This window comes from Miniopterus natalensis, chromosome 14 (genome assembly GCF_054644295.1).
Source record: "Miniopterus natalensis isolate mMinNat1 chromosome 14, mMinNat1.hap1, whole genome shotgun sequence".
In the NCBI taxonomy this organism is placed as follows: Eukaryota; Metazoa; Chordata; class Mammalia; order Chiroptera; family Miniopteridae; genus Miniopterus; species Miniopterus natalensis.
Genome location: NC_142094.1, coordinates 4,648,137 through 4,720,225, shown reverse-complemented (window position 1 = coordinate 4,720,225; position 72,089 = coordinate 4,648,137). Strand labels below are relative to the sequence as shown.

The 72,089-nt window shown below is 47.4% G+C and overlaps 1 long non-coding RNA gene and 1 other non-coding gene across 2 annotated transcripts; one reads left to right on the top strand and one right to left on the bottom strand.

The window, feature by feature from the left end:
• Nucleotides 1–37,569: 37,569 nt before the first annotated feature.
• On the top strand, nt 37,570–67,263 carry LOC107545377 (uncharacterized). Its single transcript, XR_015715623.1, has 3 exons — nt 37,570–37,722; nt 66,461–66,561; nt 67,029–67,263. It is a non-coding gene; the product is annotated as an uncharacterized LOC107545377 (long non-coding RNA).
• Nucleotides 67,264–68,527: 1,264 nt separating this feature from the next.
• Nucleotides 68,528–68,646, bottom strand: LOC148091479 (5S ribosomal RNA). Its single transcript, XR_015715659.1, has one exon. It is a non-coding gene; the product is annotated as a 5S ribosomal RNA (ribosomal RNA).
• Between the last annotated feature and the right edge of the window lie 3,443 nt (nt 68,647–72,089).

Sequence of the window (72,089 nt, the reverse complement as noted above, 5' to 3'; positions counted from 1 at the left end):
CAGAGCTGGTCGGGTGGGACTTTCAGCACAGACTCGTCTGAGGAACCAGCGGTCACACTGGCTATGGAGTTGACAAAGCTCCTGAACTGGATGCCAAGGCCTGCGAGGCAGTGTGAGGATGGAGAAATCTGAGCGACAGGGACACAGGCAGAGCCTGGCCAGGCCAGGGAGCGGCCTTGGTCAGCACTGCAGGGTTTTGAGTGTCAGACTTCCTGGGATTAACACAAATTTCCAAAATGCGCTGTTTTGTGGATAGCTCTGATCTTTTACAGGCTGGCCACACTCTGGCTCCAGGAAAGGAGCTGGTAGGCTGCTCATGTCTGGGTCAGGGCAGCTCTGAGGGGCCCAGAGGGACAGAAAAGGACAGCAGGTGGGGGATGCAGACTCTCCCACCGAGCAGAAATCTGCAGCCTTCCATCTTTCCACAGCAGGAGTGCTGGTTTGTCAGATTCCTTGCACTCGTGGGTCTGTTCATCCCTGCGTTCTCAGAACCACGCCTGGCTGGCAGCTTGAGGATGATGACAGGAGAGGCTCAGCTACCTTCCCCCTGTTGAACCAGGCCTTTGGTGTTGCAGAGATGGTACATAAAGTTACTTTAGGCTCTGCAGGATGTGATCAGACACTGGGTTCCAAGGAACTAGCTGCTAAAGTAATCTTGCTGAGTCCATATCAGTAAGATAGAGAGGAAAAACAGAATCGAGAAAACAGAATCACATCATAAAGAAATACACTTTGCAGTGTTTGAAAAGACTTCCTATTGACTTAACTGATAATAAATACAAACCACATAATGTTTACATTAACTTTTTTCTCCATAGCGCTAAAATGACTGGTCTATGAAGTCAGTGGCAGTCTGCTTAATTGGAAAATAGTAATATTTATTATGTATGACCCCAAAATAAAATGTTTAAATAAAAAAATTAATTTATCCTCTAAAACTTAGTTTTTAAATTTAAATTGTAATTCACATGAATTAGAAATAAAAAACCTGAAAAGGTATTCATTGTAAAGTCTGCTCTCCTTCTCTGCCCAGTTTCTCTACATCCCTCTGTGTAAGAAATTCTTTTTTATTGATTTTTTGGAACTCTTTGTATGTGAAGGATGGGCACTCTGATTAGTTTCTTGTGTACCCTTAGTTTCCTAATGTAATGTAAACAAATATAAATGTGTATGCCCACTTTCACTCTGTTTTTTCACAAGGAGTAGCGTATTATATGTACTGTGTTTTTTGCTTAATGGTATATATCGGAGAATCTCCCACAGTAGTGCATGGAGAACTTTTCCATTTAAAAAAATATATATATCTTTATTGATTTCAGAGAGAGTAAGGGTGAGGGAGAGAGGGAGATAAACATCAATGATGAGAGAATCATTGATCGCCTGCCTCCTGCACACCACCTACTGGGGCTCGAGCCCGAAATCTGGGCATGTGCCCTGACGAGGAATTGAACGGAGATCTCCTGGATCCTAGGTCAATGTTCAACCACTGAGCCACGCCCGGCCAGGCGAACTTTTCCATTTTTAAAGCTGCAGAGTATTTCATTGCATGGACGTTTTCTATTAATGGACACTTAAGCTGTTTCAAATCTTTTGTTATAACAAATAATGCTGCACTAAAAGGCTTGATATTTGTCATTTTGTACATATATCTAGAATTGATTTTTAGGAGTAAAATTGCTCAAAAGATATGTGCCTTTGTAATTTTGTAGCTGTTTCCAAATTCTCCAAGTGGGTTATAAAATTTACTCACCTAATATATAAAAATGACTATTTCCAATCACATTAAGTATTATAACAAATTTTGACTTTAGCCAGTCTAATAGGTTTTCTACTAATAAGGTTGAGTATCTTTTTGTATTTTTTTCCACTGGTATGCCTGGTTAAAGTGTTAGCCCATTCATCGGGTTGTTGACCTTTGTCTTTTTATTGATTTCTAGGAGCTCTTTACATATAAAAGTTACACGTTGTGACAGGAGGTAAAATATTTTTTTTTTCTATTGTCTATCTTGATTTATAAATATGCTGATGGCAGGTTTTTCATGCAGAAGTTTTATTTTTAGGTAGTTTAATCTGTAAATCCTTTTACTGCATTTGAATTTTCAGTTTTAATTAAAAGAGCCTTCCCTTGACTACAAAGTAATAAAGGAATTTGCTCATGATTTCTGTTAGTACTTTTATGATTTTATTTTTAACATTTAAATAATTGACTTATTTGGAATTTATTTTGATGTTCAATGTGAGATATGGTTGCAACTTTTGTTATTTATTTTATTGGATAGTGACTCAGTTGTCCTAATGCCATTTATCACAGTCTTTTTTTACTGCTTATTTGAGATGTCTCCTTTATTATGTACTGATTTCCCGTGTATTTTGTGTCTGCCTGCACTTCTGTGTTTGTCTGTTGTTCTTTATGTCTACTCATGAGCCAGCACAGCAGTGTTCTCGTTAGGACCATTATATGATTTGAGACCTAGTGGGGCTGCCTCCCTCTCTTAACTCTTTCTTTACAGGATTTTCTACATGAACTTTAGAGTCAGATTGCCTCGTCCTCACCTCATAATAACAAAATAAAGCCCAAAGATCCAGAAAAAAATGTATTTTTGTTATTTTTATTGAAGTTGCATTAATTTATAAAACAAGTTGGGAAAATTGACATTCTAGATGTTGACTCTTCCTAATGAATGACACTGTAAGTCTTTCTGCTTGTATTCGCTTTCTTATGTGAACTTTTGAGTGTATTTAAAAATTCTTCTACAGATCTTACCTTCAGTATATTCCTAGATGCTTCATATTTGGTTTTGGCTAATTAAATGAGGTAGTTTCTTCCATTATATCCTCTTAAACTATTGGTTTCTTTATATTAATTCTATACCTTGATATCTTATGAAATTCTTTTATTACTTATAAATGATTTTCACTCATTATTGTCTTTGGGGCTGAGATATATTGTTAGACCCGACTTACAAGAGACTAATTCACATAGAGACCGAATTGACCATTCGGAATTTTATTAGCCAGTGACTGCGAGCAGGGTCCTGCCCTAAACAAACTCACAGCCCTGAACAGTCTTCACAGGGAGAATATAAAGGCAAAAACCACATCCTGGTTGGTTAAGGGGGGAGCAAATGGAGGGCTAGCGAAGCGGTAGACAGAGGCTAAGATAAGCCTTAACTAACCTCCTACGGTTAGCTATTTCCTAGAATATGTGGGAAAGTGCCAGGGAAGGGGAGGAGGTCATTGTTTCTACATGATACATTTTGCTCTAGCTTGTCTACAGGATGGCAGTTGTAAGGGTAGAAGGATGGGAGTGCTACGCTTCAGCATGTGTCTTATGTTAAAATATTTATCAAATCCTATTTTATTAAAGTTTATAGTGCTGGATTTTATAACTCTCATTGTCTATAAAGATGATTTTACTTTTTCAATCATTAGTTCTGTTGAAAGATAAATTACCTCTAACCAGCTTTTTAAACAAGCATTTTAAAAGTTTTGTACTTTATTTGACATGTAACAGTGTAGAACTGTGTCATTCAGAGTCTGGGTCTCCATAAACACCTGTTCTTATGCACACGGAATGCAACCGTGTCTTAAATTCATTTAACAAAATATTATAGCAGAAAAAACTTAGACCTAGTGTTGTCGTGCCATTACTAAAGAGTTTACATTTTTTTCTTTGAGTCTGAAAAATAATAGATGTTAATTTTATTAATGAAGTAAGCTATGCACAGTATGCTCTCTGAAGTTCCTTCTTGAACAAAGCTGGCAGGTTTGGAGGTGGGCAGAGGTTGGTATACGGGCAAGTAGATAGACTCCACAAAAATAAAGTCAGTAAATTTAAATGGACGTGACACATACTCTTAAACCCTTTTTTACATCTGTATTGTGTACATCTTTCTGGGTGTGTTCAGAAACTTCACTCCAGCTTAAACAATTCAAGGCAAATTGAAACACTAAAATTATGCTCTTCTACTCAGTCTTTGTTATGAGCATGTACAAATGTGTTGAATTCTTGTTATGTCATAAACTAATTCATGCATTAACTGTCAGGAACATACAAAAATAGATTTGATAATACAAAAAATAAAAATAATAAGAAGTAAGAAAGCAGTGCCTGGGGGCAAGTCCAAGGTGCCCACTGTTAAGATGGACCTGCCCCCAGGCACTGGTTTCCATGGCAACAGCCCAGTGCAGGAGAGGAGGGCTGGGGAGATGCTATAGAGTCCATTGTAGTCTCTAAGACACCTTCATCTCCTAAGCTTACTTGCTGCCTTTCAGGTCTGTAGAATCACATTATGATTTTGTGAATGTCTGTTTTACTCTCTCTATGCACAGAGTCCCCTTCCTGCCACAGTCACGTCTTTGCTGGCTGTCCCCAGCAAGCCGCCCGTAATGATCTCACATCACACTCCTGTCCTGAAGCCTGTATCTCCTGCCCTCCTGCCAGCCTTTATTCCAGTTGGCACTGCCCACTCTGTCCCGGAATTCATTTTCCTGGGCTCTGGGCTCTGGGCTCGCCTGCCCCCACTGCTCCTCTATGGCGGCCTGAATTTCCATGATGTCTTGGGGTTGGTGCTGTTGGCTGCCCTGTGAGTTAGTTAATTCACTTGTCCCTGCAAGGGGAAAGTCCTCCGGGAACCCGCTTTTGTCTTTCAGCTCTTGGGACAGGGCTCCTGCCAGGCCCACTCCCAGCTGCTGTGACCCAGGGACAGGAGCCCCACTGGTGCCTGAGCTTCCCCATCTTGCCCCAGGTTCCTTGCTGTCATCCGCTCTCATCATAGACTCTGTCTAGAGAGGGGTCCCCCGTGCACCCAGTGAGGATGACTTGGTGCAGACAGGGGAGGTTGGTTCTTTCTTCATTGTGGGTCATAGCTCTGCCATTTGGCATCTCTGTCTCAGTCCTAGGTAAGACAAACAGAAACAAAAGCTAGTCCTGCGGGGCACAGGATGGTGTTGAGCATGTGCGCAGCAGACAGACGGCATCGGTAGAGGAGGCACGTGGGCTTGTGCCACAGGTGAGACCCTCAAGGGGCAGGTAGACAACAGAGAGGTCCTCATCCTGGGACCCCAGAGCTTGTCCTTCCACAAAGGGCCAGGGGCCTCTCCACACACAGGCCAGTTTCAGGGTGATCATCTTGGCTACTGATGGCTTTGCTAGTGTTCAGATGGAAAAGCCATTGTCCAGGCCCACCGGGAGCTGTGCTGGTTTGGAAACCTCTAGGCTGATTCGATATTTCCTTCTGCACAGAAGCCCTCAGGCTGCAGCGTGTGCCCATCACAGCAGGCTGTCTGCTGTTTCATCAGGGTGGGAAGCAGGTTCTACACCTGCCTTCGGTCATGAATGCTCATCTTTCCACTTAGCATCCCAGTCCCTCCACTGATGTCCTGTGAAGTAGGTCAGTCCCATTGTCCCACAGAAGACACTGGCTTCCCGAAGCTGGTGTTCCGCCAGCCGGGAGGAGGGCCTGAGTCACCAGCCTGCCCGATGGCCCAAGGGACCACCACTGCCTGGACAATGAGATCAGGTGGCTATCCCAGAAACTCATGCCTGGCTGCTAGAGTTTAAGATGTGCTTTGAGGCTGCTATTTCCATTGGTAAAATTCTAAATTCTAAGCAATCCATGGTTCCCTATGAGTTTCCACCTTCAGCTCCATTTCATCCATTCTCCCAAGGAGCCAAGCCAACCCCTCCCCCAGAGGGTTCTGGGCTCTGAAGTGGCGTGAGATGCCTTTAAAGCCTCTGAGGAACTGAGAACTGAATCCATGAAACTATGCTCACCTGGGTAGGCGGAACTGCAGGGCCTGTTCTGGGCTCCAGGACAGTCAAATGCCGGGCAGGGAAGGAAGGCCCGGGGATGATGAGCAGCTGCGGCCACACTGCAAATGCACCCACCCTTTGCTCCAGGCCTAGAAAGGATAAGAGCCCCTTCCCAGAAGCTTGAGGGCAGGATTGCACACCTGTGGCTGGGGCAAGATGCCAGCTCCACTGCAAGACTGGGCATGTGTCACTCAGACTGATGCTCCTCAGAGGAGCTCCAGGCCAAGGTGCTGGGTCTGCCATTCCCACAAGGCAGGCATCAGGCAGCCGCAATCCAACTAGTCACGTAGTCAATCATCTCTGGCCTGATGTGGACCAGGAGGACACATGTCAGTCACACAGCCCCCTCTCCAGTCCCAGGGTGCACAGATAAGTATGTAAACATCGTGACACCCGTGTGTTTCCAGGAAGCACGGCTGAGTGTGGATGCGTCAACTGCATGCCCACAGGAGCAGACAGGAGCAAGGGCGAGGCAAGAACTAAGAAGCCACTGGAAGCCCTTCTATCCACTCCTGCTTTACTCTTTCACTTTCCATCGTGTCTGGTCCTTTCTGCTGCATACTGAGTATTTGTGTACACAGGATGCAGAGGCCACAGGATGGGGCAAATAAAGCGGACTTGCCTCTCACTTAGGCACTGGGCTGTAAAGTCCGCAGGCTCCATGACAAGGGCAGAAGGGTCTTGAGAAATCCCCTGGATCCAGCACTACCCTTCCACTGGCCATGGCTAAGGATTCATTTATTTACCCAGTTGGGCGTCTGTGGAAGGAGCTGGCTTGTGCTTAGGGGCCATGGAGTTTTTTAAAATAAGTGATAATCAACATTAGAATCACAACTGAAGCAAAATGCTCACACTGTGACGAGCAGCAGGGGTGGAGGGGAGAAAAGGTTTGTGGGGCCTTGTCTTGGTCCCTGGGGTATACATTCACAGGGTAAGATGTCGGATAAAACTACTCATATGATTTACATCACCTCTCTCTTCTCTCTAACAGAACATAATTGACTTTAGGTGAATTAAATGCAGCAACAGGACCCCTTCACAGCGCCAGGTGACTTGCAGTCTGATTCACCATAGAGGTGTGCAAAGCCCTTGGTCCCGAGCCCAGATCATAGGTTCAATCCCAGCACCAAGGGCAAGTGCATCCCAAGCCCCAGGCCTCTGACTCATGCTCTTGGAGGTGTGCAGGCTCTGGGATGTGTGTGGGCTCGGGGGTAGGGAGGTGGGAGATGGCCCAGGGTATGCCTAGCAGCTCCAGCTGACTCCTGAGAGCTGGAGGTGCAGCTGCAGGGGAGAGCATTCAGGGCTCTGCAGGTGTCCTGCCTGCACTCAGTGAAGTAGCATTGGGGTAGCTTGACATGGCCCACATTCAGATATGCAGGAAGAACTTCCTCCTGGGGCATCTGTCTTGAGAAGTCTGGTGGAAAGTGTAGGGAGACGAGCTGGAGGTCTCACGCATGGGAGGTACTGGAGACATTTTGAAGATTGATTGGGAAATATTGATAATCTAAGAGACAGCTTTTTCAAATTGCTGGAGCTTCGTTGTAACAGAGAAGGGTAATTGCCTTCTCAATATCCACTCTGTCCTTCCTGAGCATCAGAATCCTGGGTTGTCAGGGAGACTATGTGTTCAGCTAAGAGACTGGATTTTTCTGGCCTCCCTTTCAGGCAGAAGTGGTGAGATGGAGGTACAAATTACTGGGCAGAATTTCCGGACAATATCCTCAGATGGGTTGACTTGCTAAAGAGGAGTATTTTCCTGACTTCTTTCTTTCCCTCCTGTTTCTGACTGAAGCTTAGGTGCGGTGGCTGGAGCACCAGCATCTGTCTTGAACCATGAGGATGAAAGCCAGGGACTAAGGTTGATGTGCCAGGAAGACAAAGGGAGCCTGAGTCCCTGCTGGCGCGATAGAATGGAGCTGCCACTGTACCGGGCCTGGGCTGTTCAGCTCAAGGCCTTTTTAACTGACTTCCTCCATTCAAGACAATAAATCCCTAATTCATTTAAGACACAACTGTTAGTAAAAAGCAGTTAGAAATACAGTTCCTAAGTGGTACATTCATATTTCACTTCTCACTAGAAAAATGGAATAAATTTTTCCCAAGTTTGTTTTGGGGGTTGAGGTTTATATGCTTTCTTTTTTCAAATGATAAAAGCAACATGTTCTCCTTATTTACCAGGAAGCTATGTTTACCAAGAGCCAGGTTCATTGTCACGGTGTGAGGAGCCCACTGGGGCGCCTGCTTAACCACCCGAATAGGTTCCTCACTCAGGTCTTCGGAGCTGGGTGCTGGGAGCTGGGTGCTGCGAGGGGTGTGGGAGGGTGAGGAAATTACATCCGTCCCAGGAGTCTAAGTGGGCTGGTGGCTCATCTTTTCCTGGAAAAAGAGTGAGTCTGCATTTCTGCCCTTAGGACCAGGTAGGCAGGTGTGAGGTACACTCTGAAGTTGGGGAAAAACTGAGTGTGGTGTAGATGGGCCCAGGGTCCAATCCAGTGACCAGAATTTAGCCCAGTGCCCTAATCCTTGGTTCCAGTTGACCCCACCTATAAATATTGTGCCCTAGGGGCATGTCAGACTGCCATCTACCACCCATCTCCAAAAGGGGATCTGTCGCTTCGTCCAGGAAAGTCCCTGCTCTCCTCCCTGTGCCCGTATCACATGACTTCAGTTTGTTACCTTCAAAGGTAAGAATTTGCAGGTGTGGCACTCATCCTGATTGTTCCAGGAGCAGGAACCAAGACTAACACCATCGTGCATCCCGGCTTCCCTTGCGACGAATGCAGCCAAGTAACTGAGTTCTACTCAAGGGCAATATGAGCAAGGGTAACCCCCCACTGGCATAAACCTAGGAGGCACCATTCACCGTACGGAGGTACAAGCCCAAGGGAGAGGCCGGTGCTGCCCCAGCCCCACTTGCTCTCCAGAGACGGAGAGTTTGAGTGGACAGCAGCGAGGCCGAACACGACAGCAGAGCTCTGAGCAGAAACCTCCGCAGCAGCTGCCCCAGAACGGGCAGGGCTTGGTCAGTGACGCCAGTGCTCCTATTTTTATGTCTCTGCTTTCAACTCGGGACCAACCACAGGAGGTCAAATGTGCCCACACCAAGCACATAGGGTGTCCTGCTTCCAGTTAGCCTGCCTCGAGCTTCCCCGGCCCACAGCCCCCCATCAGGGCACACAGGAAGCCCCTCAACACAGGCTCCTCGCTACAGCAAGCTTGGAGTCCATCGGCTCTGCTTGTTTGGTTTTTTGGGGGTGGTCCTCACCCATTTCTGCACTCCCTTCCTGCTGAGTGCAAGGCAGAGTGGCTTCAGCGCTAGGATTGACGGGGCCGGAATCTCTGGTGTTAACGAGGCTGCCAACCAGTCCTTGCCTGAGCTTTTCAGGTTAGTACTGGGTCCCTTTTCATTCATAGATTTCCCTTTTGGTCATAAATTCAATTTATTGAGATTCTGTTTCCTGGTATTTATGGACAATTTCGCTCAAATAATCTCACAAAAATCCTTCACAGGTTTGAATGTTTTCTTATGTTCAGTCTCAATGGAATAAAGATCCTTCTAATAACAGGGCTATCTATACCCGGAGTGTGCTGGGCGCATGAGAGTCACTGGTGGGTAGGAGGCTCCCATCCCTGAGGCAGCTCCCATACAGGCTTGGTGCCCATGTGTTAGGTGTGGGCCAGGCAGGGGACTCCTTGGCCTCTACGAGTTGGATTGGATGCCTCTGACTCTGTTTCCAGCTCCTCCAGGTTTCAAGGAGGCCCATATTTTGTGCCTGCCTCTTGTGATGCTGGCTGCTGCTTGAGATATTGGCTGCCTCTTGTGATAATGCATGCCTCTCTCAAAAGTGCCTGCCACTCAGGATACTGGCTGCCTCTCCCAATAGTGCCAGCTTCTCACAATACTGGCTGCCTTTCCTGATCCTGGCCATCTCTAACGATAGTGCCGGCCTTTCGATACTGTCTGACTCTGGTGGTACTGTTACTCTCGGGATAGTGCCTGCCTCTTGCGATAATGCTGGCCTCTCCCCATAGTGCCAGCCTTTCTCTATACTGGCCTACTCTCCCAATACTGGGTGCCTCTCACAATAGTGCCTGCCTGTTGTGATACTGGCTGCCTCTCCTGATACTTACTGACTCTCAAGATATTGGCTGGCTCACGTGATAGTGCCTGTCTCTCGAGACAGTTCCCAGCTCTTGCGATAGGGGCCTACTCTCCCAATACTGGGTACCTCTCCCAATAGTGCCTGCCTCTCAAAATAGTGCCTGCCCCTTGTGATACTGGCCTACTTTCGTGATAGCGGCTGAATGTCAGGATAATGAATACCTCTCATGATACTGGCTGCCTCTCCAGATACTGGCTTCCTCTCAAGATAATGGCTGTCTGTTGAGGTAGTGTCTGTTTAGGAGTGTATAGTGTATTCCATCATCATGCTGTGTGTCTCTAAGGAGTGGCACACAGCCTCTATCAGCCATCCTCACAGTCTGTCACAGCTGAATGCTTGTGCCCTCCACATCATGTCAGTGCCCAGCCCCTAGGTGCTGGCATCTGGAGGGATCATGAAGGTGGAGCCTTCAGGAATGGGCTGAGTGCCCTTATAAGGAGAGACAGGAGAGAAACGACCTCTCCCCTCTGTCGTATGAGGGCACAGCTAGAAGGTAGCACCAGCAGACCAGAAAGGCAGCTCTCACAAGGAATCAAATCGGCCGGCATTTGGATCTTGAACTGCCAGCCTCCAGACTGTGAGAAATAAATTTCTCTTCTTCAAGCCACTCATTCAGTGGCATTTTTGTTATGGCAGCCCAGGTTGAGTAAGACATGGCCTTGGGGCCCTGGACATAAGCAAGCAACCATCTACATCTGTACAGTGGCTAGGCGAGATGTGCAGGTCAGCTATGCCATGAGCCACCTCACTCAGTCTCCACACTGACTCAACGTAGCTGGCAGGTGGAGGAGGGGGGGTTGTACACCTACCTGCAGATACCGGAGGAGACAGAAGTCAGGCAGGTTGAACAAAGACTGCAGGAAATCATGGTGTGGGATTCCAGGGCAGACTCCAGGTGAAGTACAAGAGCACACCTGCTGGGACTCGGGTTGGGTAGAGAGGGCGTCATCAGTCCACCTGGATTGACAGGATAGATCACATTTTTGTGACTGGAGCTTTAAAAGCTGTGTGATTTAGGTTCAATTTTGTAGAGAGGAATGCCTCTACATAACTGAAGATGAATGGGTAACCAGAGGATTCACCACTGGGATCTCAGGAAACCAGAAATAGTGCTTTAACTAAGGACGTGAGATCTAGACAATCCACTGTAGTGACTATATGTGCTCACACTATGAAATGTATAATACAAAGATTACCAAAGAGTTAACCCACATGCAGTTCCTAGGTGTTATCTGAAGTGAACACACTATCAGTTGTGGGGAGAGGGTCCTGACCAACTGGAGGCATCTGTTGGCTCACACAAGGCCAGTGGCCTATATGAACCCCTCTTGGGACACAATGGAAGGTGGCCCACACTCTCCCCACAGAAGACAGACATAGTTGTTGGGTTGACCAGATGCTGACTGATATACATGCTCAAGGCAGGACAAGAGAGCACACATCACCAAATCTCTGTTGGGTAGCAAGATGCTGTTGATGATGCAGAGAGTGCACATCTGTGGGTTAGGCCTCTCTGGGTACCATTTTGGCCCTTGTTGAGATAGCTATTTTCCCTATACCACCATTAGATAATTTGTTTTCAGTGGAGATGGCAGGTCAGAGCACACTATTTATCTCTTTGTAGAGAGGAAGCACAGAAATGTGAGGTTTGGACTTCATGGTGCCAAATATTTATCATATTACACAGAGATACATTTTGAGGCAAGAGCACATTAATTATTAAGAATAAGTGTGTATTTGCACAAGAACAAACACACCAAGGTCTGAGGATTAAAATAGCATTGATTGAAAAAAGGTCATGATACAAATGAACATAGTAGCTAGACTTTCTCAATAATACTTTCATGAAAGAATGCAAAATAAATTCATAAATAAATAAAACCACACAAAAAAATTACAGAAATATTTTTACTTTCTTGCAGTATTCAAAATATTTATTCAAAATTCAACATGATGGCCCAAAGAGCACACTGTTGAACTCAATGATCACTTACAACTGTCTATGAGCACTCTCTCAGGACTGGACCACTGTGATGGAGTAGAAATCATTCTAGCTCATGTATCAGTTGAATGTATAGCAACAAGTTAATAACGTAAAGTAGTTGTCATTTACCCTTCATTGAATTCTTTACTCAAAAATCCCTTTTATTCTTAGACTTTTATTTTATTTATTATTTTAATCCTCATCTGAGGATATGTTTTCATTAATTTTTAGGGAGGAAGATAGATATAGGGAGAGAGACAGAGGGAGAGAAGGAGAGAGAGTGAAACATCATTTGTTTTTCCACTTATATACGCACTCACTGGTTGATTCTTGTATGTGCCCTGACCATGGATCCAACTTGCACCGTTGCTGTGGCGGGATGATGCTCCAAGCAATCGAACAGGGCCTTAGATTTTTATTTTGTAGTTAAATTTTATATACCATTTAAATCCTTTTGCTGAGAATTGTTTTCCTGCCCTCATTTTTCTGAGGATTTCTTTGCCGCACACCTGAATAAGGAGAACATTTAGGGGGCAAAGTGGAGAACCCCACCTCACGTTTTACGTGACTTGCTCAGGACAGCTGTAGTAACCATGATGACAAACACCAGATAGTAAAGAATTTTAGCACCAGGCACGAAGCTGTTTTACATGGCTTCTATGTTTCATCCCCCAACAAGCCATGGAACCTTTCCAACCGCCACATCTTACAGATCAGAAACCTGCAGCTGAGAAAGCCAAGTACTTTACCCTAAGTCACAGTGGAAGATGAGATGGGAATTGATCCCAGGAAATCTAGCCTTGAAGCCAAAACCCCATGTTCTCAGGGTCTCCTGGAGATCTCCAGGGTCGTGCTCTGCATGGGCTTCCAAACTTCAGCTATCAAAACCCAGTGTGTACCTTTCATTCCTATCTCTCAAACAATCACTACCTCAAAATGACAGTGAACTTGATTTGCCTCCTGTTTCCTCTTTTAGAGAGAGCCCTCCCCACCTCCCTGGATGTCTGCCCAAAGCAGCCATGATTGTAATTTTTGTTAAACAGATTCAATTCAATATCAGCCGTTTTATGTGGTTTTCAACAGTAAATTCAGCACAGGTAATGGTACATGAGAGGAAAAAGCTGAAAAGTAGACAAAGGATGTGACTGTATCTGCATAATGAAGGGATTGCTAGTGACCCTGGGTCTGGAGGGACTGAGGGAGGCACAAGATGTGTTGTACTTGGTGAAGCTGAAGCCTTTCCTCTAAGCAGGAGCCACTGCAGGTGTGGTGGATTCTCTGGAAGCTTCAGGTCCCCTTCCAGAGAATCCACCAAAGCACACCAAAGAGGGCCCAGAAGCTTCCAGAGAATCCTCTAAAGCAGAGCGGGAAAGAAACATTCTATGTGGTCCCAGACTCCTGCCAGTACGTCTGGTTGGACAAACTTAGCTGGACTCTAGAGGCCAGTGGAGTCTGGGGAGCCTATTTTACAATAGAGTGGAGTAGATAAGGGTGAAGAGTAGATGTGAAGGGTGCCAGTTGAATGAAAGGCAGGGTATTTAATGGTTCTCTGAGGTTGAACTTGAATCTGTTCACCACTGGCTTTAGGCCCCATGCTGCTAGGAACGTGTCCCATTTCAGAGCTGAGCCTATGAACGGGAAACATTCTCTGTGTTTTCAGACATACTGAATTTCATCCCCACAGTCGAGTAGGACAATGGACCTTGCCAGGGTCTCACTCCAGTTACTGATGAATTCACATGAATGGATGAAGGAAAGGCCTCCTCATAATGACATCATGCTGAGCCACTGGGCTCCTGTCTTCAAAGCCCAGCCCAGCAGAGCTGTTTCCCAAACAGAGAGATCAGGTGGAGGACCAGGGGTTTCACCCCTATCTCTGAGTATCAGAGCAGACAGAAGTGAGGCAGGTAGAACAAAGACCACAGGCGATCATGGTGTGGGGGTCCAGTGCAGACTCCAGGTGAGTTATAAGAGAACACCTGCTGGGACTCGGGTTGGGTAGAGAGGGCGTCATCAGTCCACCTGGATTGACAGGATAGATCACATTTCGGTGACTGGAGCTTTAAAAGCTGTGTGATTCAGGTTCAATTTTGTAGAGAGGAATGCTTCTACATAACTGAGGATGAATGGGTAACTTGAAGATTCACCCCTGGGATCTCAGGAGTCCAGAAATAGTGCTCTAACTGAGGATGTGAAATCTAGACACTCCACTGTAGTGAATGCATGTGCTCACACTAGGAAATGCATAATGCAGAGATTACTAAAGAGTTAACCCACATGCAGTTCCTAGGTGATATCTGAAGCGAACACACTATCAGTTGTGGGTGTTGATTCCTCCTGACCAGCTGGATGCTCCTTGTGGTTCACACAGGGAAATTGGCCTGTATGGACCTCTCTTGGTCCATCTTCCTGCCCAAAGCATTTTACAGGAGATAAATAACTGATATGATGGTACCAGAGGCCAATTCTGGGACTTTGCTATCTCTAGGCATACCCTGCAGGCATGGCAAAAGGACACCCAGGCCAGTGAGTGCCACTACCTCTCAGAAGCTTGGAACCTGAACCTTGGGACTAGAAGAAGGATGGATTGAACGTGACATTAATGAATTGCCCTTACATTCCTCATCCAAATGTTTTTGGTGTTCTTGTACCCAGGACCACAGTTGTCAAAGCTGTATCCAAAGGAAGACAGAATGACACTAGGACACAAAGGAAAGCCCAAAAAAGATTTGGTGAGATTGACTTGTTTACCCTGACTGGGAAGAATCCAGTCAGAATGGGTAAAATTTTTGAAATTTTCTTTGCACGGAAGTAGCTTTCCTCCTTTGCAGTACAATCATTCTCAGACCACACAGACCAAGCAGAGTCCTAATATTAATGAATAAGTCATGCTTTTGTAATTAGCAGAGAGATCGTTGTATTCAAATTCAATGCTCAAGTATCCTAAAAATGCTTGTTTAAATGAGTGACACCCAGTGTACATGAATGTGCTCAGCAAACTCTGATTCTTAATCCAGTACAGGCCTCACCAGGAGGTAGTTGGAGAGGCAACAAGTACCAGGGCAAACTTGCACAAGCTCGAAATGTTTGTGCTTCCCCGGCTGTGTGTGTGTTAAGTGTGAAGTGTGTTTCTCTCTCACTACGATTCCAGGGTCTTAGGGGAGAGTTCTTAGGTCAGAGGTCAGAGTTCAAGGGTCCAAGGACAAAGGTCACAGGGCTGTGCAATGTCACAAGAGGCAGCTACTATGGAAAGCATCAGCTACTATTCGAGAGACTGCTTCCTAATCAGACGCTACATCAAGAAGCAGCCATCAACTCGAGAGGGAGCCAGTATCTCGAAAGGCAGGTACTATTGTGAGAAGCATTCATTATCCTGAGATTCTGCCAGGGTCCCTAGAGTCGGCCAGTATCACAAGTGGCAGGAACTATTGTGAGAGGTGGGCACTATTGGACGAGGTGCCCAGTATTGGGAGAGTTGGCCGTATCATGAGAGCAGAAAGTACCAGAAAAGGCAGGCACTGCTGGGAGAGGCAGCCATGATCGTGAGGGTTGGCCAGGATCCTGAAAAGAAGAAAATATTGGGAGAAACAGGCACTATTGGTAAAGGCTGCCAGTACGGCAAGAGGCAGCCACAAGCGCGAGAGTTGGGTGACTGTCACGAGAGTTGGGGAGCATCACGATATACCGCGACTATCGTGAGATTTGAGGAGTATCGCGAGACACAGCTATTATCGCGGAGAGTTGGAAAATATCACGAGAGGGTGCCGCTATTGCGAGAGTTGGGGAGTATCACGGAGGGAGCCGCCATCTCGCGAGTTGGCGAGCACATCCCACCCTTGGCCCCTCCGCTCCCACGAGAGAGAACGTTCGCCGGCCCAGGATTCCGTGGCTGATCATAGGTGTCGTCGTCGTCGTTGGGCCCTGCGGTGGGTGGGGTGCTCTGGAGTCGGATGCTTCACTCCCTAGAAGTGTAACAGGATGACAGCAAGAAGCTAGGAAGATGCCTGGGCAAGTGGAATAGAGAAACCGAGACAAGAAAACGACACAAGGCCAAACAGTTTGGGCCGCTTGCAGCAAGACCTTATCTTCCCCCAAACGAGGACACTTGAGAGCCAATGGTGAATACCCCTCCTCCCTGACCAAAGAACACGTAGGTAGCCGAAATCACCCCGGAACTGCTGAGGCAGGAGGGCGGGAGGGGGACAGAAGAAAGGGAGAGCTCGACCTCACTCACTCACTGAACAAAGAAGTAGCAAGCTTGGGACCTCTGTGTCCAAGACAGAAGGCAGAGGAACCCCGAACCCTGTAGACAGAAGGGTATAAGACCCCCTCGGACCCCAGGTGGCACACCCAGACCATCTGAGGTGCCCGATGGTGTTTTACGCCCAGTGTATTTTATTTCGGTTTTGGATCGGCTCGCCGTGCTTCCTTGATGAGTTCCCTCGTTAAAGACGACGACGACGACGACGACGACGACGACGCTGTCCGGTGCCACTCGTTTGAATTCTTTCTCCAGAGCGTGACGGGAACCGAGGAAGGGGCGACAGCCCTCGCCCTCTGACTCAGGGGGCTCTCCCATAACATCTTTCCTGGCGGCGGTAACATCTTTTCAGCTGTCCTGTCACGGAAGGACTCAAAGGACGCCGCAGGGCTGATGTCCCAGAGGTCAAACCGGCACCGCCACCGCCTGGCCCGGAGGCCCCCCTGCCCCGCCCCTCCCCCTGCCCCGCCCTAAGGCACGTCTCTGGCCCAGACTACCCACCCGAGGCTCCAGCTAAACTGAGACACTCTTATCGAGTGGGGACGTCCCAAGGGCTTAGAGGTTTCCTCCCGGGAGTGGGGCCGGGCCGGTCCCACCTCTCTTTCTTTCGAATGGGCGAGTTCTGAACTTCCCAGGCACGGCCGGCCAACCCTTTAAGGCACAACCCACCCGCTGCTGTTTTCATCTCCCTGGCATAGACACACACTGCCCGCCCACCCGGGGAAATGAGTTTCTGTTCTTCTCCTCGGTCTGTGTGTTTCGAAACCACCACAACTGTTTTCCACAGCGGCCCTACCATTTTATTACCATTATTATTATCGTTATTGTTGTTATGACTTTATGATTGTTATTTTCGATCATTTTTCTGAGTTTCTTTGAGCTGCACTGATGACATAGGCTGGGGAGCAAGATCTCAGATGCTCCGGCCCTACCATTTTACATCACCACCACCACCGCCGCCGCCGCCACCGGCGAGTGACTCGGTTTCCCCGCGATGTGACCTCACCGGCGTTTTCTGGATACCGTTCCCCGTATTTTGCTCAAGGAATTCTGGGGGCTGTGTCCTGACGGTGCCTCCCTGTAGTGTTCATCGGCATTCATCGGGAACCACTGGCTCACGTCTTCTCCAGCGCCTATTTGCCATTCATGGCACGGAGCTCTCCTCCTGTCCGGTGAGATGCCCGCTCTGTGTCTTTGGTCTATTTAGATTTAAATTTAGTTTAATTGAATAGTTTATGTTATTGTTTAATTTTATTATTTTTTAAAATTTTATTTTATTAATCCTCACCAGAGGGTATTTTTCCCCATTGGTTTTCGTAGTTTTGTTTTTAAAGAGAGAGTGGAAGGGAGGGAGGGTGGGAGGGGGTGAGGGCGGGGGGAGGGTTTGAGAGAGAAAGAAAGATTGAGAGAGAGATCAAGTTGTTGTTCCACTTGTTGATGCATTCATCGGTTGCTTTTTGAAAAAGAAATATGTTCTCATCAATTTGAGGGGTGGGGAGGAAGGGAGAGGGAGGGAGGGAGAGAGGGGGGGAGAAAGAGAGCCAGAGAGAGAGAGAGAGAGAGAGAGAGAGAGAGAGACATTGATCCGTTGCTTCCCATGCGCATCCGGACTGGGGACTAAACCCGCAACCTGGGCCTGGGCCCTGACCTGGAAAGGAACCAGTGACCTTCCAGTGCACGGGGACGATGACGCTCAACCAGCGAGGCACACCGGCCACGGCTCCGTTGCTTCTCGTATGTGCCCGCACTGGGGATCGGGCCCACCGCCTCAGCAGATGGGGAGGACGCTCCAGTTAACTCAGCCGCCCGGCCAGGGCCGGATCGACGTTGACCTCATTTCAAACACACGCGCCCTTTGTGGTGGTCGTCCTGAAGGCGAGTCGCGCTGAAACCCACAGCCTACTGACTTTGCACCAAACTCCCCCACACCCACACGCTTGTTGTCTCAGTGCAGATGTGACAGGCACCTCTCACAGACGCCAGAGAGGTGTTGTTGGACGCCCCCCGCCCCCACTGGGAGAGGGCGATTCCCAACCTCGGTGGGTGTTCGACCTCTCCTATCCACGATCTCATCCGAGAGACCTTGACCCTGGTGTTGTGACATGAATGTATTGAAACACGAAAGCCAATGGATTTTGAAAAAATGAAAGTGTACGCATTTATCGATGAAACGAGGCGCTAGCAAATCAATCCATCTGGCTTACGAAGCACAGACGGGGTGGTTTCGGCCTTATGCGCCCACTGGTGTACACGTTTTGCTCATTATGATCGTTATTCCTTAAAAATATGTCTTTATTGATTTCCTAGAGAGGAGAGGAGAGGGATAGAGAGACAGAAACATCCATGATGAGAGAGTCATGGATCGGCCGCCTCCTGCACGCCCCCGACTGGGGATCGAGCCCGCCACCCGGGCATGCGCCCTGACCGGGAATCGAACCCCGATCGCCTGGATCCTGGGTCGAGGCTCAACCGCTGAGCCATGCCCTGGCCGGCCGGGGGCATCTAAGTTTTCCAAGACCGCTGTGCCAGAGATCCGGGTCCAGGTGGACGGTCTGTGATGCGAAGGAGCCGGTCCCTCGATCTCGACCGACCCAAGGCCGCCGGCTTCGCCGTTTCCACCAGGGGCGCCCTTCTCTTCTCTTCCCCTCCTCGCTGCTGTTTGAACAGCCTGGGGAGGATGGCCGGGAGGACGGACGCCGAGTGCCTCTCCCTCCCGAGAGGTGGAAGGAAGGTTCCCCCCTCTCCCTTTCCTTCCCCCTTCTCTCCCGCGTTCTTCTGTGAGGAGGAGAGGTTTTAACTGCTTGTTCTCAAGAGGAGGCCCGCGAAGCTCTGTTTCACTTTCCTGCCTCCGTTTCCCTAGTCTTCCCGCCAGGACGCTTTCCTAGCCTCTCCCTGTCCTGTAACACAGAGACGGATGCCTCTTACACTTGGATGGGGTCGTGAGACACAGAAGCATGAAAGAGACGGAGGGATCTCAGAGGGAAGGCGGCCGGGGTGGAGTTTCTGGTCCGTGGCCTGTGTGGCTTCCGGGCTTTGTGAATAGGCCTCGGAAAGACCTCCTCCTTGCGTTGGAAAGGATAGATTTGGGGTGGGGTGTGGAGGGGAGGAGAACCCCGAAGAAAAAGAGAAAGAAAAAGGCGGGGGGGGGGTAGATGGGGACAGAAAGAGGCTTTGTGCTTTGGGCGGTGACCGCTCGATGCTAGATGACGCCAGAGGCGGGTCTGCAGGCGGATGGCGTCTCCTCGAGCTGCACGCTTGAGAAGCCTGCGTGGGTTTTGCGGGGCGCGGGCGCATGCGTTCTTGGAGTTCCACGCAAAGAGTCTTGTTTCTTTAATTTCCTTCTACTTTATTTTTATCATAAGAGAACATTTATTTCGTGGATTGCAGAGGTAGAAGAAGTCATTCCCGGAAGCCATGGGTTTAGGAAACAAGTTATAAAGGCCAAGAAAGGGCCCTTGGGGCTTGGGAGTGAGGAAGCTATGCTAAGGTGCCTGGGGGGGGGGCGGGGCAGAGGCTGCTTCCAGGAGGGAGAGAGCTGGGTCCTCAGTCCTAATGGTTTTCTCTTAGGACAAGGCTCAGGGAAAGATCTCCTTACCATAGTCAGCAGCTTTCCAGGTGTGTCCTTTCAGGGTTATGGTCTCCTCCGACCAGTTGGTTGGCCTGAGGGCGGGGAGAGGCCACCGTTCAATGCGGCTGGCCTGAGGTCGGCTGTGGCCGGTTTTGTTGCTTTTCTGATCCTGGAGCTGAAACGGGGCTGAGGCCTAGACGTCCTCTCTACGGAGGAACGGGTCATGGGGTCCAAACCGCGGGAAGGGCAATCTGCTAGGGGGAGGAAAGGCTGCCCTGGGGGCAGGGTCCCACCCTCCAGTTGTCTGTTGCTAGGCCCCTGGCGCTTTCCGCTGGCTCCCGTGACCTCCAGTACCTGGCCCCACGCCCTCACTCTGCTCCCGTCTGTCTCCCTGCCTATCACATCCCCCCTCGAGGATCCTGGCTCTGAATGCTTTCAGAGAAAAGGGGCGCAGCTACTTTATTTTACTTTAAAGCCTGCCTAGTTTTCTTAACCTATGTCTCCCCGATAAATTAAATTTCCAAGAAAGAGAGAGAGAGGAAGGAAGGGAGGGAGGGAAGGAGGGAGGGAGGGAGGGAGGGAGGGAGGGAGGGAGGGAGAGGGGGAGAGAGAGAGAGAGAGAGAGAGAGAGAGAGAGAGAGAGAGAGAGAGAGAAAGAAAGAAAGAAAGAAAGAAAGAAAGAAAGAAAGAAAGAAAGAAAGAAAGAAAGAAAGAAAGAAAGAAGAGAGAGGGAGGAAGGAAGGAAGGAAGGAAGGAAGGAAGGAAGGAAGGAAGGAGGAAGGAAGGAAGGAAGGAAGGAAGGAAGGAAGGAAGGAAGGAGGAAGGAGGGAGGGAGGAAGGAAGGGAGGAAGGAGGGAGGAAGGAAGGAAGGAGGAAGGAAGAAGGAAGGAAGGAAGGAAGGAAGGAGGAAGGAGGAAGGAGGGAGGAAGGAAGGAAGGGAGGAAGGAGGGAGGAAGGAGGAAGGAAGGAAGGAAGGAAGGAGGAAGGAGGGAGGAAGGAAGGAAGGGAGGAAGGAGGGAGGAAGGAAGGAAGGAGGAAGGAAGGAGGAAGGAAGGAAGGAAGGAGGGAGGAAGGAGGGAGGAAGGAAGGAAGGAGGAAGGAAGGAGGAAGGAAGGAAGGAAGGAAGGAAGGAAGGAAGGAAGGAAGGAGGAAGGAAGGAGGAAGGAAGGAAGGAGGAAGGAAGGAAGGAAGGAAGGAAGGAAGGAAGGAAGGAAGGAAGGAAGGAAGGAAGGAAGGAGGAAGGAAGGAGGAAGGAAGGAGGGAGGAAGGAAGGGAGGAAGGAAGGGAGGAAGGAAGGAAGGAAGGAAGGAAGGAAGGAAGGAAGGAAGGAAGGAAGGAAGAAGGAAGGAGGAAGGAAGGAAGGAAGGAAGGAAGGAAGGAAGGAAGGAAGGAAGGAAGGAAGGAAGGAAGGAAGGAAGGAAGGAAGGAAGGAAGGAAGGAAGGAAGGAAGGAAGGAAGCCACAGAAAGATCAAGGGGTGATTCCTCCCTTGTCCCGTGAACACTGGCCTGGCTCTGGAGGTGGAGTCCCCGGCGCAACAATGTTTCTAGGTCCTCCCAGGAGGCCAGGGACGGGCTCATGCCGCTCCGGGACGCCTTGGCCCCGCGCCCACCGCCTGCCGGCGACTCCGTGGGATTCTTTCACGCAGGAGTCCCCCCGCCGGTCCCCTGTTCCGGCCGCCACCCGAAAAAGATTTTCCAAGTCCCCCCTTCCGCTATGGCGGCCGCGCGGCGCTGTGCCTGCCGGGAGCTCTGAGGCGGAGGCCCCGCCGCCCGCCGAGGGCCACGGGCGAGGGCCGGGAGACACGACCCGAGGTGGGCCGCGGGCCGTGGGCCGGTTGGAGATCGGTCCTCCCGGCCCGCGGCAGGCCCGCCACCGGAAACGTCTCGCTGACCTTGTTCTCGGCGGTTGTCGGGCGCCACCTGGCGGCCGCTTTTATATCGTTCCTGCTGCGCAAAGTGGCGGGGGCGGGGATCGGGCCCTGCTGCCCGCCGGCCCGCCCGCCTGAGGCCTGCTTCCAGCTGACTGCTGGCTCCTCCTGGGACTCGGTTTGTTCTGGAAAGCTCTGGTTTTGCTACCGAGGGGCGACTTGCTGGGAGGCCCCGAGCTAAACTCCCCCGTCTCCGTGTTTCTTAAAGGGCCGGTGTCAGAGCTCCTTCAGATCCTTTGATGTTCTGACCGGTGGACCGGCCCGGCCCGCATCCTCTCCTCCGGTCCTGCCAGGCCTTCTGCAGAAATGATCCCTCCTCCACATGAGGAGTTCTTTCCCTCTGTCCAAAAAGAAGGAGCAGATGGGCAGAGGGACCAAATCTCAAGGCAAAAAAAAAAGGCAGGTAAAGGCAAAGTCGGGCTGATCCCAGGAGGGAGGATCCTGGGTTCTCCGTCCTAGTGGTTCTATCTTAGGGACGTCCAGGGAAAGATCTCATTATAAAATTCAGCTCCTTTCAAAGTGTTTCTTCTCAGTTAGACTCAGATTGCGGTTTCAAAGCACGGTCATATGAGATACAGAGTTTATCTTATGGTGAGACTCAGGGTTACACCAGGGTCATGTTAGGAGACTCTGGGTTAGACTCAGACTCGGGGCTAAAAACAGCTCATGTTAGAAGACGACTCAGGGTTACATCCAGTGTCATGTCAGATGGAGACTCTCGGTTATATTCAGACCCTTCATCTACACATTGTCATGTTTTGCTCTGACTCAGGATTACATGCAGGGTTATGTTAGTTGAAGACTGAGGGTTAGACTCAGACCTAAAACAGGGTCCTGTTATACTGTGACTCCAGGTTAAATGCAGGGTCATGTTAAATGCAGTCTTAGAATTAGAGTTACAATCAGGTTTAGACTCAGACTCGGATATATGCAGGATTGCATTAGATCCAGACTGAGTATAACACACAGGGACATGTTAGATGGAGACTCAGCGTTAGACTAAGAATTAGAGTCAAGGTTACACGCATGATCCGGTTAAAGGCAGTCTCAGGGTTAGGCTCAGACTCAGGGTTACGTGGAGGGTCATGTTAGTTGAAGACTCAGGCATATACACTGGGTCATTTTATTTATTTATTTTAAAAATATATGTTTATTGATTTCAGAGAGAGGAGAGGGAGAGAGAGATAGAAACATCAATGATGAGAGAGTCATTGATCAGCTGCCTCCTGTACGTCCCTGATTGGGGATCGAGTCCGCAACCCGGGCAGGTGTCCTGACCGGGAATCGAACCCCGATCACCTGGATCCTAGGTCGACACTCAACTGCTGAGCCACGCCTCTCTGGGCACACACTGGATTATTTTAGAAGCAGGGTTAGACATAGGGTTAGAATCAGTTTTAGGCTGAAAATCAGGATAATGGTAGATGCAGGGCTAGATTAAGGGTTATACAAACACTCATTTACACAGGGTCATCTTAGGTGCAGGGTTATACTTAGAGTAAGACTCAGAGTTACTGGCAGGCTCATGTTAGATACAGACTCAGGGATAGACACACACTCAGGATCACATGCAGGGTCACAGTCTATGGAACTTATGGTTTTTCACAGGTTCATATTAAGTGTGAGGGTTAGACTTAGGGTTTAAATCAAGGTTAGACTCAGACTCAGGGTTACATGTAGGGTCATAGTAGATATGGGGTTAGACCTAGGGTTAGACATAGACTCAGGGTTACATGCAGGGTCATGTTATATGCCTGGTTAGACTTAGGATTAGAATCAGGGTTAGACTCAGACTCATGGTTACACAGAGGGCCATGGTAGAAGCAGGGACAAATTTAGGGTAAGACTCAGGACTACTTGCAGGGTCATGTTAGATGAAGACTCAAGGTGGAATTCAAGGATAGACTAAGACTCAGGATAACACACAGGGTCAGCTTATACTCAGACTGTGGGTTACACAGAGTGTCATGTTAGATGCAGGGTTAGACTTAGGTTTAGAATGTGAGTTACATTCACACTCGGGGTTATAAGCAGGGTCATGTTAGATCCAGTATTAGACTTAGTGTGAGATTCAGACTCATGGTTACATACGAGGTCACATTAGTTGATGACTCAGTGTTCCATGAAGGGTCATGTTAAAAGCAGGGTTAAACTTAGGATAAGACCCAGTGTTCCATGCAGGGTCATGTTAGATGCGTACTCAAGGTTGCATTCAGGATCATGTTAGATGCAGGGTTAGACCTAGTGATAGATTCAGGGTGACACCCAAATTCATGTTAGATGTAGGGTTAGACTTAGGGTTGGACTCAAGGTTCAAAGCAGACTCAGGGTTACATGCAGGGTCATGTTAGACTCTGATTCAGAGTTACACATAATGTCATATTAGATGCAGTGTTAGACTTAGCGTTAGAGTCAGGGTTAAACTTAGACTTAGAGATACACAGGGTCCTGTTAAATGCAGGGTTAGACTTAGGTTTAGACTGAGGTTTACACGCAGGGTCATGTTAGACACGAAAGGTCAATTTAGATGTAGAGTAAGACTTCTGGTAATACTAGAGTTACACTCAATGTCATGATAAACTCATTTTTAATATTACACACAATGTCATGTTAGGTGAAGACTCATGGTGAGACTAAGACTTAGAGTTACACGCAGGGTCATGTTATATAGGACTCAGGGTTATACTCAGACTCAAGTGTACACTCAGGATAATATTAGATGCAGGTTAAACTTAGTGTAAGACTCAGGGTTACATGCATAGTCATGTTAGGTGAAGATTCAGTGTGAGACTCAGACTCAGGTTTATAGAAAGGGTCATCTTAGGTGCAGACTCCATGTTACATGCTGGGTGGGGTTAGATGTACACTTATGGTTAGACAGGGTTAGATTCAAACTCAGGGTTACAGTCAGGGTAATGTTAGGCTCTGACACAGGGTAACACGCAGTGTCATATTACATGCCATGTTAGACTAAGCATTGGAGTCAGGGTTAGAATCAGACTCAGGGTTACATGCAGGGTCATGTTAGATGAAGACTCAGGTTGTGACTCAGACTGAAGTTAACAGAGAAGGTCATCTCATATACAGACTCAGTGTTACATGTAGGGTCGGGTTAGACAGACACATATGGTTAGACTCAAAGTTAGATTCAGACTCAGGGTTACATGCAGGGTCATGTTAGATGATGACTGAGGGGTACATGCAGGGTCGTATTAGATACAGGGTTAGACTTAGGGTAAGACTCAAGGTTACATGCACAGTCATGTTAGAGGAAGACTCAGGGTTAGATGCAGACTCAGGATTACATGAAGATTCATGTTAGATGCAGGGTTAGACTGTTGGACTTAGGGTTAGAAGCAGACTCAAGGTTACCTGCAGGCTTTGGTAAGATGCGGACTCAGGGTTACACGCAGGGTCATGTTAGATGAAGACCCAGGGTTACATGCAGGGTCATTTAGATGCATGGTTAGACTTTGGTTTAGAATCAGGTTTACACTCAAACTCAACATTACATGAATGTCATGTCAGATCCAGGGTTAGACTTAGGTTTAGACTCAGACTCAGGGTTACATGCAGAATTGCATTAGACCCACACTCAGGGTTACACAGGGGTATGTTAGATGAAGACTCAGGGTTATAGTAGAAATTGGACTCAGACTCAAGGTTACACGGGTGGTCGAGTTAGAGGTTTACTCAGGGTTAGACTCAGGGTTAGGCCTAGACTCAGGGTTACACACAAGGTCATGTTAGATGTAGGATTAGACTTAGGGTTAGAATCAGTGTTCTGAGCAGGTTCATGCTAGATGATGGTTCGTGGTTACACGCAGGGTCATGTCAGATGAAGATTTAGACTTAGGGAGAGTTTCAGGGTCACACAGTGGTCCATGTTAGGCGCAGTGTTAGATTTTCTGTAAGACTCAGGCTCACACACAGGATCATTAGGTGAAGACTAAGGTTTACACGCAGGGGCATATTAGATACATGGTTAGACTTTGATTTAGAATCAGGGTTGCACTCAAACCCAGGGTTACATAGAGTGTCATGTTAGATCCAGGGTTAGACTTAGGTTTACACTCAGTCTCAGGGTTAAACGCAGGGTCTTGTTAGATGAGAACTCAGGGTTATACTCAGACTCAGGTTTACATGAAGGTTCATAATAGATGCAGGGTTAGACTTAGGGTAAGTCTCAGGGTTACGCGCAGAGTCATGTTAGATGAAGGCTCAGTGTTACAAGCAGGGTCATGTTAGACGCAGGTTTAAATTAAGGTTTGCAGGAGCCCGCCGGCAGAGTCGAACGGTCCTGAGGAAGGAGTGAGGATGGAGAAAAGACAGACACAAAAAAGATGGGATCGGGAGGACTGCAGCTCGTGACTGCTGCAGCCCTGAGTTTATTTTCCAAGCTCAATATATACAGGCCCTGTTGATTGTGCTGAATAGCACCCCTCCCCACATTCCTTCAAGGCCGTTTGGATGCTCTTTCAGAGTAAACACTCTGCCACCTGCATGAGCTCAGACCTTGGTAACTATCTTTATCTCAGCTTCTAATGGGAACTTTTGGGGAGGATTGAGTCCTTGGCTTGGTATGTGGCTTGACTGCCCCTTAACCCTTCAGGCTGGGGCCAGCTTCCTAATAAGCCTTTCTAGAAGTTATGGCTGCAAGCTAAATTAGTATCACCTTCGTGCCTCCAGGTCTGGGTCAGGGAGCAGGAGAGCACATCTGCAGCTCACCCAGGCAGCTCCTCCATGCCTGGGGCCACAGCAGCTCCCCACAAAGGTTTAAACTCAGGGTTACACCCAGGGTCATGTAAGACCCTGACTCACGCAGAGTCATGTTAATTGTAGGGTATGACTTCTGGTAAGACTCAGGGTTACGCTCAATGTCATGTTAGATTCCGTTTTAATTTATACACAGTGTCACGTTAGATGAAGACTGAAGGTTACATCCAGGATCATATTAGGTGCAGGGTTAGACTTAGCGTTAGACTCAGGGCTAGACTCAGACTAAGGTTACTTGCAAGGTCATGTTAGATGAAGACTCAAGGTTACACTCAGGGTCATGTTAGATACAGGAGTAGACAGGGTAACACCCAGGGTTACACACAAAGTCATGCTAGATGAAGACTCATGGTTAGACTAAGTTTCAGGTTCATGTTAAATATAGGGTTAGACTTAGGGTAAGACTCAGGGTTACACAGAGGGTTATGTTTGGTGAAAACTAAGGGTTACATACAGGTCATATTAGATGCAGGGTTAGACTTACGTTTAGAACCAAGGTTAGACTCAGACTCAGATTTACATGGAGTGTCATGTTAGATACAGGGTTAGATTTAGGGTTAGACTCAGACCTAGGGTTACTCACAGGGTCATGTTAGATGAAGAATCAGGGTAAGACTCAGAGCTAATGTATGGTCTTGTAAGACTGTGACTCAGGTTTACACTCCTGGTCACTCTGGATGCAGGGTTAGACTTAGGTTTACCCCCACAGTCATTTTAGATGAACACTCAAGGGTTGACTCAGACTCAGGGTTACATGTAGGGTCATGTTAGATGAACACGTAGGGTGAGACTCAGAGACTCAGGATTACAGAAAGGGTCATCTTATTTGCAGACTCCATGTTACATGCTGGGTTGGGTTACACACACACTTATGGTTAAACTCAAGGTTAGATTCAGACTCAGGGTTACACTCAGGGTCATGTCAGACTCTGAAGCAGGGTTACAAGCCAGGTCCTGTTAGACGCAGGGTTAGACTTAGTGTTGGACTCAGGTTTAGAAGCTGACTCAGGGTGACACACAGGCTTGGATTAGATGCACAGTGAGGGTTACCTGCTGGCTCATGTTAGATGAAGACTCAGGACAAGACTCAGACTCAGGTTTACAGAAAGGATCATCTTAGATGCAGACTCAGGGTTACTTGCACGTTCAGATTAGACTCAGACTCAGGGTTACACACATGGTTCTATTAGATACAGGGTTAGACTTGGGTTTAGAATGAGGGTTTGACTCATACTCAGGGTCATGTCAGATGCAAGGTTAGGCTCAGGCTTAGACTCACACTCAGAGTTACACACAGGTTTGCATTAGTCCCAGACACAGGGTTACACACAGGGACATGTTAGATGAAGACTCAGGGTTAGACTAACGATTAGACTCAGGCTCAGGGTTCCATGCATGATGGGTTAGTGGCAGACTCATGGCTAGGCTCAGGATTTTACTCAGACTCCCTGTTACAGGCAGCGTCATGTTCGATGGAACTCAGGGTTAAACACAGTGTCATGTTGGATGCAGTGTTAGACTTAGGGTTAGACTCAGATTCAGGGTTACACTCATGGTCATATTAGATGCTGGGTTAAATTTAGGGTTAGAGTCAGGATTAGACTCAGGTTTACACTCATGGTGGTGTTAGATGCAGACTCAGAATTACATGCAAGGTCAAGTTAGGTGCACATTCATGGTTAGACTTGGGTTAGACTCAGACTCAGTGTTCAAAAAGTTTGCATTAGACCCAGACTCAGGGTTACACAGTGGGACATGTTAGATTAAGACTCAAATTTAGGCTAAGGATTAGACTCAGGCTCAGATTTACATGCATGATTGGGTTAGAGGCACACTCAGGGTCTGACTTAGGGTTAGACTCAGACTCAGTGTTACACACAGGGTCATGTTAGACTAAGGCTCAGGGTCATACTCTGGGTCATGTTAGATTCAGACTCTGAGTTCCATGCAGGGTCACATTACGTGCAGGGTCAGACTTCGGGTTAGAATCAAGGTTAGACTCAGACTCAGGGTTACACATAGGCTTGTGTTAGATGCAGGGTAAGATTTTGAGTATGACTCAGGGTTACACAAAATGTCATGTTAGACTCAGACTTAGGGTTACACACATAGTCATGTTAAATGCAGATTCAGTTTTACAGTTATGGTCATATATGAAATGTAAACTCAGGGCTAGACTTAGAGATCAACTCAGACTCAGGGTTACACGAAGAGTCATGTTAGATGCAGATTCAGGCTTACAAGCTGTGTAATTTTAGACGCAAACTCATTGTTACATGAAGGATTGGGTTAGACACACACTTATGGTTATACACAGGGTTGAACTCAGACTCAGGGTTACAAGGAGGGTCATGTTAGATAAAGACTCAAGGTTACTTGCAAGGTTATGTTAGCCGCAATATTAGATTTATGTTTAGACTCACAGTTACACTCACGGTAGTGTTAGATAGGCGGTTAGACTTAGGTTTAGACTCAGGGTTACATGCAGGATCACGTTAGACCAAACTCTGGTTTAGACTTAGGGTTAGACTCAGACTCTTGGTTACACGCAGAGTCATGTTAGACAGAAACTTAGGGTTACACTGAGGGTCATGTTAAATGCAGACACAAGTTTAAACATAGGGTTTGTCTGAGACTCAGGGTTATACATAGGCTTATGTTTGATGCACGCTGAGGGTTAGACTTAGGACTAGGCTCAGGTTCATGGTTATATACAGGGTCATGTTAGAATCAGACTCAGGGTTACAAGCAGAATTATGTTAGATGTAGATTAAGGTTTATAAACATGGTTATGTGAGATGTAAACTCTCATGGTTAGACTTAGGGTTAGACTCAGTATAACTTGCAGGGTCATGTTTTGCAAAGTCTCAGGGTTAGATTTAGGGTTAGACTTCAACTAAGGGTTAAACATAGCATCATGTTGGACTCAGACTCAGGGTTACAGAAAGGGAAATGCTACATGCAAACTCAGTGTTACATGCTGGGTTGGGTTAGATGCACACTTATGGTTATACTCAAGGTTGAATTTATACTCAGGGTTACATGCGAGGTCATTTTTAATGAACACTCAGAATTACACAAGATCATGTTAGATGCATGGTTAGATTTAGGTTTACACTCACAGTTACATGCAGGGTTATGTTAGGTACAAAGTTAGACTCAGGTTTAGACTCAGGGATACACCAAAAGTCATGTTAGACTCAGTATAGTGTTACACTCAAGGTCATGTTAGATAAAGAGTCAGGGTTAGACTCAGGCTTAGGGTTACACCAGTGTCATGTTAGCCAAAGACTCATGGTTACATATAGGGTTATATTAGATGCAGTTTTAGACTTAGGGTTATAATCAGGATTAGACTCAGCTCAGCGTTACATGCAGGGTTGGATTAGATGGAGACTCAGGGTCATACACAGGGTCATATTAGATGCAAGGTTTGTCTTAGTGTTAAACCCATACTCAAGCTTACATGCAGAATCATGTTAGATAAAGACTCATGGTTACATGAAGTGTTATATTCAAAGCAGGGTTAGACCTAGGGTTCTAATCAGGGTTAAACTCAATTCAATGTTACATGCAGTGTTGGGTTAGACGGAGACTCAGGGTTACACACAGGGTCATACTGGATAAACGGTTAACCTTACTATTAAACTCAGGCTCAGGGTTCCATGCACAGTCATGTGAGATGCAAACCCAGGGTTACACCAAGGGTGATGTTAGAAGCAGACTTAGGGTTAGACTCACATTCAGGGTTACAGGCAGTGTCATGTTAGATGCAAACTCAAAGTTAGACTTAGGGTTAGAGTCAGTCTGACAGTTGTACTCAGGGTCATGTTTGTCACAGACTCAGGGTTAGACTTAGGGATAGACTCAGACTCAAGGTTACACACAGAGTCATGTTAGACACAGATTCAGGTTTACAAGTGGAGTTATGTTAGTTGTAGACTTGGGTTTAGACTCAGGGTTAGACTCAGACTCAGGGTTACAAACAGGGTCACGTTACATGCAGGTTTTGGGAAGATCTGTTTCTAATGAGCTGTTATGTTGATAAGTTAATGTATGTAAATAATTTACACTAATACTTTGAATATAGGACATATTCAAAAGTTTCAGTCATTGTCATGTTCATTACAGTTAAAGAGTCTGAACCTTTTATAAGACACTGTGGATTTGTCATGTTTGAAGATACTACTTACACTCTAGTGTATTTGACATTGTCACTGTGCCTATGACATAACATTTAACACTTATGTATCGACAGTTTAGTGTAGAATTTTAATGGTACATATTTTATGTATTGTTTACAAAAGTGAGAAACTTATAGTGATTTACAGTCTATATTATGGAAAAGTAATATAAACCAATATTATGGACATACAACTTGCTTTATAATATATGTGGATATTAGGGAATATTTATTTCAACTGAATTGATTTTACGTCTCTCCTCTTTCTCATTCTGTGTGAGCATAAGAATTGGCACCATTTCTGCCTGGTGAAATGTGTTTTGATTTTAGGGATGTCTGACGTTTAAGGATGTGGCCATAGAATTTTCTCAGGGGCAGAGGGAGTGGGAATACCTGAACCCAGCTCAGAGCTCTTTTTATGGGCATGTGGTTTTGGAGAACTGCAAGAACCTGCTCTTCCTAGGTAAGGATAACTTTCCTCCAGAAGTCGAGTTCTGGCCCTGGGTGTCTTTTTCCATCTGTGATCTGTAATCCCACAGTTCCCCTGCTACTGCTTGTTCAGGGTCCTCTCAGAGCTCTGGGACTGTGAGGGGAAATGGCTAAGTGTCTGTAGTTTTGTGTTTTGCTTGGTCATTTGGCTGCTAGACCACAGCTGCCACCTTTCTATGTACCATCTCTGCCCCTGTCTCTGGGCTCATCTGCTGAAGCCGCAGTTGCTGTTTGTGGCACTTGTCTCTTTCCTTCTTTGCTCCTCCCCTGTTCTTCCAGATATACGCACCTTCAGATGTTCCATGCAAGGGTTTTGATAGGAGCACTTAAAATGTCCAAAGATTGAGCACCTGAATTAATCTGAAATACAATTATGTCACTTATAAATTATAGAACACATATACTTATGTGAGCAGGGATTTAAGTTTCTTTTTCCTTAGCTTTATTTCTCCTAGGCCTTTACGCCCAAACACTCCCCTTGATTCCAGACAAAGCAATAAGGAGGTGACACATCTGGACAATGTATCCTTGAACAGACATGGTCAGTCGGGCCCAACCAGGAGTCAAGATATCATCTTATTGAGACATCACCAGATGACCAAGAACAATAGCTGACGCCTGTGGATCTCCAGGGCTGCACAGTAGCTGCATTCTGTTCCCAGCCTCAGTTGACCCCACTTCCCTATATAACCCTATCCCTCAGGTCATTCCTTAAGACAGGTTTTGGATGCTCATATGTTCACTGTCTTCTTGGTTGGCCGGCCTTCTCAATAAACGCCTTATATGATTCAACCCCGCCTCTGTTGAAGTGGATACTGTGACAGGCAGCCTGAGCCCCACCGGGGTTTCCCAGTAACCTACTTTGGTGACCCAGAGGGAACCCTCCTCTGAGCCCTAAGGTAAGCCCCTTCGGGGAGTGCCAAAGGGCTCTGGGTGGTTGCCCGGACTTGGGAGACTTTTTGTAAGTGCCTGAGAAAACTCCCTAGCAGCTGCCAATTTATTTAACTCAGCCCTACCCCTAACCCTAACCCTTTTCTTAAGCACTTACAAACTCTCCCAGTCGCCTTCACTGTTGGTTGAATCTGCCTTCTGTTTGTGCACTTGTTCTGATCTAATCTGTAAGACCCGGGCATTACAAGCCAGGAGTGGCGTATTTAAGGTAACTTCTGTTTCTGTTGTCTGTGGGTGTTGCGTAACTCAAAAAGCATGGGAAATGCACTGGCAACCCCCCCTGACAGCCCGCTGGGCAGCGTTCTGGCTGATTGGTTGACTGATGCTTCTGTAACATCTGTTGTCTGTTGTCCCCTATCTGGGGTGAGCTTGGCCAGCTCCTGGTTGCAAGTAGCCTCTCACAGTCCTTGCCTGGTCTCCGCACCCCAGCCTGATCAGCTTCGGGCTGAGGCATAGCCCTGTGTGGCGCAGGGCGTTCGGCCTGGTGGTCTGTCTGGCTGTGCACGGTAAACCGCAAGTGGCTGTCTGCCTGTTGCCTCTCTGCTGTGCGCCTTTGTAAATATTGCATATTAAGGTAGTCCTGCCTGTATAACTTTGCCTGTAATCTTGCTTGAAATGTATTAAAGATGGGAGCATATCCCACTGTGCTGGGCTCCCCAGAGGCTTGTGGTGAGCTGAACCAGGGGGAGCAGGGGATCGCAGGAACTTGCTGCCCTGCTCTCCTCTTAAGGCATCAGTGGCCTGAACTGCTTAACTAGTGAGAGTTTTGCCTGTCTGTCAGCAATGTGACTTTGGCTGTAGATGTTCTTTGCTTGCTTTTGTCTTTTTGGGGCCTTGGTCTGCCCTTCACCATTTGTGGACACTGGGAATCCTGTCTGCCGTTTGGGCTTTGCGCCGCTTGGATGGAAGGTCTTTTGCTGCGCTGGGTTAGTGTGAGATAAAGACTCTAAGGCTCCTGTCCCAGCCCCACCAGGCTGTCTCTGCTACTGCAGATAGAGGCTGTCAGAGAACAGTGGGGGAAAGTTTCCTGGAGGCCACAGCTGACTCTGTACCTCCTCCTTAGATAAAAGCCCCCAGAAGATGGCCTTTAAAGCCCCTCCTCAAGGCCCAGAGGAAAACTGAATCTGTGTCCCAGGACCAGGCCAGCTTTTCCTGCTTCTCATGTTTGGGCACCCCAGGAGGCTGCCAGAAACCCAGTATGACAGCCTGAGGAGAGCAGGGGGGAGAAGGGACACAGCAGACCCCAGGCAGTAACATCTGAGGGAGCTGTGGGGGGCATGGACACAGGGTGGGGGTGGGCAGGGGCAGATCAGGGCAGGGAGGGCTAACAAAGCTCTATGCTTTGAGCTGAATGGCTCAGTGCTAAGCCTTAAACATTTCCTCCTGGCACCTCCTCAGTCCCCTTTGCTGGAGGTATCCACTGCCCCATCTGTGGATGTTGGGGTGCCCCAGGCTCACCTCCTCGGGTGCTCTCTCCCCCCACACTTGGTGCTGTCCCTACACAGAGCTCCTCTCCCAGCTCCAGCTGCTTCTACAGCAGACTCAGGACCAGGATGTCTTGTGGGCAAGTCTCACGTGTCACGTCCAAAGCAGAGCCCTTCATCCACTCCTGAGACCTCAGTCTTTCCGTCTCAGTAACTGCCCCTCTGTTCTTCCTGACACTCAGACCAAAACCCCAGCATAAGAAATCCCACACCCATCCTCCATCCACTTTTACACTATACTTGAAGCCCACCACCCCTCAGCCCCTCCTGCCACCTGCCACTGTCTGAGCCACATCACCATAGTCTGGATTATTGTCAATAGCTCCCACCGCCCCTGCTGTCCTCCCACCTGCCCAGGCTTGTTCCCCACCCAGCAGCCAAGAGGATGACAGTCTTCTCTCATCACATTTGTACTGAGACCCAGAGTCTTCACTGGACTCTGGATGCCGGTAGGCAGTGGCCCTGTGGGCCTTCCTTCCTCACCGCCTGCCCAGATACCCTGGCTCTGGCTTTCCTCATGCAGCCCCGCCTCAGGGCCTCTGCATGCCTGGTCAGCTAGAAGGCTTTTCCTTCAGGCATGTGCAGGCCTGGTCCTCGCTTCATTCACACTTTGGTCACATCTTTCTTTTCTTTCTTTCTTTTTTTATTTATTAAGTATATCTTTATTGATTTCAGAGAGAGGAAAGGAGCGGGAGAGAGAGAGAGAGAGAGATAGAAACATCCATGATGAGTCATTGATCGAGCCCACAACCCAGGCATGTGCCCTGACCGGGTGTCGAACCCCGATCGCCTGGGTCCTAGGTCGATGCGCAACCGCTGAGCCACGCCCAGCCAGGTGCCTATAAGTTTTAAAAAATCCCTCTGCCAGACATAGAACCTTGGCCTATGGCGGAAACACTCTAACCAACTGATCTACCCTGCTGGTGTCCTAATCGCCTTCCCCTTCTTCTCCTTCTTCTTCTTCTTCTTCTTCTTCTTCTTCTTCTTCTTCTTCTTCTTCTTCTTCTTCTTCTTTCTTCTTCTGAATATGTTTTTTATTGACTTGGGGGGAGAGAAGGAGAGAGAGAGAAAGAGAGGGGGACAGAAACATTCATGAAACATCGCTCGCCTCCCTCCTGCACACCCTCCGCGGGGCCTGTGCCTGACCTGGAATGGAACTGGCCACCTCTCGGTGCTGGGATGATGCTCAAACAGGTGAGCCACACTGGCCAGGAGGGCCCGATCTTTATTTTTATTTTTTTTTAAATGTATTTTTATTGATTTCAGAGAGAGGAAGGGAGAGGGAGCGAGAGACAGAAACATCAATGATGAGAGAGTCATTGTTCAGCTGCCGCCTGCACGGCCCTGACAGGGGATCGAGCCCCGATTGCCTGGATCCTCGGCCAATACTCAACCGCTGAGCCACGCCCGGCCGGGCCAGAATGTTTCTTAAGTTAATAAAGCCTACATGATTAATTTATTTCTTCATTAAATTTCATGTCCACAACTACACCTGCTTCCTGGATGTGTTCATTTAAATGGACGACTAAAAACTAAAGTAAAGCATGAGAGGTGGGTCTGGTCCTGCGGCCAGAGGCTGGGCCCGGACAAAGGTGTGAGTCAGGGCTGAACTTGAGGCCAACAGCAGCCTGGTACTTGAGTTGAGAAGCTTGTCCTGGCCGAGCTGCTCAGCGTGTTGTAGGCAGAGGAACAGCACCAGGTGTTAGGCTCATGGGGTAAGACCAAACCTGGGTTCAGCAAACTCGGTACTTGGGTTCTGGTTAGGAAAGAACTCAGAGCCAAGACCTGAACTATAAGAGGACATTTGATAAAATTACAGAGGTAGAAGAAATAATTTCTAGAAGAAATGGGCTTAGGGAACAAGTTATAGAGGCAAAGGAAGGGCCCTTGGGGCTTGGGAGTGAGGAAGCTAATGCTAATGTGTCTGGGTGGGGGTTGGAGAGAAAGGAAAGGGAAGGGAAAGGGAAAGGCAAAGGCAAAGATGTAGGTGTGGGCTGCTCCAGGGAGGAGTTCTCGATCATAGTGGTTTTAAGGGAGGCGATTTCAGGGGAGGTCTCTGGGGAAAATTTCATTATAATATTTAGCAGGTATCCCAATGTGTCCTTTCAGGATTGTGGTCTCCACTGGTTGACTGGTTGGCCCCAGGGCAGGGGCCATCATACAGTGCAGCTGGTCCTGAAGTCAGCTGTGGCTGGTTTTACTGCTTTTCTGGGCCTGGACCTGAAACAGGGCTGAGGCCTAGATGTTATCTCTAGGGAGGAAAGGTCATGGGGTCCCAACCACAATCTGCTAGGAAAGGAAAGGCCACCCTGGGGGGAGGTCACAACCTACAATTGCCCTTTGCTAGGCTCCCAGGGCTTTCCACAATGATGATGTTGTGTATCTGGCTCATCGCCCTTGCTCTGTTCATGTCTGCCTAACTGCCCATCACAAGCTTACACGTCAAGCGAGTATGGAGGTTGACATCAATTGAAGTGTGTCGATGCAAGCGGTAGGCCTGGTTGGGAGACCTAGGGCCAGAACAAAAGTTAGGTGAGCGATGGAGCCTAGAGAAAATTAGATGAGCAGTGTGGTGGGCGGGGCCTGAAGTGAGGGGGGCAGGAAGCAGGGACAGCCAGACTGCGAAGACCAGAAAAGGGTTCCCCAACTGTTTCTGGGGTACAGTCTCAGGTGCCCAGTTAACTGAGCACTTCCTGTGGGACCACCTTTCTGGTAGCACATCCTTTAGGCCATACACCAGATTTAGTAGTGTACAACTTTTTTTAAAAAAATTATATCTTTATTGATTTCAGAGAGAGGAAGGGAGAGGGAGATAGAGAGATAGAAACATCACTGATGAGAGAGTCATCATTGACTGTCTGCCTCCTGCACGCCCCCTGCTGAAGACCAAGCCCAAAACCCAGGCATGTGTCCTGACTTGGAATCGAACCTTGATCTCCTGGATCCTAGGTCGACACTCAACCACTGAGCCACGCCTGGCCAGGCAGTGCACAACTTCTGATTCCAGTTTACTTGACCATTTGAGGTCCAACCTTACATGCTCTCAGGAGCAGAGTCAGTCTTAAGCTTAGGTCCTTCAGCAATGAATGTTGTAAATATAAAAACGAGAAATTTATTAGTAACAAAACAAAGACTCCGAGAGGTTTGCTCCATGTCCAAAAGAGCATTGCTTGTAAATGGCAGACCCAGGCTCAGGTCAATTGTAGAGGTCAAAAGCTTAGGAGTTTCCAATATCAGAACTACCGCAATTGCACACAAAGAGAAGTGCAAGCTAGAAAAGGAGTGATGTTGGGCTAAGCAATTTAAAAGAATTTCCCCCCCTTGACTGTCAAGAGACCAAACTGGATGAGCAAAGAAAGGGTTTCTGGTGTTGTCACCACAACAATTTAGGTTATTAAAATTTTTAAAACTATCCCATGTTTTCCTCTAGTACTTGTTTTAAAAAATGAAAGTGGCTTTGCTTGTTGCAGCTTACTTAAACCTTACAGAAAAATAAAATTAATTCAATAATCCTACCCCAAGAGGTAAAAACTGCTTTCGTGTTAAGTACACAGCCTTCCAGACGACTGTCATGCACATTTCCTTTCTTCTACTTCCATGGATTTAATTTACTATTTTTAGGTTCTTAGGATGCATGTAAAAATTGCAAATTTTCAGCTTTTCTCTTTTCCTAATATGTGATTAAGACTGCACATTTTTCTTTAAGTTTTGTTATGTAGTATTTTTATTATTTTGTTCTAATTATTTTCTAACTCCAATTGTGATTTTTTTGGGGGGTTAATTAGAAGTGTATTTCATAACTTCTAAATACAAGGACTTTCTAGTTAACTTTTGTTACTGATTCCTAGACTAAATACAACAAGAGCAAGAAAAATCCTTTATATAATTTTAATCCTTTTTAGTTTGAATTTGCTTCACAGCAAAATAGGGTCACTTTAAAAAATGTTCCAGGAGGTCAGAAGATGGCAGCACTGTGAGAAGCGGCAGAGCGACCCCGCTCCCAGCCATGGACTCGATTTAATCCTAAAATCCTACACAACCAGCTTGAAAAAACCAGACAAACACACCTGAGTGGATGGAGTGCAAGTGGGGAGCACTAAAGACACATCACGGAGTCCGGTAAGAGGGGGCGTAGGAAGGGGGAGACCCCCTGAAGCCTGTGCTGGGCTCCGAGCCCAGAGGCTTGGAGGCGGCAAAGCTCCCTCCCCTCGGGAGTGCAGACGGCATCCAAAAGCGGGGACCCCACACCCAGAGCGAAGAGGGGAAGGAGCGCCCCGCGCACAGGGCAGGCAATCCCAGGGGCGCGCTGAGTCTGGGAGGGGACGGCGCCTTCCTAGGAAACAGAGCCTCTAGTCGCGGCTGCGACCAGCGTCTGGCGCTCGGGGTGCCGGCCATAGGGAAGGCTGTCCCTAGGGCTGTGGCACTCAAGTGGCGAGGGACCAGAGGACTGCGCTGAGCAGCCGCACACGGGGCCCTCTGCCTCCCTGAGGGGCATTGTGTTGAGCCCCAAAAGCACGGAATCTGCGAGGTGCGGGGGAGGGGAGGAGCCCTCCCGCCCTGAGCTCCCGGTGCCGGGAGGCTGGGACCTGCGACCAGCCCTGAGGGGCGCCCTGGTGGCGCATGAAGCTGCCCCAGTTTTGCTGAGACCAGCAGCACAGGGAGCTGCGTGGAGCTGACTTTGGGTCCCCTCCCCTGGGTGCCTCAGAGCGAGGGCGGCGGGACCCTGCAGAGCGGACTCTCTGCCTGTGTGTTGTTTTGTGCGTTTTGCAAGTTTGATCGGGGAACCAGTTCCCACCTTCCCGGCTGGCACTGCACGGACAGACCAGCGGAGGCTGGGGTCGGGGTCTGCACTGGAGATGGTCTGAGGGGTGGGCCTGGTGCGACCTGCTAACCAGAGCTGAGGAGGGAGGGGCGGACCCCTCCGGCCTCTCCAGCATTCAGGAGCACCCCCTCCCAACAGGAAAGGGGTGGGTACCGCTCACTGACTCCCCAGACGTCCCCCAGGGCACAGTCCTGAGGGGGAAGGGAGAACAGCTCAGAGGAGGAATTTATAAGAATAAGATTCTCAGGGACTGTTGTTTGGGAGCTGGAGGAAACGCTGAAACCCCTGCAGGGGGCTGGGCAGGCAAAGGGCTCATCAGAAGGTGTTTTTAATCAAACGCACTGAGCCCAGGCTGCTGAAACGGCCCACACAGAAAAGGCAACAGGCTGAAATCAATCTGAAGCTGCTGCAGACCACAGCCTGGGGAACTAGGATCAGGGGACAGTGTAGGGACTGAGGAGCTGGCGGTGAAGCAGAGACTAACCCCCGCAGAGTGAGTGCCTGACAGCGACACCTCTAGGGGGAGTGATACCCTGGGCTACACTAGCCACCCTGCACCCTAAAGACTCTACAGAAGACTCTGGAGTAAGACCAGGCAACTACAAGATTGCAAAATAGCTGACAAGGGGAGGTGGCCCACAGAGAGACTCAGATCAATCATCTACCTAAGGGCACCAGAGCCAAAACTAGACCGCATCCCACATTGGGGTGATACACAAACACCTCCCAGGAGAACTGAAATCAGCACACAAAGCAGAGACCCTCAGACAACATAAGTTGCCCAGAAAAAAAAAACACCTCACCTGATTGACTACCGTTTTTTTTGTTGTTGTTTTTTCTGCTGTTTTTCTTTTTCTTTTGCATGGTTTTGTGTTTTTTTGGTTTTGGGGACTTTTTTGTTTGATTTTTGTTTGTGGGCTCACTTATTTTTTCTCTTTTTTCCTTAAGAAGAAAAGAAAAGGGAGAAAACTTTGATTTTTCTTCTTTTTTAAATTTTATAATAAATTTTTTTTCTACACTTTTTTTTTAACTAATTTTTTTTTCTTTTTTCTCCTTTTTATAAAGGAATTTTGCTTTGCTTTGTTTGTTTTTCAGTTTTGTTTTGAATAGTTGCTTTGTTTTCTTATATCCTTGCTTCTAATATCAAGACTTTCTTGATATCCCTGCTCAACGACTGGGACTTTATCATTATAGCCAAGTTTACTGCTTCCCTCTATAGTTTCCCCCAAATCTCCTACTGGGCTCCCTCCCTGCCTGGCTTTATCTCTCTCTCTCTTCTCAATCCATTGGCATAACGTTTTTCTTCTGTTTCTTTTTTCTTTTCCTACTTTTCTTTCATTCTTTCATTAGGCTCCCTTCTGTCTTCCTGTCTGACTGTTAGTTTCTCCTATTCTCTTTATTGTATTTTTGTTTTCTCATTTTCAACTATCATATTTCTATTCTCGCTCTTAATTCTTTGCTGGCCCTCCTTTCAGAATATTTTCTCTGCTTCTATTACCTCCCAGTAGCTTCTCTATTTTTTACATTTTAGTTTATTATTAGTTTCTAATTTTTCACCAGTATCAACAACTATATACATCTCTCTCTCTCTAAGCGTTACTTTTCTTTTTTTGTTTTTGTTAAGCACCTTTTTTTTTCTTTTTTCTTTTTTTCTCTCTGTATGTGTGTGTGCAGGGGTGGGTGTGTTGTGTTCTCCCTTCACTCTCCCAGTTCTATTTCACATGAGTCATTTTCATTATTACTGTCAAGATATTTTGTAAAATACCTTCTGTTTCCTGGAATTTTAGTTGTGCATTGGCCTGCCTTGCCAGCACCCGTACAACAGCTTACACGTCGAGGTGGGGGCTGAGACACAGTTAGCCAACCTGAGAGAAGGGTCCTCCCAAGGACTGACCAACAACAATCTAGACCCAACCACAACAGGAGAACATAAAGAAACCACAAAAGGGGCACCCACAAGAGGGTCATGACTAGAGTAAAGAGCTCAGAGGTATAAGGAAAACACACCTCTGGGCTCCACTAGACCCACAAGACAAAATCCCATCCCACAAGGCTGGGGGACAGCAAATATATCTAATATATAGATACAAACACTCAGACCTAGCAAAATGGGGAGACAAAGAAACAACCCCCAAATTAAAGACAAGGAAACATCACCAGAAAAAGACTTTGATGAGATGGAGTTAAGCAAGCTATCAGAAATGGAGTTCAGAGTATGGATGATGAAGTTGTTCAAGGAACTTAAGAAGACTCTAGATGATAAGATCGAGGAACTTAGTGAAAATATGAAAAAGGAGATACATACCATAAATAAAACTCAGACAGAGATAAAGAATGCTGTATCCGATATCAAGAATGCACTGGAAGGAATTAAAAGCAGGCTCAATGAAGCAGAAGATAGAATAAGTGACTTAGAAGACAAGGTAGAACAAATCACACAATCAGAGCAGCAAAAAGCAAAACAACTTAAAAAAAGTGAGGACAGTCTAAGGGAACTTCGTTACAACATTAAGCAAAACAACATTCACATTATAGGAGTGCCAGAGGGGGAGGAAAGAGAACAAGGGATAGAGATCTTGGTGGAGGAAATAATTATAGAAAACTTCCCTAGGCTGAAAGCCACACCAATTCAATTTCTCCCTAGGAGAAAGCCACACCAATTCAGGAAGCACAGAGGGTCCCAAACAAGAGGGATCCAAAGAGGCCCACTCCAAGACACATCGTAATTAAAATGGCAAATGGCAAGGACAAAGAGAAAATATTACGGGCTGCAAGAGAGAGACAAGCAGTGACCTACAAGGGAACCCCCATAAGGCTGACAGCTGATTTCTCAACAGAGACTCTTCAGGCCAGAAGGGAGTGGCATGAAGTTCTGCAAGTAATGAAAAGCAACAACATGCAACCAAGACTGCTTTATCCAGCAAGGCTATCATTTAAACTTGAAGGTGAAATAAAAAGCTTCCCCGACAAAAAAAGGCTAAAGGAGTTCAGTTCCACGAAACCAGCATTGCAAGAAATGCTAAAAGGACTGCTTTAAGAAAAAAGAAGGAATAGTGAGAGAAAGGTACATCAGCATAAAGGGGGAAAATGGCATTAAATAAGTTGATATCAATAGTAACCTTAATGTAAACGGAATAAACGGTCCAATCAAAAGACATAGGGTAGCTGAATGGATAAGAAAACAAGACCCAAATATATGCTGTCTACAAGAGACCCACCTGAGAGCAAAAGACTCACACAGGCTAAAAGTGAAGGGGTGGAGTAAAATATTCCATGCAAATGGAAAGGAAAAGAAAGCTGGAGTAGCAATTCTTATTTCTGACAAAACAGACTTCAAAATAAAGACCATAATGAGAGACAAAGATGGTCACTACATATTACTAAAGGGTTCAATCCATCAGGAGGAAATAACCCTTATAAACATTTAGGCACCCAATACAGGAGCACCTAAATATATAAAAAATTTCTTGGGGGACTTTAAAGGGGAGATTGACAGCAACACAAACATAGTGGGAGACTTTAATACCCCACTGTCAGCACTGGACAGGTCATCAAGACAAAAAATCAACAGGGAAACGCAGACCTTAAATGAATCACTAGACTTAATGGATTTAATTGACATTTACAGAACATTTCACCCCAAAGCACCAGAATACACATTCTTCTCACGTGCACATGGAACATTCTCAAAAGTAGACCACATGTTAGGGCACAAGGCAAGTCTCTACAAATATAAGAAGATTGAAATCATATCAAGTATCTTCTCGGATCACAATGCCATGAAGCTAGAAATCAACCACTATAAAAAAACTCAAAAATATTCATGCGCATGGATGCTAAATAGCATGTTATTAAACAATGAATGGGTTACCAAGGAGATCAAGGAAGAAATCAAACACTTCATGGAAAGCAATGAAAATGAACAGACAACAACCCAAAACCTATGGGACACAGCGAAAGCAGTCCTGAGAGGAAAATTCATAGCATTACAGGCCCATCTCAAGAAACAAGAAAAAGATCTAATGAACCATCTAACACAACAACTAAAAGAACTAGAACGAGAACAGCAAGAAAAGCCCCAAGGAAGCAGAAGGAAGGAAATAATAAAAATCAGAGCAGAAATTAATGACATAGAGACTAAAGAAACAATACAAAAAATCAATGAAACCAAGAGCTGGTTCTTTGAAAAGGTAAATAAGATTGATGCACCTTTAGCCAGACTCACTAAGAAACAAAGAGAGAAGACCCAAATAAATAAAATCAGAAATGAAAGAGGTGATATAACAACTGACCCAACAGAAATACAAAGCATTGTAAGAAAATATTATGAGCAACTATATGCTAACAAATTGGACAACATGGGGGAAATGGAAAAATTCCTAGAAGCATACAACCTTCCAAAGCTGAATCAAGAAGAGGCAGAAAACCTGAATAGGCCAATAACAACTAATGAAATCAAAGCAGTAATCAAAAAACTCCCAGCAAACAAAAGTCCTGGACCAGATGGATTTACAGGCGAGTTCTACCAAACATTCAAAGAAGAATTAACACCTATTCTATTCAAACTATTCCAGAAAATTCAAGAGGAGGCAAAACTCCCAAACTCTTTTTATGAGGCCAGCATCATCCTAATCCCAAAACCAGATAAAGACACTACAAAGAAAGAAAATTACAGGCCAATATCCCTGATGAACATAGATATTAAAATCCTCACAAAGATACTAGCAAACCAGATCCAGCAATACATTAAAAAGATCATACACCATGGCCAAGTGGGATTTATTCCAGGGATGCAAGGCTGGTACAACATCTGCAAATCAATAAATGTGATGCATCACATAAACAAAATGAAGGACAAAAATCATATGATCATATCAATAGACACAGAAAAAGCATTCGACAAAATCCAGCACCCATTTCTGATAAAAACTCTCAGCAAAGTGGGAATAGAGGGATCATACCTCAACATAATAAAGGCCATATACGACAGACCTACAGCCAACATCATACTCAACGGGCAAAAACTCAAACCATTTCCATTAAAAACTGGAACAAGACAGGGATGTCCACTTTCACCCTCTTATTCAACATAGTACTGGAAGTCCTTGCCATAGCCATCAGACAGGAAGAAAACATAAAAGGTATCCAAATTGGAAAGGAGGAAGTAAAACTGTCATTATTTGCAGATGACATGATACTGTACATAGAAAACCCTAGAGACTCCATCAAAGTACTACTAGATTTGATAAACAAATTTGGCAAGGTAGCTGGATACAAAATCAACATCCGGAAATCAATGGCATTCTTATACACCAACAATGAACTTTCAGAGAGAGAAACTAAAAAAGCAATACCATTTACCACTGCAACTAAAAAAATAAAATACCTAGGAATAAACTTAACCAACGATGTAAAAGACCTGTACTCAGAAAACTACGTGACACTGAAAAAAGAAATAGAGGAAGATTTAAACAAGTGGAAGAATATACCATGCTCATGGATTGGAAGAATTAATATCATTAAAATGTCCATACTACCCAAAGTAATTTATAAATTTAATGCAATTCCTATGAAAATACCAACAGCATATTTCACAGACCTAGAACAAACATTTCAAAAATTTATATGGAACCAAAGAAGAGCCCAAATAGCTGCAGCCATCTTGAGAAAAAAGAACAGAGTGGGAGGGATCACATTACCAGACTTCAAACTGTATGACAAAGCCACTGTAATCAAAACGGCCTGGTACTGGTACAACAACAGGCATACAGATCAATGGAACAGAATAAAGACCCCAGAAATAGACCCACGCCATTATGGTCAGTTAATATTTGACAAAGGAGGCAAGAGCATCCAATGGAGTAAGGACAGTCTCTTCAATAAGTGGTGCTGGGAAAATTGACAGATACATGCAAAAAAATGAAACTCGACCACCAACTTTCTCCATACACAAAAATAAACTCAAAATGGATAAAAGACTTAAATGTAAGTCACGAAACCATAAAAATCCTGGAAGAAAACATAGGCAGTAAAGTCACAGGCATCCCACACAGTGGACTTTTCACTGATCCATCTCCTAGGGCAAGAGAAACAAAGGAAAAAATAAACATCTGGGACTACATCAAACTAAAAAGCTTCTGCACAGCAAAAGAAAACAGCCTCAAAATACAAAGGAACCCCACGGTCTGGGAAAACGTATTTGCCAAGGATGCATCTGATAAGGGGCTAATTTCCAAAGTGGACAAAGAACTCATAGCACTCAGCAAGAGGAAGACAAACAACCCAATTAAGAAATGGGGAAAGGGCCTGAATAGACACTTCTCCAAAGAGGACATACAGATGCCAAGAGACACATGAGAAAATGCTCCACGTCCCTAATCATCAGAGAGATGCAAATTAAAACCACAATGAGGTGTCACCTCTCACCTGTCAGAATGGCTCCATCAACAAATCAACAAACGACATGTGCTGGCGAGGGTGTGGGGAAAGGGGAACCTGGTGCACTGCTGGTGGGAATGCAGACTGGGGCAGCCACTGTGGAAAACAGTGTGGAGGGTCCTCAAAAAATTAAAAATGGAGGTGCCGTTTGACCCAGTGATTCCACTCCTAGGAATGTATCCTAAGAATCCTGAAACATTCATCAGAAAGTATTTATGCACCCCTATGTTCATAGCAGTGCAGTTTACAATAGCTCAGATGTGGAAACAGCCCAAGTGCCCATCAGTAGATGAGTGGATTAAAAAGCTGTGGGACATTCACACCATGGAATACTACGCAGCTGTAAAGAAGAAGAAGCTCGTACCCTTTGGGACAGTATGGATGGTCGTGGAGAATATTATGCTAAGTGAAATAAGCCAGGCAGCGAAAGAAGAATATCACATGATCTCGCTTATACCTGGAATCTAAAGAACTTAATAAATTGACGAGCAGAATAGATTCAATGACATGGAAGCATAGTTGAGACTGACCAAATGTCAGAGGGATGGAGGAGGGCGGGGGGGTGGGGGGGGAGAGAGTAACCGAAGAATTTATATGCACATATACACAACCCAAGGACACGGACAATGGTGGGGAGAGGGACCGGGGAGGGGGAAGGAACCGGGGAGGAATGGGTCATTGGGGAGAAAAGGGGACATCTGTAATACTTTAAACAAAAATAAAAATTATAAAAAGTTAAAAAAAAAAAAAGAAATTAAAAAAAAAAAAAAGTTCCAAGTGTTCCAAGTGCTGCCATCTCCTGTGCGTCTGGGAAATAGCACCTTAGTGTAGGCCACCAGCAAAAATGGGTGGATGTAGTGAATACTATGAATGTGGAATGTGGTTTGCTGCTCATGCTAAGTTCTTTATATCAGTACTCATATTTTAGTGGGAGTCGGTTGATTCTAAAAGTGGTATTCACTGTCCTTAATGAGGCGTGTTTTAAATGTATCATGATTATAACTGTCTATTTTTTATTGGAATTCTGTTCTATATAATTTGCCCTATGTAATGAAATGTATGTGAATTTGGAACTACCTGGGAAAAGGAAGTTATTGATATGAAGTACTCTTCTTTAGTTCTAGTAATGCTTTCTGCCTTCAAGTCTACTGTATGTCATTACACAATTTTTATTTAGTTCATGTTTTCATCATATATCTTTTTATATTCTTTCACTTTCAATCTCTTTGTATCCTTCTATTTCAGATAGCTCCCAGTGTTTTCTATTAACTGTGAGTGGCAATTACAATTCCTAAGGAATTGATTTTGGTGGAGGGTATGATATAGGGGTTCAATATTTTTTCTATTCAGTTGTCCCTCATAATTTATTATATAATTCATATTTTCCCAATTATCTAAAGAGGCATATTTATCATGCAAAATTTCCATATGGATTTGAGTCTGTTGCTGGAACTTCTGTTCCATCAATTTGTCTATTCACAGGACATTACCCAACTCTTTTAATTACTGTAGCTTCGTAATGTGATACATTGCTATATCTGGTTGGGCAAGCTTCTATTCATTACTGTGCTTGATAGAATTTTCCTTTCAATTCTTTCTTATTTTAACAGGTGAATTTAAATTGAGCATGTTATACTTTTAAAAATCATTCTGATTTTTTTTTTTTTTAAACTATGTCTATTGATTTCAGAGAGGGAGAGAGAGAGATAGAAACATCAAGGATGAAAGAGAGTCATTGATCAGCTGTCTCCTGCATGCCCCCTGCTGGGGATTGAGCCTACACCCCAGGCATATGCCCTGACCCAGAATCGAAACTCAGACTCTCCTGGATCCTAGGTCGATGCTTAATGGCTGAGCCACATCTGCCAGGCTCATTCTGATATTTTAATGTAGATCATATTAAATTTATAGACAAATTTGGGAAATTAACATCATTATGTTGTTCTATCTAAGAACAAGATGTTACTTTCCAGTTATTCAAGTTTCCATTATGTGGGTAGCATTTTAAATTTTTGTTCAGCCCACCCACGTGTGGCTCAGTGGTTTAGCATCGACCTAGGATCCAAGAGAATGGGGTTTGATTCCCCATCAGGGCACATGCCCGGGTTGTGGGCTGCAGCTGATCAATGACTCTCTCATCATTGATGTTTCTCTCTTTCTCTCTCTCTCTCTCTCTCTCTCTCTCTCCCCCCCTCCCTTCCTCTCTCTGAAATCAATAAAGATATATTTCAAAAAAAATTTTGTTCATACAGATAGTGTATATTCTTTTAAAAAATATATATATTTTTTCATTGATTTCAGAGAGAGGAAGGGAGAGGGGGAGAGAGAGAGAGAGAAACATCAATGATGAGAGAGTCACCATTGATTGGCTGTCTCCTGCATGCCCCCGACTGGAGATCGAGCCTGCAACCAGGGCATGTGCCATGACCAGGAATCGAACCTCGATCTCCTGTATCCTAGGTCAATGCTCAACTGCTGAGCCATGCCCGGCCAGGACAGATTGTGTATATTCTTTTTAGGTTTATTTTTTTGTTATTTTCATCAGCGATATTCCTTGTTTATTAGAATCTGAAGCTGTCCATATTACATCAAATATAAATATATATTATATTTATGTTTCCTTCTTAGCTTTTCAATTTAGGTGAGTGTATTTATAGATAATGCCATTAATGTCACCACCACTGTAATCCTCAGTGCAGCTTCTTTTCTTGTTAAGTTTATTCCCAGGAATTTTATTAGTTTTGTGGCTATTGTATAAAGGATATTTAATTTTGCATCTTATTTGTAATAACTTTTAAGTTGATTCTCATGAGTTATCAAGGAAAATAAACTATCATGCAATAATAATAATTACATTATTTTAATTATATAAAACATAACATAGTTAAAGCTTGTAAGAAAATAAATGAGGTAATTTGAAGAGTTAGAAAAAAATCTATTTTTTTAGTGATAAATTCATTTATGTTTGAATAGAATAGTAACAAGATTCTTAAGGTTAAATGAGTTTAGGGCATGGACCCATGGTGTTCTAGAAACCAGAAGTATTTTGTAAGTAACATTGTGCCACATGTAGGTTATCTGAGGAACCCACGATATTGCAAATGTCGACATTTTGAAAGAGAAAACTTTAGATGGTGAGTTCTGGAATCTAAAAGAGTAAGATGCAGTAAAAACACTCAGAAACATTCAAACACATGGAGGCTAAATAACATTATTAAACAACGAATGAGCTACCATTAAGATCAAGAAAAATACAAAACTTCCTGGAAAGAAATGAAAATGAACACACAACAACCTCAAATCTAAGGGACACAGTGAAAGCAGTCCTGAGAGGAAAATTTATAGCACTACCGGCTTACCTCAAAAAGCAAGAAAAAATTTTAATAAACTATCTAACCCTATAACTTAATTAGAAAGCTCCCCTGTGAAGCCATCTGACCAGAGCTTTTGTTTGCTGGGAGTTTTTTTTATTGCTGCTTTGATTTCATCGGTTGTTATTGGCCTATTCAGGTTTTCTGATTCCTCCTGATTTGGTTTTACATGATCTCACTCATATGTGAAATCTAATAAACAGAATAGGCTGAGGAACAAAATAGATCCAGAGACACAGAAGCATGGAGCAGACTGAGGGATCTCAGAGGGAAGGCAGAGGTTGGGGAGTGGGGGAGAGATTAATCAAAGGACTTATATGCTTATATGCGTAACCCACGGACACAGACGACAGTGTGGGGAAGGTGAATGGGGGGTGGAAAGGATCAATGGGGAAAAGGGGGGGGAATCTGTAACACTTTCAACGATAAAGATAAATTAAAAAAATAAGAATAAAGGAGTAAGTTGATTGATTCTAAGTATCATTAGGAAACAGCTATGAAAGAGTGACCTATGAGCAATGAAAAGGAGCTTGACCATGAGACGCCTCCTGTGGCCGATCAGCGCGAGCAGCCTGCTGAGGTGCCAGGCCTGCCTCGCCTCCAGAGCCTTTAGGGGCGTCTCCTCTGCCTGGGAAGCTCCTCTCTAATCTTTGCAGGGGGCTGGCTGCGTCTTTGTTCTTCAGGTTTAAGCTTCGGTGCTGCCTGTTCAAAGAGAGGCATTGTTTCAGATCTAGGATGGAAGCTGACATGACGTCTCTATTGAATTTGACCCTTCATCATGCTCCACACAGAGAATGGTTTCTCATTCTCTGTACCATTGACCTTTTGGGCCAGATAATTCTTTGTTGTGGGGCATTGTCCTCTGCATTGAGATTAATCAAAGAACTTATATGCATATATGCTCTGATCATTATGTTAATTGCATTGAATTTGGATCTTATTAACATTCATTAGCTCTATATTCTTTCTTTTTTAAAAAGAAATATGTATCTTTATTGATTTCGGAGAGAGGAAAGAAGAGGGAGAAAGAGATAGAAACATCAATGATGACAGAGTCGTCATTGATTGGTTGCCTCCTGCATGCCCCCTGCTGAGGATCAAGCCCAAAAGCCAGGCATGTGCCCTGAGCCGGAATCGAACTGCAATGCCCTGGATCCTAGGTCAATGCTGAACCACTGAGCCATGCCCGGCCAGGCATTAGCTCCATTTTATGTATGCAGGTAACACCCTCTCTTACCAACCACCCTCATGACAATCTCAACTATCTCCACACATTTCAAAATCTCCTTTCGTTGAGAACCACTGACTTTGAACCTTTGATCATTTTGGAAGCTGAATGATCTGCCTGTGGTAGCCACTATTTGTACTGTCACTCAATTCAAATTATTTCCTAACTGCAATTGTGATTTTTTGTATGGAGTTATTTGGAAGTGTATTTCATAATTTCAGATTTAAAGGACTCTCTACTTCCCTTTTATTATTGATTTTCAGATTAACTGCAATGAGCTCAAGAAACATACTTTATGTAATTTATTTATTTTTATTTTTTTAATTTTATTTTTGTTTACAATATTACAGATGTCCTTTTTTTCTCCCCAATGACCCGCTCCACCACGTCCCTTCCCCCTCCCCAGTCCCTCTCCCCCCCATTGTCCATGTCCTTGGGTTCTGCATATATGCACATAAATTCTTTGGTTACTCTCTCCCCCTCCACCCACCTGCCCTCCTCCATCCCTGACATTCATCAGTCTCATCTATGCTTCCATGTCATTGAATCTGTTTTGTTCATCAGTTTATTAAGTTCTTTAGATTCCACGTATAAGCGAGATCATGTGATATTTGTCTTTCTCTGCCTGGCTTATTTCACTTAGCATAATATTCTGCAGGTCCATCCATACTGTCCCAAAGGGTACGAGATCCTTCTTCTTTACAGCTGCGTAGTATCCATGGTGTGAATGTCCCACAGCTTTTTATCCACTCATCTACTTATGGGCGCTTGGGCTGTTTCCAGATCTTAGCTATTGTAAACTGCGCTGCTATGAACATAGGGGTACATATATTCTTTCTGATGAATGTTTTAGGGTTCTTAGGATACATTCCTAGGAGTGGAATCACTAGGTCAAGAGGCAGCTCCATTTCTAATTTTTTGAGGAACCTTCATAGTGTTTCCCACTTTGCAATTTCTTGAAATTTGCTTTATATAAAGTACAATATGGTCACTTTAAAAACTGTTCCACGTGTGCTTCTCTGCTGCCATCTCTAGCGCATGTTGGGAATAACAGCGCAGGTCAGCAGGAAAAGTTAAATTTATGTTGTGCTCACATTGTTTTATTTTCTCTTTTACTTACTAATTTTTTGTGTGGGAATCTATTGGTCTGAAAGAGGATTGCTCTATTCCTGAATGAGAGTGGTGTGTTAGGTCTCGTAATATGATTATGACACTTTCTATTTTGGTAGCTCTGTTCTATATAATTTCCGTTATGTAATTAGGTGCATTGAAATTGGGTCTTCCTGGTAAATTGAACTTATAGATGTAAGGTGCTCTTCATTTATTTGTTCAAGTTCCTTTTTTGTGGGTAACATTTTAAATCCTCATTCGTGCAGATCCTGCATATTCTTGTTAAGGTTGTGGCTAGGCTTTTTATCAGTTTCATTGCTATTGGGTCTTTTCATTGATTATATGTTCAACTTCTGTTTGTATCTATAAGAAATATTTATTTATGCATCTTATGCTCGACAACTTATTCTTAAGGATCCTCTTGCAGAAATTACCTTAGTTGAGCAGAAGCCTTTGTATAAAAGGGGCCCAGTTCTGTGAACTTAAAGGCTTAATGTCTCTGAATGTTCAAATAGTAAGTTCTTATTGGGGAAGGAGCATTAAAAATAACTTGAAGGTTTATTTTATTCATAATTTGCAACGTAAAATATATATTTGTAAGCTTCCAAATTTGAAAACAAGATGGCTTAGGTTAGATATACAGTTTTACAAAGAGGAATGTGCTATTTTGGAGCTCAGATTTCTAGTTTGGCATAGAAAAACCACCTTCTAAAACTTATAGGAGAGGCCCTAGCTGATTTGTTTCAGTGGTTAGAGTGTTGATCCATGGACTGAAGGGCCCCGGGTTGGATTCCAGCCAAGGGGGCATGCTCAGTTGTGGTTGCATGCTCGATCCCTGGCCCCGGTCTGTCCCCCACCACACTCTTTCTGAAATGCAATGGAAAAAATATCCTCTGGTGAGGATTCAAACAAACAAACTCATAGGAGGGAACCACTCCAGTTTTTTGATGATCTGTGATTAGTTGAATTAAATTTTATGATTATTTTAGTGTGCACTCTTTTAACTTAGAAAAAAGTTCAATGTAAAACTGTAGAGTGTATATCACTGGCATCAGCCTCATTCATCTGGTGCCCAGAGTCTCATGCTTTATTTAATCTCACGATGTTTTGTACAGTAAAGTTTCATGGTTATATTTGTTTGACATTTCAGTGGTCAGGGCTTTACCGGTATAGAGTTGTGGGTTAATATTTTAGTGGTTGGGTTATTAATTTTTTTAATGACAAATAAGTTTATTGATGAAATTAAGTCAATTTAAAAAAAGATTTCTAAATGTCTTTCAATTGGGTTTTGTTTTGCATTCCTTGCTTTTATTTCCCCCCCAATTTATCTTTACTGTTGAAAGTGTTACAAATGTCCTATTCCCCCCCCCATTGACCCACTCCACCCCCAGGGTTAGATTTTAAGCTTAGGGTCCTGGGTCCCTGCTCTAGAGTCCTCTTGACAGTGCAAGGGTCTGGAGTCTGTGGTTCAGCTCCTGTGTCTGGCATCTTGCATCTGGTAACTGGTATCTGGTGTCCAGCACCCACTTAAAAGATCTGGGTTCCTAATCATGGATCTGAGTTCTGACTCCAGTGTCTGTGGTGTTTAGGTTGAACTGGATCTGGCTCTTTGTCTGGTGTCTGGATTCTGGTTGGGTGAGGCTGGTTTCCTGGATTCCTGTGTGGGGTCCATGTGCAGCTACATCGCCAGGTCTGACATATGGTGTCTTGTGTCAGACAGTCTCTGGCATCTAGTGTCTGGCATTCATGGTCCAGTGTCTGGCTTTGGGTCTAGGGGTTAGCTTTTCATTTTGGGTCTGCTATGGAGATGGGGATGGGGTCTGAGTCTGGCTCTGGTATCTAGTGTCTGTTAACTGATGGTCATTGTCTTCAATTCAATGCCAGCTGAAGACCTTAAGTTGGGGTGCGGTGAAAAGGAGACTTCATTCATTGAAAATAACTCAATGGTGTTACAGCATGGCTGGGAGAATAGCATGGCTGTTGAGAAGCTCAGTGTTTTTACAGGAGAATGATGAAGCTGCATCGATGTGGAAGCAGCTCTATTGTGCTACTTCTGAATTGTGAAGCACTGTGGCTCTGAGGGGGCCCTGGGGTGAGGCTACCCTGGATGAATTCCCTTTCAGGCTACACAGCTAAGCTCTGCTCTGCTCTAGTACAGGTGTTCCGGTCTGGTCCTGTCATTTATTCTTTGTCTAGTCTTGATGTCTTTATCAGTCCATTCAGTGTGGGAGGAAGTTTTCAGGTCACTCCCTGAATTGAGGTATGAGAAGTCCCTGTGTGGAAATGGATATGAGGCCATTAAAAAAAATTTGATCCCAGTCATCCACAAGGAGCCCTTCATAGTAGGTGTCAGTTTTCTTTTCAGCCACATATCTGCTCTGCTGTGTGAGCTGCACTGGGAGTCCTGTGGTAAGGGAGAGCTGGAGGCTGGGTTTTCTATCCCGGCTCCGACAGCTATGAAGGAGAAGAGGGGAGTCTGGGGAAGAATACGGTAGACCTGAGGGCAAAATTTCCATTATTGCTTGACACCGGTACGTGAGGGCAGAGTGGGTTTTTGTGTAAGGGTCAAGGAGGAAGTTGGAGATGAATTACTTATTATCATCGAATCTTTTACTTGCTGCTTTAGGTTTTGTTATTTATAGACAATCATTGCTTTTTACTCTAATACATTTATAAATAAATTACATCTTTTTAAAAAATCCATGAAAAGAACTCTGATTTACAAGTTTCTAGACAAGTCCTATCTTTGAAATGAAATAAAAAATTTGTAAGTCTAAGAAATACCTGAATTCATAAATACACTGACAAATAATCAAAATTAACAAGAAATTGATTATGGAACTCAATAAACCATTGTTCTCAATAAGTCATTGTTCTTATGACTTTTTAAAATATTGCCAATTTTAAAATCTCTATTTTCCAAATATAAGAAAAACTAAAAGGAGACATTCTACATTATTAACAAGGGCTTATTCACCAGGTTATAAGGACTGATAACTTAATAACATTCACATCACAATAGACTCCCGGAGGGAGACAAAGAGGTCAATGACTATGACTTACAATGAGGAGATTTTTGTCTATTGAAAATACATTAATTAGAGAAAACGAGATGGCGGCGTAGGTAACAGCTGCCGCCTCCCACAGCCACATTAAAATGACAACTAAAATACAGAATCACCATCACTCAAAACCTCCTGAAATCTGGCTGAACAGAACCCCTACAACCAGGGAGCTGAAGAAGGACTGAGACCAGTTGGAGGGGAGATGCGGGCAGATCAGGACTGAATCCGAGACTCGCCGTGGGCCCACACCTGGTGCCACGGTTTAAACCCAGGAGGGACATCTTGGAGGTGGAGGTTTCCTGGAGGAGTGAGGGGTGCCAGCCCCATATCATGTCCCCCAGTCCAGGGCTCCAGAGCCAGGAAGAGAAACCCCCACAACTTCAGGCTGTAAAAACCAGCAGGGACTGTCACTGAGAGTTACAGAGGGTGTGGGAGTCCCAGGCAGCTCCTCTTAAAGTGCCTACACATGGACTCAGACATGCTCCCTTTGAGCTCCAGTGCCAGGGAGCAGCTTGAAAGGAATCTGGGACACTTAGGGAGGAACTAACCTGCCTGAAATTGGGATGAGAGCTGGAGGGGCAGGTTTTTCCCAGGCAGAAGAGCTGGCAGAGGCCATTGCTCCTTTGGCAAGCCCTCCACCCACACAGCCAGCAGGCAGGAGCCATATGTGAATGTCCAGTACCGGGCTGACACCTTTGGCCCCACCCCGTGATTCCCGGAGGCCCCATCCCTTCCCACCTGCAAGTTCATCCAAGCCATTTCCAGTGGCTATTCTATGCAAGTGACCTCTCAAGCCTTATGCTTAGGATTTTTCTAAAGTCTCGCAAACAAGCATCAATGTGCCTCATATGTCTTGATAAGGGGCCCTAGGCCTGGCACTAGTGGCAGCCTGCATTGGCTCATAGCTTGGCCTTTCCTGGACAACACCAAGCCCAGCACAAATAGCAGCCAACTACAGTTTGCTGTGTAGCTCATGCTGGGTAGCCCTGGGCAAGGCACTGTCAGAGGCTGACTTGGCAGCCCCCCAGAAAGCCTCAGAGACAGTGGTCAGACTCAACCATGCTGGATTACAACCCTACCACATCCACGAGTGACACTCAAGGGGTGCACTTGGTGAACACCAAAGCCCCCCTGAAGTAAATCCTTCTCCATAGGGGTGTCTCCAGTATAGCAGATCTTTGGCTGTAGTTGCAGCTGGTCCTCACAGCTGATTGGCCTGGGGGTCAATTCCTCCCAGTGATGCCAACAGCAACCAAGGCTCAACTACAACAGGACAGTGCACACAACCCACGCAGGGGAGCACCTAGAAGGCACAGCTCAGGTGACTGGACCCTACAGGACACCTCCTACACAAAGCCACTCCACAAGTTCCAGGAGACATAACAGCTCTACCTAATACATAGAAACAAACACCTGGAAGCAGCCAAAATGTGGAGGCAAAGAAACATGTCACAAAGGAGAGGACAGAAGAAATCTCTAGAAAAGGAACTTAATGAAATAAATCCAAGCAAGCTAACAGATACAGAGTTCAGAATTTTGTTTATAAGGATTCTCAACCATATTAGTTAGAGTATTGCGAAAACAACTGATCTATTTGAACTGAACAATATGAAATTAAGGCTATATGAACTGAAATGAAGAATAATTTATAGGGAATCAACAGTAGAGTAGAGGACGCTCAGAATCAAATCAGCAATTTGGAACAGAGAGAACAAGAAACACCCAACCAGAAGAGCAAAGAAAAAAGAATCCAGAAATATGAAGATTGTATAAGGAGCCTCTGGGGCAACTTCAAGAGGTCCAACATTTGTATTATTGGGGTGCCAGAAGAAGAGAAAAGAGAGCAAGAAATTGATAAGCTATTTGAAAAAATAATTACAGAAAACTTCCCCTACCTGGGGAAAGAAATAGACTTACAAGTCCAGGAAGCACAGAGGGTCCCAAACAAGAGGAACCCAAAGAGGCCCACACCGAGACACATAAGGAAAATGCTAAAGCTTAAAGGCAAAGAGAATCTTAAAAGCAGCAGGAGAAAAGCAGTTAGTTCCCTACAAGGGAGCTCCCATAAGATTGTCACCTGATTTCTCAACCGAAACTTTGCAGGCCAAAAGGGAGTGGCAAGAAATATTCAAAATGATGAAAAGCAAGAACCTACAACAAAGCTATCATTTAGAGCTGAAGGTCAGATAAAGAGCTTCACAGATAAGAAAAAGCTAAAGGAGTTCATCACCACCAAACCAGTATTATATGAAATGTTGAAGTGTCTTCTTTAAGAAGGTAATGAACAAAAGAATCTGACAAACAAAATAGACCAAGAGACATTGAAGCATGCAGCTGATGGTCATATCTCAGATGGAATAGGGACGGGGTTGGGAGGTGGGAAGAGATTAACTAAAGAAGTTATTTGAGTATATGCATAACTCATGAACACACAGACAATAATGGAGTGAAGGCCTGGGGGGTGGGATTGTGAGCGATGTGGAGGGGGTCAATGGGGGAAAAAGTGGGACACCTGTAATACTTTAGCAATAAAGATAAATTAAAAAGTGATAATAATAGTGGCCCAGCCTGCATGGCTCAGTGTTTGAGCACGAACATTTGATCCAGGGCACATGTCTAACTTGCAGGCTAGATCCCCAGCAGGGGGTGTACAGGAAGCAGCTGATCAATGACTCTTTCTCATCACTGACGTTTCTAGCTCTCTCTTCCTCTCTCTTCCTCTCTATGAAATCAACAAAAACATATTTAAAAAATAATAATTGGGGTACAATACACGTAACACAAAACTGACCATCTTAGTCATTTTTACATCTACAATTCACTGGTCTGAAGTATATTCACACTGCTGTGCAGCCATCAGGACCCCCACCTCCACAACTCTTTTCATCTTGCAAAATGGAAACACTAAGTCCTTGTCCCCTCTCCTAGTGTCCTCTGGAAGCTTCCCTTCCACTTTCCATGCCTGGGACTATGACGCAAACAGGATGCCATGGAAGTGGGATTATCTGTATTTGTCCTTTTGTGGTGGGGTCATTTCCCTTAGCATAGTGTCGTCAAGATGCATGCATTCGGTCCTGGAGTGTATCCGAATTCCCCTCCTTTTAGGGCTTAGTAATACTGTGGGAGCAGGTAGTTTAGGTTTGGGAGGGTAAAGGGGCTGGCAGCTCCCTCCCCACTGTCCCCTGTTTTTGGCTCCTTCCTTGGAGGCTGAGGTTTGCTCCTGCAGGGCTGCAGATTCCCAGCCCGCAGATAACCATCCAGGTCTGGGAACCAGGAACAGAGCTCCAGCTGTTCCTGGGAGATGAGGACCTTCTCCTCACTCCCCAGACAGCCCTGCAGCTTTCACTCAGCTAATTTAAATATTAGGCACATGTATAGTTTTATTTTTATTATTTTTAAAAAATACATCTTTATTGATTTCAGAGAGAGGACGAGAGAGATAGAAACATCAATGATAAGAGAGTCAGTGATTGGCTGCCTCCGGCAGGCCTCCAACTGGGGATCAAGTCCATAATCCATGCATGTGCCCTGACCGGGAATAGAACCGCAATCTCCTGGATCCTAGGCCAATGGTCAACAGCTGAGCCACACCTGGCTGGGCAGCACATGTATAGTTTTAAACAAAAGTTGAATTTCTAGCGTCAAAAGGAGTCATTTAAATATCTCTGCCCAGGCCCTTCCATGCGGCAGGAGCAGCCAGTGAAATGGACCCCAAGAGTCTCCTCCTGGCTTCTGCCTGTTCTTCCCGAGCCTCCTGGGCAGTGTCTGCGCCCTTTCTTGGTTTCCAGGGCTGGGGCAGGTTTTGTCCTCAGCTCAGTGCTCCTGCCCTCCCCCAGAGAAGGCTTGGCTGACCCTGATGACCACCTCCACCCCCACCCAGGGGGTCCCATCATTCCCCAGAAGTCCCCAAGACCCTGAGAAGTTCTGGCCTCAAACCATTAACAGACAGGCACAGATCTGTGGTCTGACCGAGCTGTTCACATGGGCGATGTGAAGCCAGGAGGGGACATTTGCAAGGCCTTCCAAAGTGTGACCTGTTCATGTATTCATCATATGTTGAGGAGTGCTTCCAACCTTAGGCCAGGTGCTAGTCACAACCCTTGGGCTCTTACAGACACTGGAAGAATGTTTAAACTAATTTTAACATGTAGACACCACCCTTGTGATATGCCAGGTGTTCCCATCGCTTTTGAAACATTAATTTTTAACACTCTCCATAACCTCAGAGAGGGTAAGGTTTTTATTATTTCTGAGTGTCAGATGTGGAAACCGAGGCACAAATAATACTGCTCTCAAACCTTGCGCTTGTAAAGTACAAATATTAGCACCTCATAACTGCTGTGGACCACACATCTGGGCACAGTTTGGCTGGGTTCCTCTGCCTCAAGGTCTCTGTGAGGCAGGAGATGGGTTTGAACTTCAGCTCAATTGGGGAGAGGCTTCTTCCCAAAGTCATTCACCTGCTGTTCATCAGGGTGCAGTTTGGACTGAGAGCCTGGGTTCCTGCCTGCTGGCCTGGGCCTTCCCTTGGTTCTCTCCTATGGGGCATCTACATAGGGCAGCTCAAACCATGGGCTCTTTCTCTCCCTGTTTCAGAGATATGACAGACAAAGACAGAGAGACAGAGAGACACATACGAAGAGAAAGTGAAATAGAGGCCAAGAAAAAGGAAGGGAACTCAAGGATGAGAGTATGAGAGAAGTGTCAGGACCTGACATCCCATCACCTGGGCTGTACTCTACGTTGTTCAGGAGCCAGTTACTGAGCCCTTAGCAGATACAAGAGAATGTTCCCACCCAGAGGCTGGAATCACTAGAAGCCACTGTGAAGGCTCCTACCACATGGACCTGCATGAGGCACTTGGTCTGGTTCTGAGCCTAAGTAGAGACCCCTGGAAGATTTTACGCCAGTGAATGACAATATTTGAATTTCCTGTCATTTCAAATCCTTAAAGATGCAGACTTGAAAATGAGGCCAAAGTGGGTAGTGACTCTCCCAAGACCAGAGGCATGTTTTGCGCAGGATTCACCTGGGGTCCCCCTTATTCTTGTACTTCTTCCACCTCTACACTTGTGCAGCAGATTCATGGGAGAGCAGCCCACAGATGTTAGGGACGTTATGTCATCCATACCTGATAGTGTCCTTGGGAAATGGTGTTTAGCGTCATTTTCATTGTGCTGGTTGGGAGGTTGATGAGGCCCTGAGAGGCACAGAGGCTTCCCCAGGACACGGATCTTGGGAGAAAAGGAGCTACGAGCTCAGCTTTCTCCTCCTAGCCGGAGCCCTGGTCCATCCCAAGGAAGCTGTGGGATGGCTGGGTTAGGTGCTGGTGTGCAGGTCTAGACATGTCATGGGCGAGGAAGATGAGTGTTCAGAAGCCCAGAGGAGCTTTCGGTGGCTCTGATTGGAGGAAAGGGTCCAGGTCCCAGAACCTTGAGGGGTGACCTCACTTCCTTGGTGACAGGCCCCCAATAGAACTTAGAACTCTGGTAACCAGCTACCCACATTCTAGAGACAACTGCCTTTCCAGATCACTTGACTGGAGGTGGTCAGGAGACTAGGATGTCTCTCTTTTGCTTCCCATGCTTCTGTGGCTCTGGGCAGAAAAAATCCTGAAGTGAGAGATGTTTCTGTTGCTGTAGAAATTGGTGCAAATGCCACCGTGGACAACCCTTGCCCTCTGGCCCGAGGCACCATCTGGTAACAGAGGGCAGCCTAAGGTAGGCCCATCCAGGCCAGACCCCAAATGGGGTCCCACCTTGGCAGCTCTATACCTCTTACCTCTCCTCCTGAGTATGTGTGTGTGCTGGGTGTAGTGAGGGAAAGCGTGGGGTGAGGGGGCTCATCCTGGGCAGTAGGTTGTTAGGTATCAGAAGCCTGGAGGGTCTGTCATGTTCATGGCCCAGGTCATGGCTTACAGGAAGGGAAGTTGAGTGCTGGGGACCAAGCTCCTTTATCCACTTGTTACTATGGAGTCCTCCAGGGTTCATCGTGTTCCTTCCCTGCCTGGAGGTCTTTGCAGATGGTCCTCTGTGCCTGATCTGGGGAGGAGCATTTGTGGTGGGCATCTCCCCCAGTGACAGTGCCCAGGGAGGCCCTTGATGCCCCTGGTCTGGGACTGGGCCCTGACTCTGTAGACCTCCAATGAAGACGTTATACAGGGGCTGACTGACGTGTTAACTTATGCCAGGAGCCTGTATAAAGGACAAGAGGACCGGGCCAGGAAAACGTTCTCCTGCCGGTCTAAGGTGAGAGGGGGCCCAGGTGACTGGGTTGAGACCAGAACCCAGACTCAAATCTGGGGCCTCAAAATTTTACAGGCCCACTCCCAAAGAAATCTTTACTTCCAACACTTCCCACCAGTTCCTGGTAGGCTAGAATTCCAGTCTTCAAGTATTTGTTGGGATCATAGAGAAAACATCTTTTGCTGTCTTTGCCTTTTAATCATTTCATTGATTAACTCCCAGCCCCATGTATCCTGTGGACCAGTCCCAGCTTGACTTTCCTTGGAGACCTTCTCCGAGCCTCACACATCATCACACTGACAAATGCTGTGTATTTAAACAAATGGGAAGGGATTAAGGTATTGGATACATTTCTCTGCCACTTGTCATCTCAGAGAGCATGGCCAACCAGTGTAGGAGGCCAGGTCAGGAGCTGGGGCCTCACTGCCCTCACATCCCATAAAGAAGGGAATTTTCCTCAGTGACCCAGCCTTTCACTGCTATTAGACCTTGATGTGATTCAGTTCTTGCTAGTTCAGCAGGGCTGCCGGGAGCACCCTCACTGTGTCCTAACACACTGTGGTAGTTTGCCAAGGCTGCCGTTCCACAGGACCACAATTGGGGTTGGAGGCCCCTGATGCCTCCTGGCTCAGTGTCCGCTCTGTCTTTGCAGAGCTCCCAGGAGAACATCATCAAGGTACTGGACCACAGGCCCCACTACACCACCTACTGGGTCAGGGTGCAGGCGCAACAGGCCCACAACCCCTTCAAGTGCTGGTCTGAGGTGAGAACTGGCCCAGATTGATCTCCACACCAAGGACCCCAAAATGACCAGGGAAAACCAAGAACCCAGATTCACATCTGGGGTCTTCCCCAGTGCCCTCCTAGAGCCTTCCCACTACAGTGTCCACAGTCCCATGACAAAGGAGCCCAGACCTCCAGTCCTCCCTCCAGCTACATGGAAGAGAAAAAAATCACTTCTCACATACTTGTAGGAATATTAGAAAAAAGAATATGTTTCACTTCACAGTAGACCATGAGCGCATTTGCACGATGCTGTTTTCTTTTTTTAAAAAAATATATCTTTACTGATTTCAGAGAGAGGAAGGGAGAGAGAGAGAGATAGAAACATCAATAATGAGAGAGCCATTGATCGGCTGCCTCCTGCACACCCTCACCTCGGGATGGAGCCTGCAATCTCAGCATGTGACCTGACTGGGAGTTGAACCATGATCTCCTGTATCCTAGGTTGATGCTCAACCACTGAGCCATTCTGGCTGGGCTGTTTTTCTTCTTTTAACTACCCACCCCAGGTATCCTGTGGAGCAGTCAGCTCCACTGTCCTTGCAGACCTGGTGCAGTAACAGAGGTCACTTGTCACAGTGATGCAGCTTTTCAGTGCTGTGGACATTGCCCTAATGCAGTTCAGAGGCCATGTCAGCAGTGCTGCTGGGAACACTTAAGTGTGTCCCAGTGGACAGTATAAGGTGCTTGGGCTGCCGTAACACAGGACCACACTGGGTGGAGTGAACAGCAGACATTCATTTTCTCACAACTCCAGGGGCTGGAAGTTAGAGCTAAGGGCTATTTCTCCTGAGGGGTCTGTCCTTGGCTTATAGATGGCCATCTTCTCTCTCTGTGTCACATGGACTCCCCTCTGTGCTTCCATGAGTCCTCCTCTCCTTTTCAAAGGACTATGGTCATATTTGACTAAGGCCCACACCACTGAACTCATTTAACCTTGATTACCTTTTTAAAGACTAAAACTTAAATGCAGTCCCATTCTGAAGTTCCATGGATTCCAAAATCATAGAATTTGGGGGACACAATTCAGACCACAATGTATAGTATCCTCCTCTGGAGATAGTCGCCCCCCTGCTGATGGAAGGACAGGCACATGTAAAACTTGCACAGCTGCAGGCAGATTCCAAATCCAAAGGGCTGTAGCAGTGATGCTGCCAACAGCAGTTTCTGATGATGGCCGCTGCCTTGCTCCCAGCCTGGCCCTTGGGTTTCTCACTCACTGAAATATTTACCTATACGATAACAATTCTCCAAGGCCATTGCAGTGTTCCTTCTTTGACAGTTGCCTCACTGGTACTTTGACTCACCTGTCAGCTTTGCATAGGTCACATGAATTTGTTCCTTCTTGGGTCATCTGCTCAGATTCCTCATGATCACCTTTCTCCAGTCTGGAGTCTCCAGGCATTTGCCCCTTTGCAGAATCTGGAGCCTCCATACTGGGGCCCTTTTACACTAAAGGGTCTCAAGATGCCCTTTAGTGTAAAAGGAACAAACATAAGTGTCTTCTTTGAGGTCAATGGTTTTCATAGGCCATGTCTACAGTGTACGCTGTCCCCAAACTGGGGAAGGACAAGATACCTAGACACTTTCCATCTATGTCAGGAGCAGATAAGTCTCAGGTAGCTGAGAGGGAATGTCATACAGGACAGTTATCACTTCTTAGCTGCATGACCTTGAGGAGACAATTGACATCCGCAAGCCTCTGTGTTCTCATCTCTATAATGGGAATGTTTCTTGAGGACTCATGGGGACAATGCTCTTCATAAGGACTATTAATACAAGGAGGTCTGATATTCCTCAGCCAAAAAAAAGAAAACATGCCTAGAAGCTAACAATTGTATGAACATCACTCCCGCCCCCCCCCCCCACCCCCAGCAAACTTAAGTAGTATTTTGAAAACCTAGAACCTCGTTCAACCTGGGCATTGCTGTCCCTCCTCTTGCACCTGCCCTTAAGGGGCTGGGACTTCCTGGGTGAGTTCCAGACCTCAATCCTACTGGGATTCACAGTGGTGCATTTGACTGGATGTCCCTCCTTGTCCCACCCAGTATGTGGCTGAGTTAACTTTTAACCTACATGAGGCCTTCAGGCCCAGCCAGGTGTGGCTCAGCGGTTGAGCGTCGACCTGGGATCCAGGCGATCGGGGTTCGATTCCCAGTCAGGGCACATGCCTGGGTTGCGGGCTTAATCAATGACTCTCTCATCATTGATGTTTCTATCTCTCTCTCTCTCCCTCCCCTTTCCTCTCTCTGAAATCAATAAAGATATATTTAAAAAAAAAAAAAATGAGGCCTTCAGGATGCAGACCCTCCAAGAAGGCACCCTGGAGAAGGTGGCGTCATCCACAGTACCAGGTTTCCAAGATGGAATCCCCCCCACATCTGCAGGTTCATGTTCATGTACCCAGACCTCTCTAGAGCCCAATGGTTCCTGGGTGAGCTGTTTACTAGGTGAGCGCATGCTCCCTCTTCTGCACACTAGTGAGTCTGCCCACAGTTAGCTGTGTGTCTTGAAAATGTCACCATACTGTCTGAGCCGCAGTTTGCTCCACTGAAAAGTGGGGTGATAGAGGAGAAACTTCATAAGGTTCTTGTAGGACTACTTTGGGGACAAGCCATAGCCAGTCTTACCTGCTGCCTGGCTCAGCAGAAAGGGCTGCTGGGAGTGCTGCGGTTGTTTGTGGTAATTATTTTTCTCTGTCCTGTGAAAGTCCCCTGACTCTCCCATCAGCAGCCTGATGGAAAACAGCCTGCCAAGCAGTTTGAGATTTCACCTAGCTGGCCTCTGTTCTGGTCCTTGGTGTAGGCAGATTAGGGATCTCTGGGGAGAGATGACAAGGGGCCCCGGGCCCACTCAGATATCTGGGATGGTTCTGGTTGGAGTTAATTTGCAGGACAATGTATATTAGGCTCTTACTACCAGCAGGCACTTTTGGAGACACTTAGCCTAACTCAGTGAATGAAACAGACACAATCCCTGAGTATCAATTCAAGTCAGCGAGTCAGACAATCACATTGCCCATCATTCACAGGTCCTGTCCACCATCCATCAGATCTGATGTAATCAGGGTGTTCACTGCATGTGGAGATAAAGGGCCATATAATGACCAGGGTGACACACCACAGGACCAAGTCATAAAGTGAGTGGTCTGCGGGTCCAGAAGGAGGCCTCCTGTGACTACAGGCTGGAGGCTTAGGGTGAATGGGCCCTGACAGAGCCCTAATTTTACACATTTGCTGATTCCCAGGGGAGGGCTGAGGTCTTGAGGCTTCTACTCCAGGAGGACAGGGGTCAAAGAGAAAAGTGGATGGGTCGCAATCCCCCTAGCACCAGAGGCAAGGCTGGAATGAATTGTCCCCTAGAATCCTATCCCCACCACAGACCCATCCAGCTCTGCCTGCTCCTCTTCACATGCATCTCTCCTGATGGCCATGGCCAGGCTCAGAACAAAACTGTGATGTGCAGGCTGCTCACATGTCTGTCTCAGTCCTCAGCCAGATGTCCAGGTACACAGAGGGCTGGGCTGGGCTGTGTACAGGACCTTCAGCCCAGCTGTCAGTGGGAGGAAGACTCACAGACTCTGTGTTAAACCTGCTGGATCACCATTCCTGCTATTCTCATGACAGCCACACAGGGGTCGAAGGTGGCATGGGGCTGGTGTCTGGATGGGCAGGAACAGCCATAGAGGCTCAGTCCCAAACAAGGGTTCCATGGGAGGGCAGTGTGGAAGGAAAGACCAGGAATCTGACTCTGCTGCCTACCTGACTCTGCAAGGCCATTTCTTCTGTGATGGGAACTTGGCTGGATCGGGTTCAGCCAACCCCTACATTTCCCCTGGGTCATACTGAACCAGGCTTTTGTGTGGGTGAAACACCCTGCCCTACACCTGGTGCACCTCCTCCAAAGTCTTTGGGTAGAGCTGGAGCATCTTGAGCCCACTGGGGCAGAGCTCGAAGGTGAGGGGACTGCAGTTTGGGAAGATGATCTGGGGGTTGTGGAGTCCAGGTTTTATGGGCTGGAGGACCCTCAAAGTCAGTGGAATCTTTCCTGGCTCTTGGAAGGCACGGGACAGTGAGGCATGTGGGTGAACCAGTCTTTCTAACCTGCTCCAGAACCACCTCCAGAGCTTCAGAGCACTCCAGAGCCAGAGAAAAGGCCTGCTGCAGGGCTAGAGCCTGATCCAGCTGTGCTCACACTGCAGCCAGAGTCACCCACATCAACCCTTCCTGATCTGGAGCAAGCACCAACCTCACTTTCAGCCCCAGGGCCAGCTCTTGGGCTGGAGCCATCTTGACCACGAGCTTTGATATAATTCTAAGAATAAAGCCAGTGCCATCCCCAGCATCCGACTACCCCTGGGCTGTGACCACTAAGCACCAGTTAAGGGAGGAGAAGGATAATATCCTGACTGTCCCTCCAGGACTGGTGGCAGAGCCACTGACAGCTATGGATGCAGCTATGGGGGAGCTCTCCGGGTGAGGTGGGAGAGGCCTTCCCTCTGTCCTTAGCTGCCCGGACTGCCTTTCCCTTCTCTGTACTCCTATGATCTGGATCCAAATTCCAGCTCTCCCACTTGGCACCCATGGGTCCTGGACAATTTTCTCAACCCCCAAGCCTTCTCTGTCCACCTGCGGACATGAGATGGACACTCACAAGATCTGCACAGAGTGGCTGTGCAGATTAGATGAGGGCAGTCACACAGAAAGCTGGTTGGGGCCTGGATGGTATAGAGCTCATTGTGGTCAGCCATGCACATGGGTCCCCCATCTCTGTGCCCATGAGGCTCGGTGGCTTCAGCACTTATTAGGCACCTGATGTGTACTTAACTACAAAGGAGAACGAACAGTTCATGGTTGTTGCTGCCACAGAAGAATGTGCACTGAATAGGGATTTGGGCCATAGGGGTGATCAGATCCTGCAAGATGCCCCTTGGTGAGCAGACATGAGTCACATCCTGGAGTTTGGACTGAGGAAAGGCTGGAGGCAGGTCTTGGGCCCTTGGTCATCCAGTGCTGGGTACCCTCGGTGGACAGAGAATGAATCCCCACCAGTTTTGGGCCCTTGGTCATCCAGTGCTGGGTACCCTCGGTGGACAGAGAATGAATCCCAGGTACTCCAAGGCTCAGGCCACATCCCCAGGTTCTTGAGTTTCAGTCTTGACCAGTGACTCCTGCTGGAGGTTGGGGACCTTGAGCTGGGGTATTGCCGGGCTGGGTGACACTTCCCTTTCTCCCAAGGACTGTTCCCAGAGGTGCTTCTTTACCAATACCTGGGCTCTATCTGGTCCCAGTGAGAAAATCCTGGCAATGAGCAGCTGGAACCAAATGTCCGTGCCACCATCATACAGTTCAATCGTGTGGCCATCTGTGTTATGACTATCTGCCTTGAGCACCCAAGCATGATGGCCCAGGACAGGGCCAAAGTGGTGGAGCACTGGGTTAAGGTGGCCAAGGTATGTGATAGGAGGCCCAGTGGAGTCTCTATGTGGAATCTTGGAAAAGGCCTCTACTGCTTTGTCAACCCTCAGGACTGAGGCCTGAGCCCCAACACAGTCTCTAGGTCCTCTCTGCCAGGGGCATGCTGACCTTGACTCTCAGGTCTCAGTGATGGGGTTCACTTCCTACTTAGCTCTTTCCTTGGCTTGTGCTAAGACTTGCTCTCTGTGAGTTTTGGTCTTTGGGTCTTAAACATGCCCACCCTGAGCATCTGCCTCACCCAGGAGGGGGTATCTATTGAGGGGGACTGAAGCTAGAGCTCCAGCTCACCACCTCACAGCCCATCTCTCCCCTTCCCAGGAGTGCAGAACCCTGGAGAACTTCTCCCTACATGCCATCTTGTCGGGTCTGGAGAGCATGAATGTCCATCGCCTAAAGAAGACATGGAGAGAAGTTTCCAGGTGTGTGGGCCTCTTCCATCAGAGGATTGGGTGTCTTCCATATGTCTCCCAATGTCCCCTTACCTCCTGGGAGGCAGCCAACCCTGGGGACAGGGACTGGGTTGGTGCGTGGAGTGTCTAAGCCTCCCTGGGACCTCAGGCCACCAACTGTGTTTCAGGAGTCTGTTTCCTTAAATGTCAGAGACTGCATTGAGAAAAGGTGCAGATTTGCAAGTGTTTCCAGCACCAGAACCCTATGCCCAGCTGAAACAAGAACTGGTCAAAACTGCTCAATAGCAATGGGAATGGGGGCCCAGTTGACCAACATGAGAGCCCTGCCCCAGTCCCACAGAGACCTTCCTGCTCAGAGGAACCCATGAAGACCCTCACCCCGGGACTTTGAAACTTTAGATTGTCAAAAGGAATTTGCCCTTAATGCCCCTCACCTATCATTCCTAAACATGTCTCTCCTCTGTCCCTCCCCTCAGGAGGAGCACAGTCAATGAAAAAACTGTGTAAGGAAGACAACCCAGCAATCTGGAAGAAGCTCATGAAGGTAGAGCTAGGTGGAGATCTGGAAAGAGAAGAGGGTGTGAGGGAAGCAGGGACTGTGCAGGATGTGGCTTTGGTAGTTTGTCCCTTAAAGATTCTCTGAAAATTTTCAACCTCTCTCTCCTGATTAAGAGGAAGAGTTTCTGTTTGGTCCATGAGCAGGCAGGGGGCAGTTTCAGAGGAAGGAGGCCCAGTCACAATACACAGTGGTGGTGGCTGGGCTGCTGCAGAATGGGGTGCAGGGCTGGCAGATTGAGCACGTCTCTGGATTTCATGCGGATCCATCCGCTGGCACTTAGCTTCTTCTAGGCTGTGGGGTGAATGGGGTGGGTGGGTACCTTTCCTCCCCAAACCAGCCCAGCCTGTCCTCAGGAAGCCAGGGCCCTGCTGCTCCTTCGGTCTTCATCACACATCCAAGGAGAGTGACCCTGCCTGCCCCAGGGATGGGCCCTGCTGGGGATTTCCCCTAGCCAAGTGAACAAAGGGCTGTTTGGCCATGCGTCCCAACTGCTGGACCAGAGACAGAGGTGTGCATTCTGTGCTTCCCACTGCCCCATGTAGCACTCACTGCCAGTCTGTCATAGTCAGGATTCTCACCCAGTGCTCAGTGGGCACTAACATGGGCCAGGATGCTTCTGAAAAGTGTATTGGGAGCTGACGCATTGTTAGTGAGGGGGCAGCTGGAGCACTAGGCTCATTTCCCCTCATTGACACACCCTCTTGGGTGGGTCAGATGCTCAGGATGGGCACATTGAGCACAGACCTCAGATGTTTCATGTCGACCAGGTGGCAAAGTGTTCCCTCACCGCAAGCCGCAGGGGGCGCGGCGTTGCCTGGGCCCCCTGCCGGGTGCCTCCGCGGTGGGCGGCGCGCGGGATCACGCCGTTCCCCGCCTTTCGGGGCACCGGGTCCCCCAAGGGGGACTCTGCGGTCTTCCCCGGCATAGCGCCGTCCCACGGGGCGCCACGCCGTCTCGGCGTGCCCTGTGGATCCCGGGAGGCGCCCTTCAGTGATGGTGGGGCCGGGGCTCCCATCCGGGAGCCGGGTTCCCAGAGGATGCCACCGGACGATGCCACGCCCGCCCCGCCCCTCCCAGACACCTTCTCCAGGCGCACCAAACGCGCCCGGGCCGCCTGCTCCTGGGACAGCCCACGGGGGTCTCTGCCAAGGGCGGGAGACGGCTGGGGCTGGGAGGCTTGGGGCCGGCGGCGTCGGGGGGAGCGGAGCGGTCGCGTTGCGCTCGGCGGGCGGCGGGTCCCGGGGCCCCGCCCCGGGGGCCGTGGAAGCATCTGGCGGGCAGGACAGGCCGGGGCGGCCTGAGCGCGCAGCGGGCCCCGGGCGCGGGCGCGCTGGGGCTCGGCGGGCCGCCCGGCACGGGGCGGCCGAGAAAGGAAAGAGAGCAAGGAAGGAAAAGGAGAGAGAGGGCCAAAGAAAAAGCCTACGGCACCCGGTATTCCCAGGCAGTCTCCCATCCAAGTACTAACCAGGCCCGACCCTGCTTAGCTTCCGAGATCAGACGAGATCGGGCGCGTTCAGGGTGGTATGGCCGTAGACGCTGGAGGCGGCCTCCCGGCGCCCCAAGAGCCCGCGCCTGCTCCCCTCCGCGGCCCCCGGGTCCCCGCACGCCCCGGCTGCGCCCGCGCCGCCTGCCGCGCGCCTCCCCGGGCCCCCGGAGACCGCTGCGGTGCGGGGCCCTGCCGGGGCGGCGCGCGCTTCCCTTCCCGAGCCCAGGGACGGTGCGGGGGGGGGGGAACGACAGCGCTTTTGCGGGAGGGACGCCCTGGGGGGCGCCCAAGGGGGTGCCCTCCCCACCCGCTCCGGACGCGGCCCCCTTGCGGGTGGCGGAGGGCGGGGACCGCCCCCGGCCTCCCGGGCCCCCCGCAAGCCGCCTCGGGATGGGGGGTGGGGGGAGCACGGCGTTGCCTGGGCCCCCTGCCGGGTGCCTCCCCTGTGGGCGGCTTGCGGGATCGCGCAGTTCCCCGCCTTTCGGGGCACCGGGTCCCCCAAGGGGGATTCTGCGGTCTTCCGGGCATAGGGACCGATTGCTGAATGCAGCCGCTCCGTGGCTGGGATGCAGGTGTCTGGGAGTGCTGTGACTCGCGTGTCCTCATCTACGTCCATCAGCAGTGTGACCGGGTTCAGCCCCCGTGGCATTTTTCACACTGGACACACATATGTCCCTCACACTTGCTCGGGGAATGTCTAATTCAGCTCCACAATGATTGCCTGTGCCCAGGGTGCCGGCGCCCGCCAGCAGATTCGCATGGTCCTGAGGAAGGGGGGAGGATGGAGAAAAGACAGACAGAAAACGATGGAATCCGGAGGACTGCAGCTCGTGCCTGCTGCAGCCCCGAGTTTATTTTCCAAGCTCAGTTTCTATCACCGCTTTTTGTTTGCTGAATACCACCTCGCCGGGCATTTTTTCCCCTTGCCCGATACAAAGTAATTCCTTCAAGGCCCTATGGATGTTCTTTCAGAGTAAACATCCTGCCTCCTGCAGGAGCTCAGACCTTGGTAACTACCTTTGTCTCGGCTTCTAATAGGAACTTTTTGGGGAGTATTGAGTGCTTGGCTTGGTATGTGGCTTGACTGTCCCTTAACCCTTCAGACAGGGGCCAGCTTCCTAATAAGCCTTTCTAGAATTTATGGCCGCAAGCGAAATTAGTATCGCCTTGGTGCCTCAAGGTCTGGGTCAGGGAGCAGGAGAGCACATCTGCAGCTCACCCAGGCAGCCCCTCTGTGCCTGGGGCCACAGCAGCTCACCCACATCTCCCCGGGAGCAGGGGAGCACATCTGCAGCTCACCCATCACTGTCCTGGGGCCACAGCAGCTCCCCACATCTCCCAGGGAGCAGGGGAGCACATCTGCAGCTCACCCATCACTGTCCTGGGGCCACAGCAGCTCCCCACATCTCCCTGGGAGCAGGGGGACACATCTGCAGCTCACCCATCACTGTCCTGGGGCCACAGCAGCTCACCCACATCTCCCTGGGAGCAGGGGGACACATCTGCAGCTCACCCATCACTGTCCTGGGGCCACAGCAGCTCACCCACATCTCCCTGGGAGCAGGGGAGCACATCTGCAGCTCACCCATCACTGTCCTGGGGCCACAGCAGCTCACCTACATCTCCCAGGGACCAGGGGGACACATCTGCAGCTCACCCATCACTGTCCTGGGGCCACAGCAGCTCACCTACATCTCCCAGGGACCAGGGGGACACATCTGCAGCTCACCCATCACTGTCCTGGGGCCACAGCGGCTCCCCACATCTCCCTGGGACCAGGGGGACACATCTGCAGCTCACCCACACAGCTCCTCTGTTCCTGGGGCCACAGCGGCTCCCCACACCCAGGCTGTCGCAAACAAGGCCCTGTCACTCTCCTCAGAGAATGGCAGGATGGGAATTCGTTTTTCGTGCATGATAATGAATATATTTGAAATATATTAGAATTCATTTAGATCCTCACTCCCACCCCTTAGGAAACAGAAACTGCTAAGGCTGTTTTCCCAACAATACTCGAAGTGCCACTGTGGGAGGGGCTGGGGTTGGTGAGGGAGGGCTCTTGGGGATGCTGGTTGGTTCATTGCAGTGTTGAGTGTAACTTGATTTCCCATTGTTTTCCTGTTGAGTCAGGAACCTAGGGGTGGAAGTTGTCTTTTGCTGAATATGAACAGAAATGGTTGCATATACTGCATGGGGGCCAAAATGTTTAGGAGTTTTAAGGACTGAACATGTTTTTCTCAAGTTAGCCTTCCCTTTCCTTACTCCAGCAGTGTTGGGACTCACTGGGAAATTGTCTTTTCTTTATTTTTTTAAATCCTTGCCCAAGGACATGCTTAGAGAAAGCGGGGGGGGGGGGGGGCGCAGGGACCACACGGGACCATTGACACGAGATCGCAACGACAATCAGCCACCCTCCGTATATGCCTTCACTGGGGATCTAACCTCGAATCCAGGCACGAACCCCGACTGGGAGTCCAACTGGCAGCCTTTCTGTGCCCAGGACGACTCTCAACTGACTGAGCCGCTCGGGCCGGGCAAGGGAACTTTTATTTTCTTTAAAGCGGAGTCATTCCAGTACGATGAACTGACGTGCTGTGCCCCATTTCAGACTCATTTGGCTACTTTGTAAAAGGGACTGTAATTTCTAACAGGGGAAATGCATCTTGGTCTGAACCTGAGAGATGATTTGCCTGCCGTCTACTGTCAGGACTGGGAAGAAACTTGGATGCTGGCTGTAGAAGTGGGGACAGTGCGAGCGCCCCACGGCTGGCACGTGGAAAACTGGACAAACACCCCGAGAGTGTCTCATTACCAAGAGCAGGACTGGCTGCGTAATTGCGGGGCCCAGTGCAAATGAAATGATGCCTCGTGTAAAAACCATCAAGGATTTCGAGGCGGTCACGGTAAAGCACCGCACCACGCGCAGGCTCTGCTGAGCGTGGGGCCCTGAGCGAGTGACTGCATGGGTCTCATCCCATGAACCCGGCCCTGCGAGAGCCAGTTTCTGTCCTCGTGGGGACAGGGGGCAAGGAGGAGACAAGAGCCCATGCTAAACCCTGACCTTCATACAGCCCATGAGCCCAGGGAAGGTGCTCAGTTGGGGTGAAATGAAGTGAAAATGGACCCCATTTATTTTGCTCATCCCACCAGATGGATTAGAAGAGTGGAGCAGGGCCAACAGCATCGGCAGCTGTGTCTTGAAAACATGTTTGGAGACATGTTTTCTCACTCAAGGTGTAAAGATGGCTTTACTGTTTCCCGTCCAGGGTGCTATCGGCTCGGAGAGCTCGCTACTGAGAACTGTGCATTTGATGAGCCCGTCAGCGCCCGGGGAGGGAAGGGAAGATGCAGGGTTCCTGCCTCCTCCACAAAACAAGAAACAAAAGCCTCGATTAGCATTTGCCCAGATGTTGAGACCTCTGGCTGCAGCTGGCTTCTGCCTGGCCCAGCCGCTGGGGTGCCCTTGCTCGTGGCTTGCTGTCCCTTGCTTGC